The sequence below is a fragment of the Triticum urartu genome, chromosome 3A, assembly GCF_056163025.1.
Source record: "Triticum urartu cultivar PI428250 chromosome 3A, HENAU_Tu73, whole genome shotgun sequence".
NCBI classification, from domain to species: domain Eukaryota; kingdom Viridiplantae; phylum Streptophyta; class Magnoliopsida; order Poales; family Poaceae; genus Triticum; species Triticum urartu.
In genome coordinates this window covers 81,316,800-81,387,174 of record NC_141875.1, presented here as the reverse complement: position 1 = coordinate 81,387,174, position 70,375 = coordinate 81,316,800, and the positions used below count along the sequence as shown (strand labels likewise).

Below are 70,375 nucleotides of genomic sequence, written 5' to 3'. Positions count from 1 at the left end.
AGAAAATATAATGTACCATGTATTCAAAATATCTTAGTATAAATTTGTGAGGGCCAAGTACTATTGCCAATATACGTCAACTATAGACTTGTGCTTATGTGATGTCCTCGCACGGTTGCGTTTATTTGCATCCGCTAGTGCACCTCTCTCAAGAAGAAAAAATGAATTAGTTTTTCTCCATTACAAATTGCAAGTACGCCATAAATAAATTTGCAGAGAACTACGATTGAGTGAAAATAACATTTTTAAATAATTTGAAATGAAATAGTTGATTGGGCTTATAGCCTATTTAGCCACAACCCTTGGTCGGTTAAAGGAAGACAACCAGGCTCATTAGGTAGTTATGTCAAACATTCTTAAGAAAGATAGTCTGTCCATTTCAAAATAATAACAAGGTGCATTAATTTGTTCAAAGTTCAAAACTTTCTATGTTTGATCAACTTATTAGAAAAATATTTCCAATACCTAAAATACCATATTAGTATCTTTAGCTCCATCACAAAATGAAATATATTTCTATATTTTATTCTTTTAGAATTTTAGATGTTTATAGTTTATTCTATGGATTTGGTAAAACACAGGAAAGTTGGACTTCAAAAAATATATCTTATATTCTGAAACGGTGGGAGTAGATAGGTCGATTTGTTTTCTTTTTTTTTTTATCCACGAATAACGAATTATGATCCATCTCCTCCAGCACATAGACCATCGTCGCCTCTTTGCACGAGAGAAATAACCAGTGTCCACTAACACCTGGATAGAGCTTAGTGCCAAAGAGTATGGCGTTGGCCCCTGAGCCGAAATGTCGTGTTGAATTTAAAGGGTCAACGCCACATAGTATGACATTTAAGCTCTAATAGCTAAACTAGCAATACTCTGGTTTTGTTGTCACTGGATTTATCTCTTACAATTACTAGTAAGCGTGCACGTGTAACACACGTCCTGCCAATTCAATCCATTTTTCAAATTCCACCTCTATTTAATTTGTATCCTTTTCTATAGCTTTTGTTTGTCTACACCTTTTTTAATTCAAACAACTAAATAAACTAAAAATGGAAATACAATATGTGCTATTCCCCAAAGAAATAAAATGGGAATGTGATATAGGTAATGAATAGGGAGTATCTAGGATGATAAGTACAACATTTGTCGAAATATCCCCAGGACAATAACCTAATTATTTGAAATGCATTGTTTGACAGAGACACAAAAATGAAGAGTTTATTTGAACAGTGCGCAAAAATGCTCTTCAGATGTATTTTATCAAACAAGGAGTCCGAGTTTGCCAAAATAAAAATTCAGAGCAGTTTGGAAGTATTCTCATCACTTCTCTTTCTCCGCCTTAGAAGCATTCTTCATCCGGACTCCCAAACGCTTCATCCCTCAGAGCTTTGTCTATATAAAGAGTCAAGGTACTAAACATGCATGGCATATATGTCCAGTCAGTAATAAAATTAGTTTCTAGCACAATGTCGGAGGATTTAAAGATGGGACATTACCGTCTTATGCAAACCTTGTGGAGACCTTTGTATATTTAATGCATACTTCTGCTTTCATTATTGGGCTGATGAAGTGAAAGTTGTGAGATAAAATATTCTAAATCTCCTGTAGCTTCTTTAGCAACTATAACCTTCGAGGTGGACAATCTACATCTTTGCTTCTCAGGAGAGGCTCCTAGTTGATTTGCTGTTGTACAAGGATGCTAATCTGAAACAATTATGCAGCACATGGTAAGTGCTAAGTCGACAATTGGTACTGAATCTACCAGGCTCCGAAGGATCCAATTATGTGATTTTACATGTGCATCTTAGCTATCAAAGGAAAAGAAGAAAATGGTCAAAGCAACAAAAAAATGCAAGCTTATATAAACTTCACAAAACCGGGTATGACATTTCAGCCAAGGAAGATTTATTCACTTACGTTCACATGATACAATATGCAAGCAACAGTTCATGGGCATGCCCTGACTAAACTATGTGTACACAAAAATAATTATCACCTCCCAACTGACCGCTTGTTAAATGTACACAGCAACTAATTGGCTTAATAGTTATCTCACACTCCCACCAATTTATTAAGAAAACAGAAATCACCCAAATGGAACCGGAATTTTAGAACAGCTTAGTCAAGTTTTCCTATGTTGTATACCCTGCCGCTGAAACAAAGCAAATGAGTATAAGCTATGTAAAACAACACCAAGGATAGGGGATGAATGAAACAACAAATTCTGCATCCCACGGAACAACACCATTTTATGCAGTATTCACTATCGAAGGCCCTCTGCTCTAAATACTGTGAGATGTGGAGTGTAGTAGAAACATGCTGAACCAACATGAATAGACTCCAAAATTATATGCAAAAATTATATGCATACATCTTGAAGCATACACTGGAATTTTCAAATTGCCATCCAACCTCCAGGAACTCTTCATGTCAAAAAAGAGAATTATACAAGACATGGAAAGGAATAGTAGGCTCGGACCAAATAATTACTAACCTTGAACTGTAGGTTCAGGCCAAATAACCAAATAAAAGATACACAGATATTGGTGAAATTAACTATAATATACGCGACTATTATAAAGAGATTTCAGATGCAGATCAACTACATACACATAATTTAGTGCCCAAGATTTGGTGTCTTATCAATTGGTCCAAGTTCTCCATGTGGCAGCGCATCTCATTATTATTCTCTCGTTGCAACAAAAAAACAGAAGAATGTTATTTAGTGTCCAGTCAGCAAGTGTAAGCTTGAGCTAAAATAATACAAAGTACTGCAATTTTTACACTTCAAGGCACCACGAATACACCTCATAATCGGATTGGTACAACAATAAGATGAAATTATTGCTATGTAATATGTTTTTTGTGAAGAGACTTGAAATATCCTAGATTTGATGCTTGTACAAGTTCAGTTAAAAGTGGTTTAAACAGTCTACAAACTGAACTTATTTTTACTTCCTAGATTAACCAAAAATTGGGGGATTTCACACCAACTGAACGTAGTAATATACAACAAAAATATTACTCCGTCTGTATACTAATATAAGAGCGTTTAGATTACTAAATTAGTGATCTGAATGTTCTTATATTAGTTTACAGAGGGAGTAGAAGAAGGCAGTGCAAGGACAGAATAGTACTCCCTCCGTCCCAAAATAAATGACTGAATTTTGTACTAACTTTATAGTAAAGCTAGTATAAAGTTGAGTCACTTATTTTGGGACAGAGGGAGTACATGAATTGTACGTAGTAGACATACATAAACCGAAACATACGAGAGAGAAAAAACGATTATTTTTATCACATTACCTCAGTGTTAAACTGTTTGTCTACAACGGCGCGACCATAGCCTCAGCTTCCCTCTCCCATTCGTCAGATTGTGGGGAGTGGAGCATTTGGGGACTGCATGTCTCGAAACAAATTTGATCATACTACTAACGGGATCAAACACCAACAACCAATTGCATTGGTTCATATTTTCAGTGAACTGGGTAGAGAAGTAGAATACAATCATAAAGCGTTTTGAGCTTGCAAATGAAGCAACCTTGTCTCTCTTGGATAGTTCAAAACAAAATGAAGCCGCCTTGATAAAATTCAACGTCGTCTCTGCAGACTCGTTCTCCCACAACTTGAGAGAGACCTCTTGCTCCACCTTTCCGCCACCGACCACAAAGTACAAACTCTCAAGCGATGAAGTAAACCTGAAAATGTGACTGAAAGGACCTTAGGTGCAGCAATTGCTGATGAATGGGAACATTCTGAACATGTAGAAATAAAGTATGAGTTGATAGGGAAGAGGCCAAAAAAGAAGATATAAAATATTAGTATTGAGATTGCCTGAATTTCGTATATTAGTGGATGATTGAAATCATGTACAGAAAGTTTAGGAGCTATTGTGTAGTAATTTTGATGCCAATTGAGGACTAAGTCGTGGTAGAATGGATTTGTGGGAGCACTGAAAAGGTAATTCGAGTTACACAATACAATTATCATATGAAGAGATTAAATAGTCAATAATCAGACTGTAACCCTATCTAGTGCTGAGCTTGGCATTGATTTGGATCATGATAATTCACCTTTTAATGATATAATCAGAGTCTAACCCTTCCAGAATAACGTTGTTTAACTGTGGCAATGTTAGTTGTGTGGAAAGATCATGTATATAAAAGAATGATAGAATGAGAATCAGTTCACATTTGGTCGCTGGAAAAAGTACAGTGTAGACTTTGTAACATCCTCCACTGCGACGTATGCAGATCATGATGCAGTAAAACGACCAAAGAAAGTAAATAAGCACAAGCATCAAATTCTCTTGTGTATGGAACATAAACTGAATCATAAGTACAGGGTAGACTTTGTAACATCCTCCACTGTGATGTATGTAGATAATGATGCGCTAAAACGATCAAATTCTCTTGTGTATGGAACATAAAATGGACCATATGCTGGGTACCTCACTATTCGGTATAGTTTTATATCAATCTACACTTCAATCAATCGAATGGAAACTTACTGGTTTCTCCATAGTCAGATAAAGTCGTGGCCGTCCGTTGGGCAGCGTTGGGCAGCAGAGGAGGGCAGCACCGCCGCACCGCGCTGACGTCCTTCCGTGTGGCAGCAGAGGCTGACCGCGGGCAGTGGGCAGCGGCGGCAGGGGGCGCTCCCGCGTTCTTGGGGCAGCAGAAGAAGACCAGCGGGGGCCTGCTCTGCTCACGCCCACGTTTGTCCGCGGGGAGGCAGAAGAAGTCTGGCGGTTGCGGCGACGGATACCAAACTGGGCGGCGGGGGACGGCGCGGGGCCGGCCAGGGCGGCGGCGGACCGGCGGCCGACGGGCAGGGGACGCAGCGCGCGGGGCCGGCCGGGGTGGCCGCGGACCGACGTCCGACGGGCAGGGGACGTTGGGAGGGAGTACTGGTTGGGAGGAGGAGAGTGGGAAAGGTCGTGTGGGCGTGCGCGTTCTGCAGAGCGGTTTGTTTTCGTGATTATAGCGATGGAGGATTAGTGGGTTGATTGGCGTGTTTGTTGCATCAAACATCGAAGGATTAAGGGCCATTAGATTTTGTTGATGAATGGATTTGATTGTTTGGTTCTCCGCCCTCTCTTTCTTTTATAGGAGTAGTAGATAAATTCATGGTAATAGTTCATTTATCTTGCCACAATTTTTATGTTTGTTACATTCTTATTTTTGCCGCAACAAATTGTTTTTTACAATGATAGATTGTTATTGCAAACAGATTGACTATTTATATATATTATATCATTAAGCTTAAATATCTGAGCTAGCATTACTCCGTTTTTTTGCGATTGAATTTACCTTTATAAAGATAAATTTCAACTTTTACTACAAAACAATGATTTTATCATACACTTTTTATTTTACACTAATAACATAAATGAATTTGTTGCGATTTTGTTCATACCAATATTTTATTTTACAATTATTGCATTTATTTTATCATTTTATTTTACAATGATAAAATAAGTGAAATTTATTTTTGTAGAAATACATATTTGTAGTGTTACCTCGATCTATATTCCTATGGCGAGACTCTTGCCTTTTACTGCAAAAAATACTTGTTATCGCAGTACATCTTTTTCATGTGATATACTTGGCTATGTGCCGGGGATTCATTCCCAACCCTGCATAGTACTTGTGTGGGAGCGATGGATTCCCCTACATGTCTTCTTTCGATGTAGGACTGTTGGACCATTTTTCTGGGCTCTTCGAGGGAATATAGTGCCTTTCTTGCCAACATTTTTTGTTGTAGTGTTACATTCTCATTCAAACATATTTTAGTTTTAATAACTACTACCACCATGTGAATTTGTTGTGTGCAAAGAATTTTTGTTGGAATAGAAAATATAATGTACTGTGCACAAAAACTGGTGAGGGCCAAGTACTTATTGCCGATATATACACATATGAGATGTCCACATGTGGTTGCATTTATTTGGCGTCCATCTGTGTGGCTCACTCAAAAAGAAGAAGGGGATATTTTTTCTTCATCAGACAAACCTCAGTTACATCTCAAATGTATTTGTTGAGAACCACAATTGATCGATCTTTTTTTAAATCATTCAAACAAAAAAATTGATTGGGCTTATAGCCTATTTAGCCACAACCCTTGGTTGGTTAAAGGAAGACAATCCAGGCTCATCAAGTGGTTATGTCAAACGTTTAAAAAAAGATATTCCATGTGTTCCAAAATGTATGTGTATTTTAAATTAGTTATTAGAAAACTATTTCCATATCTACAATATCATATTCATATCTTTAGTTCCATAGTGAAATGAAATGTGCTTTAATCTTTTATTTATTTGGCATTTTAGGCGCTGATATTTTGTTCTATAGACTTGGTAAAATGATAAAATTTTGAATTTTGTAAAAACACACCTTATATTCTGAAGGAGTAGGAGTAGTTGGGTCGGATCTTCTCTCTCTTTTTATTTTGATTTTTCTTTTTCATCCATGAAGTACCCCCGCCTCTTTTCATGAGAGGCATAACCGTTTCCTCCACTACATGGACTGTTGGAAATATGCCCTAGAGGCAATAATAAAATGATTATTATTATATTTCCTTGTTCATGATAATTGTCTTTTATTCATGCTATAATTGTGTTATCCGGAAATCGTAATACATGTGTGAATACATAGACACCAACATGTCCCTAGTAAGCCTCTAGTTGACTAGCTCGTTGATCAACAGATAGTCATGGTTTCCTGACTATGGACATTGGATGTCATTGATAACGAGATCACATCATTAAGAGAATGATGTGATGGACAAGACCCAATCCTAAACATAGCACAAGATCGTATAGTTCGTTTGCTAGAGTTTTTCCAATGTCAAGTATCTTTTCCTTAGACCATGAGATCGTGTAACTCCCGGATACCGTAGGAGTGCTTTGGGTGTACCAAACGTCACAACGTAACTGGGTGACTATAAAGGTATACTACGGGTATCTCCGAAAGTGTCTGTTGGGTTGACACGGATCAAGACTGGGATTTGTCACTCCGTATAACGGAGAGGTATCTCTGGGCCCACTCGGTAATGCATCATCATAATGAGTTCAAAGTGACCAAGTGTCTGGTCACGGGATCATGCATTACGGTACGAGTAAAGTGACTTGTCGGTAACGAGATTGAACAAGGTATTGGGATATCGACGATCGAATCTCAGGCAAGTAACGTACCGATTGACAAAGGGAATTGTATACGGGGTTGCTTGAATCCTCGACATCGTGGTTCATCCGATGAGATCATCGAGGAGCATGTGGGAGCCAACATGGGTATCCAGATCCCGCTGTTGGTTATTGACCGGAGAGCCATCTCGGTCATGTCTACATGTCTCCCGAACCCGTAGGGTCTACACACTTAAGGTTCAGTGACGCTAGGGTTGTAGAGATATGAATATGCAGTAACCCGAAAGTTGTTCGGAGTCCCGGATGAGATCCCGGACGTCACGAGGAGTTCCGGAATGGTCTGGAGGTGAAGAATTATATATAGGAAGTGCAGTTTCGGCCATCGGGAGAGTTTCGGGGGTCACCGGTATTGTACCGGGACCACCGGAAGGGTCCCGGGGGTCCACCGGGTGGGGCCACCCATCCCGGAGGGCCCCATGGGCTAAAGTGGGGAGTGGAACCAGCCCATAGTGGGCTGGTGTGCCCCCCTTGGCCCACCCCATGCGCCTAGGGTTGGGAACCCTAGGGTGGGGGGGCGCCCCACCTGGCTTGGGGGGCACTCCACCCCTTGGCCGCCCCCCCCTAGGAGATCCCATCTCCTAGGGCCGGCGCACCCCCTAGGGGGCCTATATGAAAGGGAGGAGGGAAGGGGCAGGGGCACCCTTGAGTCTTGGCGCCTCCCTCTCCCCTGCTACACCTCTCCCTCTCGCAGTAGAACGGCGAAGCCCTGCTGCGGTGACCCCTGCATCCACCACCACGCCGTCGTGCTGCTGGATCTTCATCAACCTCTCCTTCCCCCCCTTGCTGGATCAAGAAGGAGGAGACGTCACGCTGACCGTACGTGTGTTGAACACGGAGGTGCCGTCCGTTCGGGCTAGGATCTTCGGTGATTTGGATCACGTCGAGTACGACTTCCTCATCCCCGTTATTTGAACGCTTCCGTGCGTGATCTACAAAGGTATGTAGATGCAATCCAATCACTTGTTGCTAGATGAACTCATAGATGGATCTTGGTGAAACCTTAGGAAATTTTTTTGTTTTCTGCAACGTTCCCCAACAGTGGCATCATGAGCTAGGTCTATGCGTAGTTCTCTTTGCACGAGTAGAACACAATTTGTTGTGGGCGTAGATGTTGTCAACTTTCTTGCCGCTAATAGTCTTATTTTGCTTCAGCAGTATTGTGGGATGAAGCGGCCCGGACCAACCTTACACGTACGCTTACGTGAGACCGGTTCCACCGACTGACATGCACTAGTTGCATAAGGTGGCTGGCGGGTGTCTGCCTCTCCCACTTTAGTTGGAGCGGATTCGATGAAAAGGGTCCTTATGAAGGGTAAATAGAAGTTGACAAATCACGTTGTGGCTTTCACGTAGGTAAGAAAACGTTCTTGCTAGAACCCTATTGCAGCCACGTAAAACTTGCAACAACAATTAGAGGACGTCTAACTTGTTTTTGCAGCAAGTGTTTTGTGATGTGATATGGCCAAAGTTGTGATGAATGATGAATGATGAATGATATATATGTGATGTATGAGATGTTCATGCTATTGTAATAGGAATCACGACTTGCATGTCGATGAGTATGACAACAGGCAGGAGCCATAGGAGTTGTCTTTATTTTTTGTATGACCTGCGTGTCATTGAGAAACGCCATGTAAATTACTTTACTTTATTGCTAAACGTATTAGCCATAGTAGTAGAAGTAATAGTTGGCGAGCAACTTCATGGAGACACGATGATGGAGATCATGATGATGGAGATCATGGTGTCATGCCGGTGACAAGATGATCATGGAGCCCCAAGATGGAGATCAAAGGAGCTATGTGATATTGGCCATATCATGTCACTATTATTATTTGATTGCATGTGATGTTTATCATGTTTTTGCATCTTGTTTACTTAGAACGACGGTAGTAAATAAGATGATCCCTCATAATAATTTCAAGAAAGTGTTCCCCCTAACTGTGCACCGTTGCGACAGTTCGTTGTTTCGAAGCACCACGTGATGATCGGGGGTGATAGATTCCAACGTTCACATACAACGGGTGTAAGACAGATTTACACATGCAAACACTTAGGTTGACTTGACGAGCCTAGCATGTACAGACATGGCCTCGGAACACAGAAGACCGAAAGGTCAAGCATGAGTCGTATAGAAGATACGATCAACATGAAGATGTTCACCGATGTTGACTAGTCCGTCTCACGTGATGATCGGACACGGCCTAGTTAACTCGGATCATGTTATACTTAGATGACTAGAGGGATGTCTATCTGAGTGGGAGTTCATTGAATAATTTGATTTAGATGAACTTAATTATCATGAACTTAGTCTAAAATCTTTACAACATGTATTGTAGATCAAATGGCCAACGTTGTCCTCAACTTCAACGCGTTCCTAGAGAAAATCAAGCTGAAAGACGATGGCAGCAACTATACGGACTGGGTCCGGAACCTGAGGATCATCCTCATAGCTGCCAAGAAAGATTATGTCCTACAAGCACCGCTAGGTGAAGCACCTGTTCTCCCTGCAGAACAAGACGTTATGAACGCTTGGCAGACACGTACCGATGATTACTCCCTCGTTCAGTGCGGCATGCTTTACAGCTTAGAACTGGGGCTTCAAAAGCGTTTTGAGAGACACGGAGCATATGAGATGTTCGAAGAGCTGAAAATGGTTTTTCAAGCTCATGCCCGGGTCGAGAGATATGAAGTCTCCGACAAGTTCTTCAGTTGTAAGATGGAGGAAAATAGTTCTGTCAGTGAGCACATACTCAAAATGTCTGGGTTGCATAACCGCTTGACTCAACTGGGAGTTAATCTCCCGGATGACGCGGTCATTGACAGAATCCTTCAGTTGCTTCCACCGAGCTACAAGAGCTTTGTGATGAACTTCAATATGCAGGGGATGGAAAAGACCATTCCTGAAGTATTTGCAATGCTGAAATCAGCAGAGGTAGAAGTCAAAAAGGAACATCAAGTGTTGATGGTGAATAAAACCATTAAGTTCAAGAAAGGTAAGGGTAAGAAAAACTTCAAGAAGGACGGCAAGGGAGTTGCCGCGCCCGGTAAGCAAGCTGCCGGGAAGAAGCCAAAGAATGGACCCAAGCCCGAGACTGAGTGCTTTTATTGCAAGGAAAGTGGTCACTGGAAGCGGAACTGCCCCAAATACTTAGCGGACAAGAAGGCCGGCAAAACGAAAGGTATATGTGATATACATGTAATTGATGTGTACCTTACCAGTACTCGTAGTAGCTCCTGGGTATTTGATACCGGTGCAGTTGCTCACATTTGTAACTCAAAGCAGGAGCTGCGGAATAAGCGGAGACTGGCGAAGGACGAGGTGACGATGCGCGTCGGGAACGGTTCCAAGGTCGATGTGATCGCCGTCGGCACGCTACCTCTACATTTACCTATGGGATTAGTTTTGAACCTCAATAATTGTTATTTGGTGCCAAGTTTGAGCATGAACATTGTATCAGGATCTCGTTTAATACGAGATGGCTACTCATTTAAATTCGAGAATAATGGTTGTTCTATTTATATGAGAGATATGTTTTATGGTCATGCTCCGATGGTGAATGGTTTATTCTTAATGAATCTCGAGCGTAATGCTACACATATTCATAGTGTGAGTACCAAAATATGTAAGGTTGATAATGATAGTCCCACATACTTGTGGCACTGCCGCCTTGGTCACATAGGTGTCAAACGCATGAAGAAGCTCCATGCAGATGGACTTTTAGAGTCTCTTGATTACGAATCATTTGACACGTGCGAACCATGCCTCATGGGTAAAATGACCAAGACTCCGTTCTCAGGAACAATGGAGCGAGCAACCAACTTATTGGAAATCATACATACTGATGTGTGCGGTCCAATGAGTGTTGAGGCTCGCGGTGGCTATCGTTATGTTCTCACCCTCACTGATGACTTAAGTAGATATGGGTATGTCTATTTAATGAAACACAAGTCTGAGACCTTTGAAAAGTTCAAGGAATTTCAGAGTGAGGCTGAGAATCAACGTGACAGGAAAATCAAGTTCTTGCGATCAGATCATGGAGGAGAATACTTGAGTCACGAGTTTGGCACACACTTAAGAAAATGTGGAATAGTTTCACAACTGACGCCGCCTGGAACACCTCAGCGTAATGGTGTGTCCGAACGTCGTAATCGCACTCTATTAGATATGGTGCGATCTATGATGTCTCTTACCGATTTACCACTATCTTTTTGGGGCTATGCTTTAGAGACTGCCGCATTCACTTTAAATAGTGCTCCGTCGAAATCCGTTGAGACGACACCGTATGAATTATGGTTTGGGAAGAAACCTAAGCTGTCGTTTCTAAAAGTTTGGGGATGCGATGCTTATGTCAAGAAACTTCAACCTGAAAAGCTCGAACCCAAGTCGGAAAAATGCGTCTTCATAGGATACCCTAAAGAAACTATTGGGTATACCTTCTACCTCAGATCCGAAGGCAAGACCTTTGTTGCCAAGAATGGATCCTTTCTAGAGAAGGAGTTTCTCTCGAAAGAAGTAAGTGGGAGGAAAGTAGAACTTGATGAAGTATTACCTCTTGAACCGGAAAATGGCGCAACTCAAGAAAATGTTCCTGAGGTGCCTGCACCGACTAGAGAGGAAGTTAATGATGATGATCATGAAATTTCAGATCAAGTTGCTACTGAACTTCGTAGGTCCACAAGGACACGTTCCGCACCAGAGTGGTACGGCAACCCTGTCTTGGAAATCATGTTGTTAGACAACGGTAAACCTTTGAACTATGAAGAAGCGATGGCGGGCCCGAATTCCGACAAATGGCTGGAAGCCATGAAATCTGAGATAGGATCCATGTATGAAAACGAAGTATGGACTTTGACTGACTTGCCCGTTGAGCGGCGAGCCATAGAAAATAAATGGATCTTTAAGAAGAAGACAAACGCGGATGGTAATGTTATCATCTATAAAGCTCGACTTGTCGCTAAGGGTTATCGGCAAGTTCAAGGGGTTGACTACGATGAGACTTTCTCACGGTAGCGAAGCTGAAGTCCGTCCGAATCATATTAGCAATTGCCGCATTCTATGATTATGAGATATGGCAAATGGACGTCAAAACGACATTCCTTAATGGTTTCCTTAAGGAAGAATTGTATATGATGCAATCGGAAGGTTTTGTCGATCCTAAGAATGCTGATAAGGTGTGCAAGCTCCAACGCTCGATTTATGGGCTGGTGCAAGCATCTCGGAGTTGGAACATTCGCTTTGATGAGATGATCAAAGCGTTTGGGTTTATGCAGACTTATGGAGAAGCCTGCGTTTACAAGAAAGTGAGTGGGAGCTCTGTAGCATTTCTCATATTATATGTAGATAGATGACATACTTTTGATGGGAAATGATATAGAGCTTTTGGACAGCATTAAGGCCTACTTGAATAAGAGTTTTTCAATGAAGGACCTTGGAGAAGCTGCTTATATATTAGGCATCAAGATCTATAGAGATAGATCAAGACGTCTCATAGGTCTTTCACAAAGCACATACCTTGATAAGATATTGAAGAAGTTCAATATGGATCAGTCTAAGAAGGGGTTCTTGCCTGTGTTGCAAGGTGTGAAATTGAGCTCAGCTCAATGTTCGACCACGGCAGAAGATATAGAAGAGATGAGTGTCATCCCCTATGCCTCAGCCATAGGTTCTATTATGTATGCCATGCTGTGTACCAGACCTGATGTAAACCTTGCCGTAAGTTTGGTAGGTAGGTACCAAAGTAATCCCGGCAAGGAACACTGGACAGCGGTCAAGAATATCCTGAAGTACCTGAAAAGGACTAAGGAAATGTTTCTCGTTTATGGAGGTGACGAAGAGCTCGTCGTAAAGGGTTACGTTGACGCTAGCTTTGACATAGATCTGGATGACTCTAAGTCACAAAACGGATACGTGTATATTTTGAATGGTGGGGCAGTAAGCTGGTGCAGTTGCAAGCAGAGCGTCGTGGCGGGATCTACATGTGAAGTGGAGTACATGGCAGCCTCGGAGGCAGCGCATGAAGCAATTTGGGTGAAGGAGTTCATCACCGACCTAGGAGTCATACCCAATGCGTCGGGGCCGATCAAACTCTTCTGTGACAACACTGGAGCTATTGCACTTGCCAAGGAGTCCAGGTTTCACAAGAAGACCAGGCACATCAAGCGTCGCTTCAACTCCATTTGTGAAAATGTTCAAGATGGAGACATAGATATTTGTAAAGTACATACGGACCTGAATGTAGCAGATCCGTTGACTAAACCTCTCCCTAGAGCAAAACATGATCAACACCAGAATTCCATGGGTGTTCGATTCATCACAATGTAACTAGATTATTGACTCTAGTGCAAGTGGGAGACTGTTGGAAATATGCCCTAGAGGCAATAATAAAAGGATTATTATTATATTTCCTTGTTCATGATAATTGTCTTTTATTCATGCTATTATTGTGTTATCCGGAAATCGTAATACATGTGTGAATACATAGACACCAACATGTCCCTAGTAAGCCTCTAGTTGACTAGCTCGTTGATCAACAGATAGTCATGGTTTCCTGACTATGGACATTGGATGTCATTGATAACGAGATCACATCATTAAGAGAATGATGTGATGGACAAGACCCAATTCTAAACATAGCACAAGATCGTATAGTTCGTTTGCTAGAGTTTTTCCAATGTCAAGTATCTTTTCCTTAGACCATGATATCGTGTAACTCCCGGATACCGTAGGAGTGCTTTGGGTGTACCAAACGTCACAACGTAACTGGGTGACTATAAAGGTATACTACGGGTATCTCCGAAAGTGTTTGTTGGGTTGACACGGATCAAGACTGGGATTTGTCACTCCGTATAACGGAGAGGTATCTCTGGGCCCACTCGGTAATGCATCATCATAATGAGCTCAAAGTGACCAAGTGTCTGGTCACGGGATCATGCATTACGGTACGAGTAAAGTGACTTGCCGGTAACGAGATTGAACGAGGTATTGGGATACCAACGATCGAATCTCGGGCAAGTAACGTACCGATTGACAAAGGGAATTGTATACGGGGTTGCTTGAATCCTCGACATCGTGGTTCATCCGATGAGATCATCGAGGAGCATGTGGGAGCCAACATGGGTATCCAGATCCCGCTGTTGGTTATTGACCGGAGAGCCATCTCGGTCATGTCTACATGTCTCCCGAACCCGTAGGGTCTACACACTTAAGGTTCAGTGACGCTAGGGTTGTAGAGATATGAATATGCAGTAACCCGAAAGTTGTTCGGAGTCCCGGATGAGATCCCGGACGTCACGAGGAGTTCCGGAATGGTCCGGAGGTGAAGAATTATATATAGGAAGTGCAGTTTCGGCCATCGGGAGAGTTTCGGGGGTCACCGGTATTGTACCGGGACCACCGGAAGGGTCCCGGGGGTCCACCGGGTGGGGCCACCCATCCCGGAGGGCCCCATGGGCTAAAGTGGGGAGGAGAACCAGCCCATAGTGGGCTGGTGCGCCCCCCTTGACCCACCCCATGCGCCTAGGGTTGGGAACCCTAGGGTGGGGGGGGGCGCCCCACCTGGCTTGGGGGGCACTCCACCCCTTGGCCGCCGCCCCCCCTAGGAGATCCCATCTCCTAGGGCCGGCGCACCCCCTAGGGGGCCTATATAAAAGGGGGGAGGGAAGGGGCAGGGGCACCCTTGAGTCTTGGCGCCTCCCTCTCCCCTGCTACACCTCTCCCTCTCGCAGTAGAACAGCGAAGCCCTGCTGCGGTGACCCCTGCATCCACCACCACGCCGTCGTGCTGCTGGATCTTCATCAACCTTTCCTTCCCCCTTGCTGGATCAAGAAGGAGGAGATGGCACGTTGACCGTACGTGTGTTGAACACGGAGGTGCCGTCCGTTCGGCGCTAGGATCTTCGGTGATTTGGATCACGTCGAGTACGACTTCCTCATTCCCGTTCTTTGAACGCTTCCGCGCGTGATCTACAAAGGTATGTAGATGCAATCCGATCACTCGTTGCTAGATAAACTTATAGATGGATCTTGGTGAAACCGTAGGAAATTTTTTGTTTTCTGCAACGTTCCCCAACATGGACTACCATCACCTCTTTGCATGGAAGGTATAACTAATGTTTGTTGGCACATGATTATATCTTAGTGCCAAAGAGTATGTCATTGACCCATGAGACATGCGGGGGTGTGACCAAATTAAAAGGGGTCAACGCCAGAGAGAATCTTGTTAAGCTCTAATAGCTCAAAGCTAGCGACTTTGGCATTACCCATGTAATCTTCGTTTTGCTGGTGAACCGCTTAGCTATTTCCTATGGCATTGTAGCCAAGTTCGACATCACAGAGGTTGTTGTTGAGCAAAAGGATTATACTTGATTAAAGTTAGGTGAAAGGACATTTTCTGTTGAACTGGAAAATGACCAATTTTGTCGATCTTCACCTTTTGTTTTCAATATAATAGGGTGCATGTACAACCGAGACCCAACTTCTCCTCTTTAGGGAGTATTGCAACTTTCTAGAACATCACTTTTATGGTTCTTGATTCTCATTTTTTTAGAGACACGCTTAATTTATTATTAAGAGGGACATAGTACAAGCACAATACATGGATATCTTTTTTGACATTGGATTTGAAAAAAGCAGCTGCAAAAGGTTGATAAGCTCGTCGCTTCCATACCTACCAGGCAACATGAAAATAGCTTACAGACCCACTTGTGTCGCCTACCATAATGAGTAGGATCTTGAGAGCAAAATACATGCTTCATCTCAGGCCTTGCCCCTTTCACAAAAGGAAGGTCTACCTCTTCATTGTCACAACATCATGAAAAGAGAAAGAACGCTATCAAGAACGTCAATGCAGGAAATTGAAGAACCAAATACCAAAACAAGCCAACATGAACGAATAGACCAGATTCATGAGCTACCAATCTAACAAACAAAATCACCATTATTCTGAGTGTCATCATATATTTGGCTTCTTTGACAAGGACAAGGATACGAAGCCCTAGCACAGAGCTACAAATGCGGTGGTGATCACCCCACCTCACTCACGACGCATAGGAGGTGAGGGACATTGACCGTTTTGCCCACGGGAAGAGCTCCATGTAATAATCATGGGAGCTTTGCAGTGTTTTCTTAGTGAAGGTCCTTGTATTGTGATCGTACGTACATGTGGTCGCACCTATATGCCTCTTATTGCAAGCAATAGGGGGCAAAAACGTGCAACCAGTCCGCGGCCCATCATGACATGGAATGTATTTTGGTACGACCCATTAAAGACACTATTGGTTTATATAAATCAAAATATATATTTATTTAACTAATTTTGTAAAAAAATAATTTAATAAAAAAGTTCATGTACCAAAAAAATGTGTAAGTATATCAAAAGAATGTCCCGTGTATTTTTTAAAGGTTTTTGTATGTGAATTTTTTATATCCATGCTGTAAAAAGTACATGTGCATAAAAACAAATGCTCATGCATTTTGAATAGAAAAAATGTTCACATATTTAGAAATAAAATGGTTTCACATGTCAATACAAAATGTCCATGCATGGTTAAAAATAAATATTCATACATATCAAAATAAAATGTTTGTATATAGCGAAGAAATGATCATGATTTTTTTAAAATGTTCACCTATCTCAGAGAGATGTTTTATGTAGTGAAAATAAGTTTGTGTGTTCTAAAGGTAGTTTTCATGTATCTCTTACAAAATCATTCATGTATCTAACTAAAATAAAAATAAATAAAAATAAATCAAGCATATTAATGAGTTAGCAAGAAAATAAATAGGTCAATAAAATATGAAAAGTTAAATCTAGTGGGGAAAAAGAAAAATAGAAATTTAAAAAGAAAGAGCGAAAAAAATGAACGAGAAATAACCAGGCCACCATATCGTAGCCCAATCAGGCCATAGTAGACAACGAGACAGGCGACAACGGCCCACAGAACATCAGCACCAGCTCGGCCTCACGTGACGGCACGTGCGGACGCGCGTTGGCATCCGATGTCCCGTCGCACGAACGAACACGAAGCCAAAGAAGCTGAGCGAGGGGGAGGGGCGACTGCCCGCACGGAGAGACACAGACGCTGACAGACAGCGAGAAATTGGCGGCCACGACCACCGCCGCGTCGCCGGGGAACCGCTCGCCGGGTCACGCGGTGAGCTCCCTCGCCCGCCGCGTCTCCCTCGGGCGCGACCCCGCCCCCGCGGAGTCTCCCCCGTGGTCTACCACCGCGCCCTACCTCAGCGTCACCGCCGACGCCTCAATCTCGCCCCTCCACGCCTCCCGCCTCGCACGCGGGCCGCCGCAGTCGCCTCCCCCGCTCTTCCTCGCCGGGGCATCGCGCCCCTGCTGTCCCCGCCCCGCCCCGCCCCGCCCCGGTCTCTGGCCATTTGGGGTTTGAGGTATGCTGCTTGTTCTCATCCATGCGATTAGTTGAAAATCCCACCGACCTTCACGATTTCGGGGTGTGCCGCTGCACGCTCGGCGCATCATCTAGATCCGCCGTAACAGTAGCGAATTTCACCTCTGCTGAAACTTTGTTAGTCAGTGAACTAATCAAGTCGAGGGACTTGATCCCCTTCCATGGTTTGGTTTTAGTCTGATGTCGAGTTTATTTTGCCATCCACTAATCATCTGGATTGTCATTTTGGATGCTACATCTGTTAGTTGCCCCCAGACCTCGAGCCGATTCTCTATTTCATTTTAGCACATCGTAGTCATTTTTTTGTCTCATCGTTGCTCCTGTTTTATTGCAATTCTCTGCTTCGGTTATGATATTTTTAAACAAAAACAAAAACAAAAAACTCAGACCAAATTGTCCTGTTAAATTTTTGGTCGCTCAATCATTTTCAGAGTATTATTTTCCAAAGAGCAACCATTTTCAGAGTGGATTGTTTAGGTTAGTGACTATTTGAAATAGCGAACTACTATATATTTAGCGAGTAGTGTTGGTATATATGCAGCAGCGAGCTATAATGTTTTGCTTGAAGCTTTCCTATTCTGTATTATGTTGGCTAACTCTCTTTCTATTTTTGCAAGAGATGTTGCTTGCTGCCACCATTAGCAGGTGAACCGGTGCAGAATAACAATGCCCATATCTTATGAGATGGAGGGTGGGCCTACTGTACTGCAGTTATATAAGTGGAAAAGCTTGCATCCCTGTCTTGAACTATCAAAATTCTGTGAAGCGTCCATTTCTCCTACAAGGAGCCTGTTTGGACTGCTCTCGGAACATGGTGAAGCTTTGTTGCTTTCCTTTATGCTCTAATATTCCTCTGCTCATCATCATCATCTCCTTCCTCTTATTTTTTTCTACTGATTATGATTTTACAACCCAGGCGATCTTGTTCTGTCAACTGTCAATGTCCAACCATCACAAGTTGAATCACCTATGGCTCTCTCAGATAGTAGCTTGCCAGTGTTTGAGTGTTTTTCTTCTATTCCCAGGGTGAAGTCTTTAGCATGGGGACACTGCTGTGATGCTTCTAGTCAACTTGAGGTTCCGGCTTTCAGTGAATTTCTTGTTTTATCTAGTGATGATTCTATCACAGTTCATGCGTTTTGTCATTCTGACAAAAGTGCAGTAACAGTCAATTGTGATACTAAAGAGCTGCATGGGGAGTGGAAAGAATGGTTTCCTACCAAGTGCTCAGTGCCGGAGGATGGCGAGTCGGGTGCAAGGAACTGCTTTCGCTCTTTTCTGACTACAATCAGTGCAGCTGTTTGCAATGGAAAATACCAAGCCAGATTTCCTCTGAAGTCTTCATTGCCTCATTCTGCAGAGGTGGTATCATTTAGCATATATGATATTACTATGTCCTTTCTGAAATTCTGGTTAAGCAGTTCTGCTATGAAGACTAGGACGGAAACTGACAGTGGATCTCCTGAAGATCTTCCAAGTCATGGACCTGTAGCTGAAGCATCATGCAGCTGCCAGTGGGAATGTTTAAAAGTTTTGCCTAGCTCTTCCGGTTATTTGACCGGTTTAGTGTTAACTCCTAATGAATCTGTAAATTGCGAGGTCCATCAACACAACGCCAAAAATATTTTGGTGGCTATCCTTGAGCTAAACCATTGGGGTATACAGTGGAACTTTGTGGTAGACCTTCAGACTGCATATGATGATGTAGAACCTAATCCACAGTGGGTCGATTTCCAACTGTCAGATATATTTCTTGCCTCCATCAATGCAGTGGGTTTTGTCGCCATTTGGAATGCGAAAACTGGTCACCCTATCAGCTCGTTTAGTGTTCTTGATTGGTGCAGAATAGATCTGGAGATGCCTTTGCCCACTGTAACAAATGTAGGAGAAAGCACCTGTGTTGAGAATGTCATTGGCAGAATGTTCAAGAGGTTAGTTTTGGCACCACATTCTCCACTTGTTGCTGCTGTAGATGAGGCTGGGGTAGTCTATGTGTTCTATGCTGACGATATCTTAAATTTCAAAGCCAATGCTCATGAAAAGTTTGACCAACCTTCTATAAATCATTATGGCAATAATTTTGCTGCCTGGGAAACTGCTGGTCATGAGATCGGGAGTCAAACATTTTGCAGTCATCAGCCAATTAGACAAGGGTCACTTAATCCAGACAAAATGGTATATGATTTTTCAGATAGATACAATGCTGGTGTCGTCGGAGCTAGGAAAAGAAGAAAATACTGTAAATGTAATGAAAATCAAGTGGATAGCTGGCCAAGTGGTTTCAGTACTACATCACAAATGAAAGATGTGGTAACTTATTCTTCCACAATGGTGGGTTCTGCTCATGTGCGAAGAGTAGTCCTTCCTCCATGCAGATCACAGGAGAATGTAATAAGCCTCTCACCATTTGGACTGACAAGGATCTTTAGAAGTTGCAATGCAGAGGGACATAAACATGTTAAAATTATTCACACGGAGTTGCTTATGGCTTCATGTTCACTTGACGAGAGAGATATTGATGCTGGTTTTCTGGACAGGAGCCTCCCATATCAGAAGGATTTTTCTTTTGCTGGTGAATCTGCTGTTTGCTCCTTTCAGGGATATTTGTATTTGATTTCGCAGGATAACCTTTCTGTGGTCCTTCCATCAGTGTCTGTATCGTCTTTTTCATCTCGTATCGATGCCACTCAATTTTGGCAACCAGGTTTTTCTGGTGGTAGTGCATGCAATGCTCTGAATTTGTTGTCAGTAAATAGACTTCGAACAAGATTGGAGGCCTGGCAAATAGAGGTTTTGGATAAAGCATTGTTGTATGAAGGACCTTCATTAGCAGACAGGCTCTGCTGGGAGAATGGTGCGTTGTTATTCAGTTGGCCTTGTCTTTATTTTTTCGCCCTGTTTGTCGTTCTGCTAGTGTCACTACGGTTAGCTCGAACAACCCAGTTCAGTATTTCAGTTATGGAGTGGCTTGTCCTATGCTGTGTCCTGCCACTCAAACGTATTTTGCGGGCGTGATCAATCATTTTATCACGATTGAAAGAATAGCTCAAATTTGCTACTACTTTTAAGCTAAAAAATGTTTGTGCAGTAAACATTATATGCAAGATTGTTACTGCCATGCATGCACATTATACAGTTTTTTCATCTGGTTAATGTCAATCAATACCGATCTAGGTGACTGGTCAATCAGCATTTGCTGGAATCGTGCACTGTGCTGGTGTTAGTCACAATGATCAGCTTCAATAGCATGGCCACTACCTGAACATGATGCATATTTATTAACAGAAATGGTAATGCATTTTGCTCATATATCTTTCTATGGCAACTATCCAACAAGCAATAATCTTCTTAACCTTTTCAATGGATGTGTATTTCCCCAATTATATATGTATAAATATTTGACAGTCCGGCTGCTGAGAATGATAGACCTCCTGGATGCTGATGGTTTGGATGTTCTGTGCAGATATTATATTTTTAGAGAAAAGCATCATGTGATCTAATATTATTTATTGCATTGGCAGGATGGGACATGAAAATCTCTAGGCTGCGCTGGGTGCAATTGTCATTGCATTACACAAATATCAATGATCTGGAGCAGTAAGATCCTCAATTATTTTCTGGGCTAAAATTAATTTTCATTTGTTATTAGTTTAGCTTAAACTTCATAGCTCTTACTTAGTTACTTCCAAGCCCTTGTTTTCTTAGATTTGTGTTGGAACATTCACAACGTAGTTCATGGTCATGTTTCTCGACGATTCCGATGGATCATTACTATTGCTTGGAGTCCAAGTATTGGTTTAAAGTAGAATTTCAGTATACAGTGGAAACTATCTCCATAGTTAAATGAATCGTACAAGAATGGCAAGACTAATTATCTATATTTACCTACCTTTATGATCTACTCCCTCCGTTCCAAAATAGATGACCCAACTTTATACTATGTACTAAAGTTAGTACAAAGTTGAGTCATCTATTTTGGAACGGAGGGAGTATTTGGAGGCTGATAAAATATTTGATCTTTTAGGAATGAATTTGAATATCTAGATGAAAGGGTTCCGTTTATAAGAATTTCTTAGGTTTATTCCGAAGTTCGAAGGTGGAAATAGATGGTTGCATGTAACTCCCAAGTTTCAATGCATTTATATGTGTATACTTACTTCTGGCTTTACGCTGTAAGCATGTTTTTTGTCTACGAATCTTGTCTCATTTTGTTGAATGTAGTTTTCAGTTAATTCCTCACCTACCATGTGTGTTTGTGTGTGTGTGAATTCTTCTCAGTTCTACTGATCAGTATGCACAATTGTCTAATATTAATCATTTCTAGATCGTTGAATATGCTCGCGGAGGTTGATCTTGCAGAAGAAGGTGTTTTGCAACTGCTATTGGCATCTGTTTATCGGCTATTATGTAGCACAAGAAGTGATCATGAGGCTGCAGTGTCATCCAAGTATATTTCTTCTCTTCTTTTAAGATTAGTATATTTCTTCTCTGATGGAGTATTTATCATAAATTATAAGCCATATTCGTAAATTAGGATTCTTCTGTAAAAACAATCTTTCTTGGGAACATGCTTTTCTCTATCTATTTATGTTGTAATATACATACAAAAACTCAGTTAGATATTGACCTCAGTAAGTACTGGGTAGGTACCCAAGAAATTAAGGATTCATTGCCCTGTGCCCTAGTAATGATATAAATATATTCTTCTCTAATTTAGACAAACACGAAACCTTAAGCTTCATTGCACCAATTTGTATTGGGTTGAGTTCATTTTAAAATCCTACGAGAAGAATGATTCATTTCAATCTTTCATTATCTTCACCTGCTTCTGCAAGGGAATGACATGAGTTGCATATTACTAGGTAAATTCATGAGCAGAAGCAGAGTATTAGCAGAACTTTGAGACATTCATCATTTTTTTAGCTGAATAAATTAGTTGCACCGAAACAAAAATGTTTCTCCTTATTTTTTTCATAGAAATAATCAAAGTAACTCAAATGTGATATTGTATTGTGTGCTAAATATGTCTCGTCAAAGAATGTTTACACGTGGAATACCATGGAAGGCAGGAAATGCTTCAGATATATACTGTTTAATTAGATACAATCTTATTGTATGGTCAAGAATAACGCGTGTACAGAAAATGGGGTGGAAGTTGGAATGGTATACACTTAAGTTTTTTTTGTTTAGTAATTTAGATGTAACATAAAATGTTTTGATATTTTCTGTCATCCTGCAAAGCTTATACAAGAAAAATAATTTGATGATCTAGTGCAAATGGACTGAAATCTATGTTGTGGCATGCAACTGAATATAATGTGATGTTGATATGTCTTCAAATCGCAATGGAACATATTAGAACATGCCCACAAGGAGGCGTGCCTTATATTCTTTCTACTAGTTATACTTTGAGTTGACCATGACCATGCTTGCAATATGTTACATACTTGTAGCTTTTAGCTTCATGTAATTTGTAAGCTTACAGTGTGAAAACAGGTTAATGGTTTTAGCAGTCCGCTTTGCAACGAGAACAATCAAGGCTTATGGGCTACTTAAGCAAAAGAAAGGTTACATCTCTTCTCCCGCACACCCACACATGTCCACGCACGTGCCCACACACTTTGTTATCTGTGAGTTTATTCCTTTTCATTTATCTTTTCCCCAGACATGCCAGCCAATTCAGTAAAGCTTCATGAAATGGCTTTCCTTTTGGGAGTAATTAGAAGTATCCAGGGCCGAATCACTGCAAAGAACCAGAATTCAGTCCGGATGGTAAATAATTATAGCTGTTTTTTACAATTAGTCTATCTTCAAATGGAAGGACAGGCCTGGCGCAGTGGTGAAGTACTCCTCACTTGTGCCAAGAGGTCCTGGGTTTGATGCGGCCTCTCTGCATTGCACTGTGCAGGTGTAAGGCTTGCCTCGTATAATCCTTCCCCAGACCCCACCTGGTGTGGGAGCTTCTAGCACTGGGTCTGTCCTTGAATTTATCTTCAATATTTTGCGGAAACAGCAGGGAAGACCCTACTGATATAGACTAATGGACCCTTATTTGGTATGTTATTCTTTGTAGCAAGGAGATGATAAAAACTCACTGAAAATAGGCAAAGAAGTACTACAAAATGATTCTCCATCCCCAGTTGTTGTAGTGGATGGTGTTTCACCAGAACTGTCAGCTGGTTTAGATGCTCCTGACAGACAAGGATCAACATCTACTGCATTTGAGTTTGTTCCTGGTAGTAACAGGCTGTTAGCATTAACGCAAGTTGAATCCTCCCTTACTACTTCTCATGACAATGACACTGATCAAAGAACCACTCAAGTTGGAAGACTGGTTACTCAAGGAAATATCAAGGATATGATGAACCGTTGGGAAATGAATAAGTTTGACTTGAAAACAATAGTCGGTGAAGCACTACAATCTGGTCGACTACCGTTGGCAGTTCTTCAGCTTCAACTGTTGCGCCAGAGGGAATCATGTTCTGGTGATGATTTTGATGACGTTTTCTCCGAAGTTCATGAAATAGGAAGATCCATTGTTTATGATCTGTTAATGAAGGTACCCATAGCTTAAAAATGTGTCTCCCCATCATTTCCTGAAGTCTTAACACATAATTTTACAGGGTGAAAGTGGACTGGCAGTAGCTACACTAGAAAGACTAGGAGATGACATAGAGTCGGACCTTAGACAACTTATGCAAGGTACTGTCAGAAGGTCACTTAGGCTACAAATAGCCGAGGAGATGAAACAGCGCGGGTACATGCGATCAAATGAGTGGAAGATGTTGGAGACCTTAGCACTGATTGAGGTTTGCTTCTGCATCCTGTTTTAGCTAATTGAAAAAATTCTGTTCTTACAATATATTTTGTTTCTGTTATACATTTTTAACACATAAAAAGAAATAAATGTTTGCGCGCTGTTTGTTTCCGCACTGATCAACCTTTTTTTCTTTTGTGGAAAAGCGTTTTTACCCAAGCAGCAGCTTCTGGGACACATATCTTGGCAGGGAGAACGTTATTCATGATGCTGTAAATATTGTTACACTTCCAGGGGAAGATAAACCAGTGCTTGCTCTCCATATTCGCAACCACCCTGCTATTGAATGTGGTGATGTTGATGGAGCTGTGCTTGGTTCTTGGGTGAACGTTAACGATTACGCTGATTTAAAGGAGTTCTCTCAAAGCAACCTTTCCGATGGATATTGGGTGTGTGCTGCTGTGTGGTCTGATGCTTGGGATCAAAGAACTGTGGACCGCGTAAGTCATGACTTGTCCTTTCACTTGTTAACTGGGGGATTGCACCTTCTTTCCGATAATAACCATGTGCTGTAGCTCATCATCTACAAAAGTGCAAAGGATTTTCTTGTTCTGTTAGCTCTTACTAGTTACTATTAATTATAAAATCAAGTGTTTTTTGCATTTTTCTCTATAAAATGAAGTGAGCATGGAAGAGTTTGTCACACTACTGATTCTGCCTAATTTGTTTTCCTTGCATTGTTCTTTTGTTTGCATTGAAAATGTTTATGATGTGCCATTTAATTAGCCATGGCAATATTTTTGGCCAGTTGAATAAGATTATTTTTGGCCAGTTGAATAGATTATAAAGCGCGCTAAACTCTGGATTATGGTCTGTATTACTTATTTTCTTAACTATGGTCCTAAGATTCTTTTTATTGTATGTTCTTTAGATAATACTGGACCAGCCTTGTCATATCTCTGCTCAATCGGACCTCCCATGGGAATCTCAGTTTGAATATTTTGTTGCTCATGATGATGTGGGGGAAGTCTGCAAACTCTTGGACATGATTCCTGACAGTGTACTTCTAGAAGGGATACTTAGCATTAATGTGGACAATTCACGAGCTGGTTACAGCATTGTGTCTGACGTCAGTGTCCCTGATTATAAAATGTATATATGCGACTCAGAGGAGCTAGAGCCTGTTTGTATGGAAGTACCACATGTCAAAATATTCAGATCCTTGTCTAATCATGAATCAACATCATGGATGAGAATGCTAATGCAGGAACAACTGGCAAAGAAACACATCTTTATGAAAGAGTACTGGCAAAGTACTACCGAAATTATACCTTTACTTGCTCGAGCTGGCATACTTACTAATACAGCCAAGATAGGCCCCAAGAAAGAAGCTTCTATGCCATTAATTGCTTCAGAGATGCCAGATGATGAACGTCACCAGGCTTGTGAAAGAGCATTGCATAAACTAGTCATCCGTTTTTGTGTGCAATATGACTCTCCATACCTACTCGATCTCTATCTGGACAACTGCAATTTGATTCTCGGGGAGGACTCTATTCCTTTGCTCAAAGAAGCCGCAGTAAGTCATACTGCATCCCTTTAGTTTATGATATTTGGAGTTCTTTGTGCTCAGCTCTGATTTAAACCTACCAAACTTGCTAATTTAATGACCCCTAGCAGTGGAATCAGCTGGTTGTGTCAAATAAACTTATTTCTTTTGTTAGGATACGCACTTGGTAATTTGGCTGTTACATGATTAGTGTTTATGTGGAGTCAAGTTTTTATGATAAGTATGGCGGGTTTGCTCCTGTTCAAATTTTCCATGATTCCTGCATGCAAGTAATTGGTTTTACATTATTCTTTGGAAAATACCTGAAGTTCAAGTTGCCAAACATTCCATTTCAGTGAGAATCTGCATATGCATGCTTCTCACCTGTTTTTTTCTGGTTTCCTGGCAAGTGACCAGTTGCCCCTTCTGTCTGCAAACTTGCTCTGTCTAATAGAGGACCAATTAATTTTTTGTCATACTTGCTACCCTGCACATTAACACTTCCATACCCAGTATCTTCTAGACGAGCTAGTATGGTGGTAATACAAACTATTATTGGCCGACCCGGCTTTGTCTGTTTGCTGATACTATGTACAGTAGTGGTAGACAAAGTACTTATAATACTGCCTTATGTTATAGATATAAGATTAAGCTGCTCGACCTTTTCCCAGTTTAACAAAAAATTATTCTGACTTTGTTATTATGTCATGAAATTTCTCAGGGTGATTGCAAGTGGGCACAATGGTTACTCTTCTCCAGAGTCAAAGGTTATGAGTATGAGGCATCCTTTTCTAACGCCCGTTGGAATCTGTCACAGAAAATGGTTAATCATGGCAATCTAACTGCAATTGAGATAGATGAGATATTATATACTGTTGATGATATGGCTGAACGGATTGGGGAAATGTCTGCACTAGCTACCTTAATGTATGCTTCACCACCAATTCAAAAGTCCATATGCACTGGCAGTGTGAACAGAAATCGTGGATTGTCTTCTCAGTGCACATTAGAGAACCTAGGTCATTGTCTCCAGCAATTTCCAACCCTATGGAAGACACTTCGTTCCACCTGTTTTGGGCAAGATGGGTATGGCTGTCTAAATTATTCTCCAACTAATGGTAATCAAAATACAACTCTTTTCCCTTATTAGTTTTGAAGCCAACTACTCACTATGTCCTTTCTTAATAAAACAGAATAAATTCAATTTCTTTTTCAGTTTCTGGAAAATCCGCAATGTCAGATTACTTGTGCTGGCGCTATAGCATTTTTTCCTCTGCTGGAGGAGACACTTCATTGTTGCAAATGCTCCCGTGTTGGTTTCCAAAGTCTATTAGAAGATTAATCCAACTATTTGAACAGGTTTATTTCTGCTTTTTGGATAGCATCTTGCAGCTAACATTTCTGAATTCCAGCATTGGTATCATTAAGCATTTAGTTCTACCCCATATGACATTAGTTGACTTTATGTTCTTATGACACAAGTACATGCGAATTGTTCCTTTCCTTCTGGAACAAATCTTTTCGGATGTTCCAAAGCACTTCTGGTGGATCAGTTGTGTTTTCTCTCAGTATCTTAGTTTTTCTCTATGGAAGTATTTAAAACAGTAATCACTCTTTCAAGAATGTTACCAAAACTGCACTGTTTTTGTGTTCCAATTTACGCCTAATTGCCCAAGGGCAGTGGACCAAAGTCAACAACATAAGCTGTTTGGCAAATGTGTCTTAAGCTCTTAGCCCCCTTTCAGTCTCTTCTATAACATCGTCTCTTTTAAAAAGATAACTTCTATACCAGTGTACTCTAATTATGTATTAGAAAAATGTTAGTTTAATAGAGTGTGTGATTATCGGTTACCATGAAGGAAAGCACTATAAGATTCGAGACATGCAAGGCTAACTTAAAAGCAGTAAGCGTCTTTGAGATGCCAAACTTACTTCCCTCATATATATATATATTTTGTGTACATGTAAATCTTGATCTTCCAGCAGCATTGATAGCAGGATAATTCTATTTTATATAATTGACCACAATCTGTGATCAGGGCCCTTTTGGGATGCAACTGCTATCGAGTGCACCGTCATCTGAGGAGTTATTTACTCATGGTGTCACTGACTACATATACAATACCACTGGATATAGTGAAACCAATGCGTTGTCCTTAGAAGCATCCATTCAAAAAAGTGTTGAAGAAGAACTATATTCTTCCCTCGAGGTACACTCTATCTTGTACTAATGTACTTAATACATTATTGAGAACAGATTCTTTGTTTTCTTTCTTGCATCACTTTTGCGCCATGTTACTTCTCTATTTAGAACAACAGAATTTTGTTTTGTCATGTTGAATGTATGCTAGTGCTCATACTTGGACACTGGTCAAGAATAGGAGATATACATACTTGATCCCGGCAAGAGCTAGTGCGGAGGATGCTTATCCATATAACATAAGCCCACCACTAGCATATACTATTTCTTAAATCCACACTGCATGTAATATTCTGAACTTAGGGTTATCGCCCCCAGTCTTGTTTGTGTTCTCTCACCGTATTATAGTGTTTATTTCCAAAGCAGTAATTTCATTATTAGTTAACTCCTCCCTTCAGGAGAAAGACTTGAGGGTGGAGCATCATTTGCACCGTGGCCGAGCACTAGCAGCTTTCAGGCATCTTCTTGGTAAAAGAGCTTCACAATTAAAATCAGCAAATGCGCGCCAAGTGATCTCCACACAGTCTGATGTTCAAGCAGATGTACAACTGATCCTAGCCCCTTTAAGTCAAACTGAACGATCAGTTCTTCTATCGGTATGTTCATGTTTCTGACTTGTTTTTTTCTCTCGAACAACTAGTTATACCAGTATCCATCAAAACTTTACACTCTGATTGAAAAACTTACTCTTCGAATAGACTAGTTATCATCATCATTCAGTTTTTGTTATTCTGATCACTAAGATGAATAAATATTGGAGAGTTTGGACTTCTAGTGAAGGTAGAGATGGGCATATAATCAAGAGCTACTTTATACAGATAGTACCCATTGGTCACTTAGAGGTGGCGATATTCCAAATCTTTTCCTGGATATGATATGCCAAAGTTTATTTTTGTCCCAGTTTTATCTTTTGATACCATTTACAAGAATGCTGAATGCCTAAATGGCAGAACATATAATCAACATAAGCTTCGGGAAGAAGTTCCATATACTATTTGTTAATTTGGAAATAATTTTTTCAGTTTCTATTGAAAATTCTAATGCTTTTTTCTTGGGTGTGCTGCAATATGTTATCATTTCTCCAGGTGGCTCCACTAGCTATCACAAACTTCGAGGACTCCACACTGGTTGCTTCCTGCACATTCCTGTTGGAACTATGTGGCATGTGTGCTAACATGCTCCGCCTAGATATTGCTGCTCTTCAGCGCATCTCTTCCTACTATAACTTGGCTCAACAAAATAAACAAAGTGAGCTATCTTCACCAAGGAGCTCCGGGTTACATGTGCTCTCCCATGGGGCTGATATTGCTCCTGCTCTTGCTCGAGCATTAGCTGAAGATTATGTCCAGTCTGATCATCTTCAGATTTTAGAGCAGAAGCAAACCTCTAGGGGTCCCAAAAGGGAACAACCATCACAGCCTCTTATTGCTATACTGGAGCACCTGGAACGAGCAAGTTTGCCATTATTAGACGAAGGTAGAACCTGTGGATTTTGGCTCTTGAGTGGCATTGGTGATGCATCTCTTTACCGGTCGCAGCAAAATGAAGCCAGCCAACATTGGAATTTGGTTACAGAATTCTGTCTGGCGCACCATCTCCCATTAAGTACAAAATATCTGGCTTTACTGGCCAATGACAATGATTGGGTACTGACACATTTTTTATTTGTCTTGTGGGTATGCTATTTATTTTAAGTCCTCCCACTGATGATCATGCTTTTGGCAGGTTGGTTTTCTAACAGAAGCCCAGAGAGCTGGTTTTCCAATTGAAGTTGTTATCGGAGTGGTATTTTTTTAATCATAAATAGTAAGCGTTTTGTTGATTGACAAAACACTATTCTCATCTCTTCTCCCTGGCATTGTGTTCAGGCTTCCAAAGAGATAAAGGACTCAAGATTGAGGACTCATATACTAACAGTTCTGAAAAACACGTTATCAAATAGAAGGAAATCGTCTAGCAATGTACCCTCAGGTAGTAGGGATCCATCTCTCTTGTCTGTTGATGGCGACGACCCCATGGAACTTTTCTGCATACTTGCTGTTTGTGAAAGGCAAAAGAACCCCGGGGAGGCACTTCTGAATAAAGCGAAACAAATGCAGTGGTCTTTATTGGCGTTGATTGCTTCATGCTTTCCAGATGTAACTCTTCTCTCATGCTTAAGCTTTTGGCTTGAGATTACAGCTGCAAGGTAATTCATTGAGCATTGTAGGGGTTTGATGCATGCGACATTTTGCAAGATTCATTGCTCTTGTTGTGTAATTTTGTTGTGTTGGCATCTATTTCTTGTCTTCAGGGAGTTGTCCTTAATCAAGGTGGACGGTATTTCCTCTAAAGTAGCTAAGAATGTTGGATCTGCTGTTGAGGTCACAAATAAATTGCCAAGCGTGAGTAGGAATGTTGAATATCGTTACAACAGGAAGAATCCAAAGCGGAGACGGTTCTTGGAGGCCTCTCCAGATAGCTTCAAATCAGGTTTTTCGCTGGACATCGCAAGTGGGCCAAATGGTACTGCAACTTCCAATCCTTCCGATATTGATGCTCATCAGGAAAGAAGAAAGCCCACCTCTGAAGAGACTGATATTCCAGTTGATATTGATGAGAGGCTTGCATCTTTATCAAGTATAGTAGCAGTGCTGTGTGAACAACAGCTGTTCCTACCGTTACTTCGATCCTTTGACTTGTTTCTGCCATCCTGCTCCCTTCTCCCCTTCATTCGTTCTCTTCAGGTTAGTAGAAACAGGCCATTTATATATTTTGCTAGTTGTATACCAACTAACATGAGCATTTTGTTTGTGTTACCTTGAAGGCATTTTGTCAAATGCGCTTGTCCGAGGCTTCTGCACATTTGACATCATTTTCAGCAAGGATAAAAGATGAAGCCTCTCAATCAAACTCATTCAAAGAAGCATCATCAATAACAGGATGGGTAGTTGCTACAGCTGTAAAAGCCGCAGATGCAGTACTCTCAACCTGTCCATCACTTTATGAGAAGAGGTGTTTGCTACAGCTCCTTGCAGCGGTTGATTTTGCAGATGGTGGTTCTTCGTCAGCTTACTTCGGCCGCAGTTATTGGAAAATCAATCTGGCTGAACCGTCCTTATGCAAAGATGGTGATATCTACAAGTGGAACGATTCCATGGATGATGCTTCTCTCCTGGCAGCATTAGAGAAGGATGGACGATGGGAGGACGCTCGTACTTGGGCAAGGCAACTGGAGTCGAGTGGCATAGCTTGGGAATCTACTTTTGATCATGTGACGGAATCACAGGTTTTGTAACTTTTTATCCTTAAGTTTCTCTATGGCTCATAATTTAATATCTACTCACTAATATCTTATGATTTATTCTGATATACATCTGTCCATTGTCTCAGGCAGAAGCTATGGTTGCCGAATGGAAGGAGTTTCTCTGGGATATTCCACAAGAACGTGCAGCTTTGTGGGGCCACTGTCAGTCGCTTTTCATGAGATATTCTTTGCCACCTTTACAGGTACCGTATTTGATGATTGAATCAGTGAAATGCATATGTGATCTCTTATCCCTGTAAATTCCGTGTGATGGTAATGCCCATTCAATTATGTGTGCAGGCTGGATTATTTTTCCTTAAGCATGCTGAAGCATTAGGGAAAGAGATACCAGCACGAGAGCTTCATGAAATACTTCTGCTATCTTTACAGTGGCTTACTGGAACTATTACTAAATCCTCTCCGTAAGATCCCTTGTAATCTATATTGATGTATGCTCATTCGTATCTTCTTCTTACCGATATATACATTTTTTGCAGGGTATATCCTCTTCATCTTCTCCGGGAAATTGAGACTAGGGTTTGGCTCCTGGCAGTCGAGTCAGAGACTCACTCTAAGGCTGATGGCGAATCTTCTGTTGTTTCTCAGAGTCTAGCTATTGGAAACAGTACCAGTATTATAGAACAGACTGCTGATGTCATCACAAAAATAGACAGTAGTATGAGTTTGCCAAGCATGAAAGCTGCAGAAAGAAATGGTATGAGGGACAATAACTTATCAAACCATCAACATTTGCATCTCTTTGAATATAACAGTGAAGCAACAACAACAACAAATAATGCAAGAGCAAAGCGAAGGGGCAAAACAAATCTACCACTTAGACGAGGTGTCACTGATAATGTTGAAAGTAGCACCAATGATTCTGATGATAATTCTAAAGTTTTCTTTCGTTCTAAGATTGGAGAACAAGCAAGAAATTTACTATCTGAAGAGGAATTTGCAAAGATGGAAGCGTCTCTGTCTGGTTGGGAGCAACATGTCAGGCCTGCAGATATGGAGAAGGCTGTGCTCTCCTTATTAGAATTTGGGCAAATAACTGCAGCTAAGCAACTCCAACAAAAGTTATCTCCATCATATGTTCCTGAAGAACTTGTCCTTGTTGATGTTGCGTTAAGAGTTGCAAATGACGGTGGTGATGGAGAGATCAATTTATTATCCTTCGACACAGAAGCCCTTTCAATACTTCAATCTCTCCAGATTGCAAGTGGCAGCAATATGATTGATCCATCACAGGTTTGGTTATACTGTTGCATTCATTTTGCCAGAAGTTTCTGTTAACACAATGACCATCTTATGTCAACAATTATTATTTACATTAGTTAAACATAATAAGTTAAATTACAGTTTAATATGTCTGCTTGCAATTTTTCCTCTTCTGGAAAAAGGCACAAAGAACAGCAGTATTGTCAAACACGAAAATAGATGTAATGCATGTTTACATTTGCTCAGGTGTTCTATCCAGTGTATGGGTTCTGGGGCGGAGCTTCAATTTATTTTTTGCATGTTGCATGATAATGTTAACATAGATAGAATGAATACTCTTGACATGATACATGTATGTTACTTATATTCTTAAAACACTGATCTGACTATGGACAAACAAAGACTAGGGTGGAGAGCTTCAATTTATTTTTGGCATAATTTACATTGAATGAACTCCTGACATGACGCAAGTGTTTTACATAGCATTTGTGTTCTGAAAACACTGGCCATGCGCATGAAAGAAACACCATATGTTTTCTCTAGTTTATTGGGCTTGCACTGTTTAATTTGCCACAAAAGTTACATATAAGGTCAAAAGGCTATAGCTTTCATCCAATTTTCAATCCATTTTTTCTTGTAGTAAAGATTACACTATGGTTGTAGTTGAGTTAGAAATATTTGCCTGTGGTTTGCTGGGAATGAATGATCTTTATGTCGAGAGTATACAAATAATTCTCCAACAACATAGTTGCAAGCTGGCAGCCGTGTGCTGTTTCTCTAGTCAATAAATATCGCAAACTGTCGTCCAGATTAAATATTGGTGTGAATTTACAACATAGTTGCTTGGTACATCAAAAAAGTTCTCATTGCGTTTTGGAAACAGACTGCTCTCATTAATGTTACATATTGGCCTGAACAAAGAAAATTCTGCTTTTAAGTTGCTTCATGACTTTGTACATGTCGGCCTGAACAATCCTTGTGAATACAAAGTCTCTAATCCAGGCGTGGAATTAAAAATGTGGCATCTAGTGCTAGTAGCTTAGGCCTAGTGGTAGGATCAAGTACTTTACCAGGTCTAGGGCGTAGGTGGTAAGGGAAGGATGGAGGGGGCCTTGGCGAGGAACGGGCGCACCGGCGGCTGGGCGCCGTCGCGAGCTAGGAGAAGGGCGGCGGCGGCTAGGGCTGTTGGCGGCTAGGGTTTCCGGCTCCTCAGGGAGCCGGGCAATAGGAGATAATATTCTTCTTATTGCTTGATCTGAAAAGAGTCTTACAACTTATATTTATAACCTAGATAACTTGCACACGAATTAACCTAAGATAACTTGTGGGCTAAGATTGCCCGATGGGCCTTCCATATGACAGGCCGGACATAACACTTCTCCCTGCCTGCACAAACAGCTCGTCCTCGAGCTGTAAGGTGGGGAAGCGCTTGCTTGAACTCTTCGAGGTAATCAACCAGCGTCAAACACCTTCTCGACATCTGGGGCGGCCAGGTCGTCGGCGACGGCGTCCTCCGGAATGTAGTCTGCCACCTCCAGGTAGAAGAGTCGCGGGCAGGCGTGGCCGGGCTTGTAGGGTTCGTCGCAGTTGAAGCACAACCCTTGGCGGCGAAGCTCGAGTATCTCAGCTGGGGTGAGCCGGCGGAATGGGCGCCCCGTGGTCGCGGCGAGGGGTGCCGCAGAAGCCTGCACAGGCCGACCCTGCGCAGAATCCGGTTTGGGTAGCGACCCAGCAGTCTGGGACGGTGATTCCTGCTGGATGGCCACCGCGCGGCGCTCGAACGCGCGGGCGTAATACATGGGCGACTGGAGATCCTGGGGTCCCCGAAGTTCCACGTCCACGCGGATATGGTCCGGCAGACCGCCCACAAATAACTCGGCGCGCTGAGTTGCGGAGACGCCCGGCGCGTGGCACGCCAGGGCCTGGAAGCGGTCGGCGTAGTCCTGCACCGTGGATGTGAAAGGTAAGCGGCCGAGGGCCGCCAGTCGGCTCCCGCGGATAGGAGGCCCGAACCGGAGGAGACAGAGCTCCCGGAAGCGCTCCCATGGTGGCATGCCGCCCTCGTCCTGCTCGAGGGCGTAGTACCAGGTCTGCGCTGCGCCTCGAAGATGATAGGACGCGAGCCAGGTGCGATTCGAAGCGAGCGTCCGCTGCCCTGGAAAGAACTGCTCGCACTGGTTGAGCCAGTTGAGGGGGTCCTCCGTGCCCTCGTAGGTGGCGAAGTCCAGTTTGGCGAAGCGAGGGGGTGTCGGCCCGCCGTGCCCGGGGGCGGCCACAGTCGCCGCCGGCGCGTATGCTGGGTCGGGAAGCGCCGGGGTGTAGTTCGCCGAGCTGGAGGGTTGATCAAACCGCAGGGAGGGCGTCGGTTGTTCCGGCGCCGTGGAGTAGACCGGCCCCGGAGACGAGCCGGTCGCCCAAGCGGGGATCGGCGATGGTGACGGTGGAAACTGCACCTGGTGCAGGGGCCGACCCGTAGCCCTAGGCGCGGGTGGTGGTACTGTCGATGGCGGCGGCGCCTGGTGGAGCTGCTGCACCGGCGCCTGCGGCGTGGGGGCCGGCGGTGGCGCCGGGAGAAGCTGCTGGGGCGGGCCCCCCAGCGGCGCGGTGGAGGCCGGCCATGCTGGCCACGGCTGTCCCGCAGCCGAGTAGTGCGGCAACAGCAGCGGCGGCTGGGACGCCCCTCCGTAGGGCGCCTGGAAGGCCGGGGCGGGCCACTGTAGCGGCGGCGGCCCGTAGGCAGTGGTGCCGGCGCTGGGTGGCGGGGGCTGGTTCCCGGCGAGGTAGAGGGTAATACCCCTGACCGCCTGGACAAGCTCCTGCAGGGTGCCCGACACCTCCTCTGGCGAGAGGAGTGGAGGCGGGTCTGCCGCGATGGTGATGGGTGCGGTGGTGATGGTGGTGCCGGATGCGATCTCCGCCATCGCGGTGGAAGTGGCCGGCGGCAGCGAGAGCGGGGTGGAGGTGGATGGTAGCGGCGGCGGTGATGGAGATTGGGACATGATCGGTCTGGTGTCTCTGGATACCAAATTGGTAGGATCAAGTACTTTACCAGGTCTAGGGCGTAGGTGGTAAGGCAAGGATGGAGGGGGCCGTGGCGAGGAACGGGCGCGCCGGCGGCTGGGCGCCGTCGCGAGCTAGGAGAAGGGCGGCGGCGGCTAGGGCTGTTGGCGGCTAGGGTTTTCGGCTCCTCAGGGAGCCGGGCAATAGGAGATAATATTCTTCTTATTGCTTGATCTGAAAAGAGTCTTACAACTTATATTTATAACCTAGATAACTTGCACACGAATTAACCTAAGATAACTTGTGGGCTAAGATTGCCCGGTGGGCCTTCCATATGACAGGCCGGACATAACACCTAGGATCCGGTCAATATTAGCCATTGCTTTGGTCCATAGTTGTAATGTCAGATTCGCTATTTTTGTATGATAATTTTTGTTGGTATATGTTGACTAGTAGTGTACAACCCACCAATCAGAATGTTATTTCATCTCAGGCTATGGAGAAATTAGCCGTCAAATGTGGCGAGGGGCGCGGACGGGCTCTTATTAGGAGAATAATAGCGGTTGTGCAAACTGCAAAAATACTGGGACTCCCATTTTCTGAAGCATTTGAGAAACAGCCAATTGAACTTCTGCAGTTGCTTTCACTGAAAGCTCAGGATTCTTTTGATGAAGCTAAATTTCTGGTGGAGACACACATTATGCCTGCATCTAGCATTGCAAGAATTCTTGCTGATTCCTTTCTGAAGGTCTGCTCAGTGCACTTTGTTTTTGGTGAGGAAAACATGTATTATGTTAGATATCTTGACTGATACGTCCAATAATTGCAGGGGCTTTTAGCTGCACATCGTGGAGGTTATCTGGACTCCCAAAAAGAAGAAGGCCCTGCACCACTATTGTGGAGATCAAGTGACTTCTTGAAGTGGGCAAAACTATGCCCATCAGAACCAGAAATTGGCCACGCTTTAATGCGTTTGGTAATGACTGGGCATGAAGTACCGCATGCTTGTGAGGTTTGTGTGATCTGGTTTCAGTTTTTTAGTTTACTAGATGATACCCCGCATGTTGTTGCGGGAATGTTTTGCAATATAGTTCATTAAGATTTGGTTGTATGGAACATGAATATTTAGAGTAATAATTTGAAAACTAAAACTAAGAATACATATGATTTATTGTGTTTGATTATTGTGTATTTGTAAAGTTTTTATTAAATGTAAATAGCATAATTGATTGAAAATTATCATGCATGTTGACGTGTGGTTTTTCCTATGCATAGTTGCATGTTAAAGTGGGTCTTTTCCTATGCATGTTGCGTGCTGAGGTGGCATGCTTGCATGTTGAGAGAAATAGATTAGTGGGGGTTATGGCTATTTAGATATAGAAGATTCAAACTTTGCAAGCATTCCTTCCATCCCCTGGACTGGCGGTTACTGGCCTAGAGAGGTGATGTAACAGAGTGATGTGTGGAGATGGTATGTCAGCTACACTGGGGGGTGCACACCGAGGTTTTTCATGGTTAACCTGTCCTCCAGCATCTTGGGTGTTAGGATAGTCTGGTGGGGCTGGCGAACAATGCTAACTGTATGTGTGTGTGACAATGAGTTGTATATGGGAGGTAGTTTGGCAGTGGGGTGTTGAGCTGCCAACACCAGGCAGATGTGTTGGAGGGCATTGAGGTACTGATAATGCAGCCAGACAGGCTGGTGAGTGCTGCTGGTGCCTGCAACTTTGACGGGGATGGGGCACAGAGACAAGTGAAGGAGGTGTGTCTGCTGGATGATGGTGTTTGTGTTGTGGAGTGATGTGGAGATGAAACTGGAATGTGGTTTCTGCCATCTAATGGTGTTCTGCTTTCGTGCCATTTTTTGAACATTTGTAGTTAAAGATTAGAGATGATGAGGTTTAAGCGGTGAGCTAGGGCTTTGAAGACTGGGACTGGGTGTCAGAAAAACTGCAACCGTCCAGTTCTGGTTTCTGGGCCGGTAACCGGTGGTTTTCTAAGCTTTGTCTGTACCCATTCTCTCGTGATTGAGCTAATATGTTGGAAATGAAGAACCTTATTCAAATGGCATTTGCAGTGTCAAGCTATACCTTTTATATGAGCTGTGCATTGTATTTATTTCAGTATTTTTAATGTTCAGGTTTGGTTTGAGAATTTGCTGATTTCTTGCTGTTCTTTACCGTCTCTAAGTCCATGCCAAATGTTGTTGCAGGTTGAACTCCTTATACTGTCACATCACTTCTACATGTCATCTTCTTGTCTTGATGGTGTGGATGTTCTCGTCACATTTGCAGCCAACAGAGTGGATTCATATGTTTCAGAGGGGGATTTTTCTTGCTTAGCTCGCTTGATAACTGGAGTGAGCAATTTTCACTCCTTGAGCTTCATCCTTTCCATCCTTATAGAAAATGGCCAATTGGAGTTGCTACTTCAAAAGTATTCTTCCACTGACACAGCCACAGTGGCACCTGCATCAGTTCGAGGGTTTAGGTTGGCTGTTATTACTTCACTGAAACATTTCAACCCAAATGATGATGAGGCTCTGTCTCTGGTATATGTCCTCTCTCTCTCTCTCTCTCTCTCTCTCTCTCTCTGTAAATGTAGAATGGGAGTAGATTTAGGTGCAAAGACATGTTTAGCACATTCCGTAAAAAAAACTTTGTTAACCACATAAACACTTCTGGGTATCATTGTGTTTTGTGTTAATTATTTTGTAAAGAATAGATGGAAAATCGAACATAAGAAAGTTAACCCAATATATACAAATGTTGAGCAAACCCTTTTTCAGGATCTAGATCTATTGCTTTGCTGAAGCATAAAATCTGTTGATTAGCAGCCTATCATGGCAGCTTCTCATTAGTACGAGGCGGAAATGAAATCTGTTGATTAGCAGCATGCCATGCCAGTTTTTAATTAGTATGGAACAGAAATGTACTGAGCAGTAGTAGCTTGTTTGGGGGCCAGAACCATCTGTGCAACTACATGAAGAACAAAAAATATACAAGAATTTGTGATTTTGGTTTCCATCATACTTGCGGTGTTTCCTTACAACTTGGCTGTCGTCATTACAAGATAAGTCTTTCTGCTGTTTCGTTATGCCCCCTTCAACATATGTGTCTGATGCAGGTATACAAGCACTTCGACATGAAACATGAGGCGGCTTCCCTCCTTGAGTCGCGTGCAGAGCAGTACATGGAAAGCTGGTTAGATCGGCATGATAAGGAACGACGGAATGATGAGCTCCTTAAGGCTATGCATAACCTTGTACAGACTGCTGAGATTCTTTCAACAATTGACGCTGGCCAAAGGACACATCGTGCTTGCGCTCGTGCTTCTCTCCTATCTCTTCAGATCCGAATACCTGATCTTGTATGGATTGGTCTTACAGAAACCAACGCACGCCGGATTTTTGTGGATCAATCTAGGTTCCAGGAGGCCCTCATTGTTGCCGAAGCATACAGCATAAATCAGCCAATGGAATGGGCCCCAGTCTTCTGGAACCAGATGCTGAAACCTGACCTCATCGAGCTATTTGTGGCTGAATTTGTACTAGTTCTGCCCCTGCACCCACCAATGCTCGTGGAGCTTGCGAGATTTTACCGGGCCGAGGTTGCAGCCAGGGGCGACCAGTCGCACTTCTCAGTCTGGCTTTCACCTGGAGGCTTGCCTGCTGAGTGGGGAAAGCATCTCGGCAGATCATTCAGGAGTCTGCTGCGTCGAACAAGGGATATGAGGCTGAGGCTGCAGTTGGCAACTCTGGCAACTGGGTTCAGCGATGTCCTTGAGGGCTGCAATGCGGTTCTGGACAAGGTCCCTGAGAACGCTGGGCCGCTGATACTGAGGAAGGGCCATGGGGGTGCATACCTCCCTCTCATGTAAATCATCTCTTCTTTTTGTCTCCAAAAGGTGGATAAATCTTACAGGAGTGTATAGCACAACGGCAAATGTTTCATGCTTTCTTTGGCCCAGTCGCCCGGCAACCATTTTCCCTCTTCCTCTGAATTCTGTGACGTGGATGGGGCCACTGGGGCTTCCGGTTTGTATATAAAGCATTTTGAGCCTATAGGTTGGACACACCGCCAATTGGAAGTCAATTTTGCAGCCTATTCGGCAGAGACGATTTTCCTGGCATGGCTGGTGACGCCGTTTCTCCATCCATGGACAGACGATGTTTGTAATGTATGCTACATTGTACTCCCTCCGTAAACTAATATAAGAGCGTTTAGATCACTACTTTAGTAATCTAAACGCTCTTATATTAATTTACAGAGGGAGTATATTTGTATATCAATCCAAACTATGCAATTTTCTGGATTTTGATCTGTGGTTTGCGCCTTTTCCAGTCTCCATGCAGGGTTTTTCTAAGCATGTTCGTTTGTTGCCGGGTGAAGTTTTGTACTCCTGTTTCTTTTTTACTTCATGTATAAGGTTTGCTTGAAGTCGAGCTACGCAAAGTTTGACCAAATTTATATAGAAAAATATCAATATCCAAAATACTGAAGTTATATAGTATGAAAATTATGATGCATCCAAAGATATTGATTTCATATTGTGAATGTTGATATTTATTTCTATAAAGTTGGTCAAACTATACTAAATTTGACTTGAGATGTATGAAGGCTAAAAAGAAACGGATGGAATATATTTTTGAGGCGCTGTCCTGCAACCGTCAGATTACGGGATGCTTGTGATGATCACAGCCAGCGGCCGTAAGGATTTGCTTGGTGCTGATCCAGGCGTGTCTTGCTCGTCAGGAGCGACCGGACCGCATGTGCTTAGGTACTGACGTGACCAGTAAGAAAGTGATCCACTATCCGGTACCGACAAGAAATTTGTTTGTCTGTCTCCAACCGAACACTTCACGGGCAGAATCTTCGCCATCTATTTCAGCTGCTAGCTCGTTCACTAGTTGGATGGATGGTCGCCGGCGGCCAGAGGCCCTCTCCGGCAATGTCTCAAGCCTTGCGGCCGCGCTGGTCGGTGTTGTGGCCTTCTCGTCTGCGGGTGATCCGCCAGGCACGTCCCGGCACTGCAGCCGTCTCCTTCAACAACCGATGTAATGGTACTGAGCCCTCCTCATCTACTCTGCTCTTATCGCATTTAGGTTCTTTGCTGGCTCTTTGATTGCTAGTTCCTGTGCGGAGCGATGTAAAACCAACGTGAGAGAGACGATGGCAGCGTGGATATGATTGCTTTCTCAATCTAAATCTTTCTTGAGCCAGTTCTTAAAATACAATTTTAAACATGAACTATCTTTTTAAACGAAGGGAAAATGGGAAGTAGGAACTCTCGTTTTTACTCCATACTAGCAATGTGCCCGTGCGTTGCAACGGATCCAAAATAGAATGATACTTGATCACAAACTTGAAAGAAAACACTCTAGTTTTGATGTACATATATCACTAAAAATATACTATGTTTCACTCAAAATATATTTCTTAGGCTATTTTGATGACGCGAGGGAGGGATGTGGTTGGTTTTAAGATACTAATGGGTTTTCCACAAATTGGAGAAAAGAAGTGAATTATCTCTACTACTTAAAAAGAACGTAAGGTTCCATTTCACCTTTCTCTTCACCACCCTTTCGTCTAACCTTTCATTTATATGACAATCAATCACCTTAATTTACTTACCTTTTGAACCAATTCCATTTTAATTTACTTACCAAACTTCTAATCAAAATATAAGGTAATTCACGGTCATGATTTGATGAACATTTATTTACAAAATCACATTATTATTGATAGGTAAATCACAAGCTAACGTACTACAATATTTATATCCCGTTGCAACGCACGTGCATTATTCTAGTTGTTGTAAAAAGGTCATAGCTTACATTATAGCCGTTAGATGTAGATTTAATGGTCAGAAATGATGGATGGTAGACACACCATCATCACCAACTGAATAGGAGTAGAGATAATGCTACCTTATATCTAGAGCTTAGATTTTGGACACCAATAACGCGATGTTGACGTTCCCCCAAGGGGAGGCCACCTGAGCGAATGATCGGGCATTTCTTACATGAATCTCTCTTTTTTATGGGTGATTCTTACAGGAATCTTGTTTGAGTGAACAACGCCATCAGAGAGTGTTCCCTAAAAACCACTCCCAAAGAACACTTAGGAATTGTCATGGTATAACAAATATATTTGTCATACTATTACAGAAAGATTTGTCATGTTTTTTTTGTCATGCTAGCCAAAGAATTATCAGGAATTTGCCTGTAGTAGAGTAAATTGCCATGCGATTTAGGAATTTGCCATGATGCAGCAGAAAGAACTACCAGGCTAAAGAAAAAGGAAAATTTGCCAACACGTTCGAGAATTTGCTATGCCGCAATAGACCGAATTTCCATGCTATGTAAAGAAATTGCCATACATGCTTCTAATTAATTGCCATTCTACATCATGGAGTCTCGTTCCTTGTGGATGGTGTATGGGAGCGAACGTTTGCGTCATTCCTCGGTTTAGTCTTCGGTCACCTTGTATGAATCTTATATTAAAGCGTTGATACGGGTTCAGTCTTCGGTTTTCATGCACAGGTTCACTCATCGATCTTGTCCCCGCAAAGCGTCTGAAATCCTCTGTTTCAGCTAGTTATCGTAGCATGCCGGGCTATAGGGTAGCTCAGCGTGCAACATATCTAGGTCCCAATGTTTAACTCTATTGGTGGTAGTGATGATTGATGGCCCAAGGGGTCGATGTTTATTCGGCGGGAGATGGTGGTGGTGGTCGTATCTAACTTGTCCCTGTCATCACAAGCGGATGGTTAGCGATGCATAGTCGAGTGAAAACCTTGCCTCCAATTGATGGCAATGACGCCCATAGGTGTTTTTTTTTTGAATGCATCGTTGGGATCTTAGAACAAGGTTAATAGTATAGATAATAACCGGCTAATGAAGTTATCATGTTACTAATGAAGTTATCATGTTACTTATAGCCATATTAGCTCATTCATACGATAGTTAGTTATATATACATGTTATTATGTTATTAATGGGTGGGCCATCTTTTTCTCTCATAAGGGATGCTAGAACCCATAAAGCTGACTGTAAATTTATAACCTGTTTTTCTTCTCTTCCCTCTAACCAAACAAAAATTTAATATGATACTCTTATAGATCATCTATATCATCGTGTTATATTTTTAGTATGTATATATCGTAAGAACTGAACGCATATCATCGAAAAGTCTAGCACTTAAATCCTGATGAGCTGATAGTACTAGTACCACTGCGGTGTTCATGGGTGAGTAGCGTTCGCGTCCGTACTGTGTAAAGTAAACTCGTATCTCTCTCCCTCCCACGTGTCCACGAGACGCGCAACGTAGCAGCCGACGTGGCTCCTCGTGCAATTATTAACTTTTCCCTGGAAGCTTCTCCTGCCAGCTGCCACTTCTTTTCCCCAGCAACAATCCCGATTCCGATCCGATCCGATCCCACGGCCATTCCAACCCCCAATACCCTACACCAATCCTCTCCCCCATCAAACAGCTCTCGCGAACTCAACGGGAAACGACTCACGCCCCCCTCCCATCCGACCCCCGCAGATCGCCCCCGCCGCCGCGCGCCGCCGCTGACGCCAATGGCCGCCGCCGCCGCCGACGCCGGGCCCGAGCTGCGGCGGAGCTCCAGCATCGACCGCATCCCGGCGGAGGCGCGCCGCATCCTGCACCGCCTCGCCGGCGAGCTCTGGGGCGCCGACGTCGACCCCGCGGCCCTCGTCGTGTCCCAGCTCAAGGGCGCCCTCACCAACGAGGTCTTCCGCATCACCTGGCCCGGCGGCGAGGGCGACCCGCGCAAGGTGCTCGTGCGCATCTACGGCCAGGGCGTCGAGGTCTTCTTCGACCGCGCCGACGAGGTCCGCACCTTCGAGTGCATGTCCCGCCACGGCCAGGGCCCCCGCCTCCTCGGCCGCTTCCCCCAGGGCCGCGTCGAGGAGTTCATCAACGCCAGGGTACGTACGCAACGCAATGGCTTTGCTGCTCCTTGCTCCTACTGTAATGCCATTTCTCCTTCTGATGTGGCTGGCGTTGTTGTCTGCTCAGACGCTCTCGGCGCCGGATCTGCGCGACCCGGAGATTTCCGGCCTGATTGCCAGGAAGCTGCGGGAGTTTCACGAGCTCGACATGCCTGGACCCAAGGACATCTCGCTCTGGCAGAGGCTGAGGTAGGCCTGGTGAATCGCGACTCCTTATGCTATGGGTGGCAGATGTGCGTATTGCGACCAGAAGCTAACAGCAGGGCATTGTATGATTCAGGCGGTGGCTTGAGGAAGCTCGCAGCAGGTGCTCGACCGAGGAGGCCAGGGAATTGCGGTTGGAGACGCTCGGCGATGAGATTGCGGAGCTGGAGAATGTATTGTCCGGGGTCGATCAGAGAGTAGTATTTTGCCATAATGATTTGCAGTATGGGAACATTATGATATACGAAGAGACCAGACAAGTGACCTTAATTGTAAGTAGTTGTTACAAACCTGACCTTGTTTATATGGATACTAACATATATTTGTGAATGCTTATTTAAAGATAGACTAGCGCCTGGTTGCATATTTAGAAGAGCACAAAAGAAAAATTCTCAATTATGGTTATAGTCAATACTGCTTACCAATGAATATTTTTCAATCCTTATTTAAGCATAAACTAGCACCTGGTTGCATATTTAGAAGAGCACAAAATAAAAATTCTCAATTATTGATGGTCGACTCGTAATTTTTCTTTGTGCTGCTTAGTGATTCTAGGAACATCGACAGTTTGGTTTGCCTGTTTATTTTCTATAGCTGATTGCACTTTTGTTAATCTCTCTATCCTTCAGGACTATGAATACGCTAGTTTTAACCCTATTGCGTTCGACATTGCGAATCACTTCTGTGAGATGGCTGCTGATTATCATAGTGATACACCGCACGTGATGGACTTCACAAAATATCCTGGTTAGTTTTTCAATAACCAAATGTACCAAATTATATAATAATGGATGGCTATGTGTCTCACACCTTTTTAATCACATGTTGATTACTTGTTTGATTCCCCTGCATAATTTCAGACATGGATGAACAGCGGAGATTTCTTGAGGCTTACCTTAGTTCTTCAGGTAATTGGAGAGTTCTTTGGGAACACCACACTCTGCTGTGCTGGAAATGTGATGAATACTTCAGAATGCACGATTGCACGTTAAAACTACTTTAATGCATCACTCAAATGTGCTGTTCCTAAATGCTTCCTTTGTTTGTCAGGAGAAAACCCATCCGATGTAGAAGTCGAAACATTGCTTGGCTTGATTGCAAAGTACAGTCTCACAAGCCATCTCTTCTGGGGTCTCTGGGGAATAGTCTCGGTAAGCTCCACAACAAAAGGCAATTGCAATGTATCTACTCAGTGTTAATAATCAATCTATCAAAGCTCACTGTTATTTTTCGGTTCTTCCTCTATCTCTGCAGGCGCATGTGAACAAGAACATCGACTTTGAGTACAAGGAGTACGCGAGGCATCGGTTCGACCAGTACTGGGACACGAAGCCGAGAATACTGCAAGCCTGCAACACAACCAGCTGATCATGCGGATGGCTCGTTCTTTTTCTTATAGCATCCATCGCCCTCTCGAGTAGCTTTGTGGAGTCCTGTGACTGTGAATCTTGTTCATCAGCCAATTTGGCTACAGATCGTTTAGGCTAGTAGTTGACCGTGTCGTGTAATTAAACCTGCGCAGAATAGTCGATTCTACGGTTTTACACAAGCTTCTTTCCGTGTCGCCTGTTACATCGTTCATGTCCGCAAGAATCTCTTGGAGTTGCATTGCTCATGCAGATATTGTGTTGTGAACCCTGAAACCATGCAAGGACCAGATTGTCCAAAGGATGGTTGTTTTGCAGTGGACGATCGCTTAGCTGATGCCGCATCTGCCTTTCTCACCGGATGCGTATGTGTTTGCCGTGCTGCATACTGTCATCAGTGGTGCGTGAAGCTGCTGCAGGCAGAAAACGTTGATGCCTTGCTTCACCGTTGGCCTGTTCTTTTTCCTGACGTGTCGCACTTGCCGGCGATCTAGTACAACCCATGTTAAGACGGAAGCTGTTGTAGCAGGCTGTGGCCTCAGCTCGAAATGTTTCATCAGTGCGTAAAGAGACAATGAGTCACGAGGCATAAAAACTGAGCAAAAAAATGCACCAGCCGGGAATCGAACCCGGGTCTGTACCGTGGCAGGGTACTATTCTACCACTAGACCACTGGTGCTGATGATGTTAACGATTTGTTGAGCCAATTCACATGGATCTTCGCACCCTCACAAAAAATCACAGGTGGTTTGCAAAAATGCGACTGTGTTTTCTTCTTCGGAGTAAATTGTATTCTGGTAACTCTCCACTTGAGTGGCCGTACAAATGAGAGGTATGTGTAGTTGTTTCTCATAGTCCTCTATAGGGGCAACAGCGGCAGCCTGCGCAAACAAGGCTCGCGAGAGGGTGCGATGTGGTGCAACCACATGGCACGACCGCCGTGTTGATCGTGTCACAGTACACTCGCATGAGCACGACAAGCTAGTTCCGTTTGACCTGGTTGATTTTGCGCATTTTCACCCTGATCGGCGTTGCTTCTGACCATCGAACACCTGCTACGTGTTACCACTGCCAAATTTTGTATTCTGAACTGCTAGTAGTACTAATCGGAGGCAAAATTCATAGTAATTCCTCATGAACCACCACCCTGTTTTTCTTGAACGATCTGCAGAGGAGAGCCTGGACGCCGCGCCGTACAAGCTGCGGCGGAGGAACTCGGAGACGATGCGCGCGCAGTACATCAACACCAAGGAGGCAAGGAGCTCAGGTACGATCGAATTGTTCGGCACGATCGCGGCGCATTTTCCGTTTCTCGCGGTGGCATGGCGCTGAGCTGATGGATTCCTGCAGGATCTGCATTGGCACGTACAACGCCGCCTGCAAGGAGCCGCCGGAAGGCTTGGACATTGCCGAGTGGCTCGGCACCACCGGCGGCGAGCAGGCCGACATGCACGTGCTCCGGTTCCAGGAGGTGGTGCCGCTCAACACCGGCAACGTGTTCGGCGCCGAGGACGTCCGGCCGGCACTGGCGTGGGAGGCGCTCATCCGTGACACGCTCACGCGGACGCAGCCGTCCTGCTCTGCTCGAGGCCCAAGTACAGGTACCGCAGCCACCCGGCCACTACGACCCGCGACGGCTCCGACGAGTTGTTCCCCGGCGGCACCGACACCGAAACCGACGACGACGCGCCCTTCAGCTTCCCGGTGCACCCCGAGGGGTACGTCGTCGCCACCCCCAGGATGCTCGGGGCCATGGAGGACCCGGTGGACGAGCAGCCAAGCGCGCAGCAGAGGGCGCTCCTGTAGACGATGAGCAAGACGGACAGGATCGGGCTCGCCTGGCCGGAGCAGCCGCTGGACCTGATGGCCACCGCGTCCTTGTCATCGGCGTCGTTCAAGTCGCCGAGATCGTTCGGCGCGCACAGGTCGTTCATGAAGTCCAGGGCCGCCACCGACGACGGTCCGGCCATGGTCCTCGACCTGGACCTGGACCTCGACCTCGACGGCGAGGCCGCGCGTGGTCATGGCAAGAAGAAGGGCGGCGGCAGCTCGCCGTTCGTGAGGATCGTGAGCAAGCAGATGACGGGCATCTTCCTGACCATCGGGGTGCGGCGCGGCCTGCGGAGGTGCGTTCAGAACATCAAGGTGTCCACCGTGGGCGTGGACGCCATGGGCTACATCGGCAACAAGGGGTCGGTGTCGGCGAGCATGTCCATCTACCAGACCATGTTCTGCTTCGTGTGCACCCACCTGCCCGCCGGCGAGCGGCCCGGCAACCTCCTCAAGCGGAACGCCGACGTGCAGGAGATCCACCGGCGGACGCGCTTCGCGGGGCCCGGCGGTGCCGAACACGCCATGGATGACATGCACCGGCTGAAGCCTTTGAATACAGTAGGTAGTTTTCAGTTGCTTGGACAGATCTTGGACCGGATGGTGTCGTGTGGGTGATGCTCCACTTCGACGAAACATGTGTCACTGGCATTAGTAGGTCTGGTTATCGCTCCTTAATCATTGGCAGATCGATGAATTTATGGAGTAGAATTTTTTTCTTCTTCACCTCTGAATGAATCCCCTATCAGTTTGATCAGACAGTGTGCTGTTTGATTTACACATAAAAACGCACGCACAATAAAAAACTTGCACCAGCCGGGAATGGAACCCAGGTCTATACCGTGGTGCTTCTGACGTTAACAAATTTTAGAACGGAGATCCAACTACAGGTTGTGACAAAAATGATACTAACTTCACCTAGAATTCACTCTGCAGCAACAGCAGCAACGCAGTGGCCCTGGCAGCAGCAGGAACAGGGGAAGCTTCACTCTGCAGCGCGGACAGACGTATGAGGAACAACGGCGAGCCTGTAGTAGAGAGACGGCCAGGAATTTCTCTGGAGAAGCCGGAACAGACGGGATTCTTCCAAATAGCACGCGGCGGTCGAGGCAATGAACCAAAGCAGGGACTGTACTGTACGTGGCAACAAACCAGGATGAGCAACGCACAACCAACAGGAAACGTGGAGGCATAGGATAGGAAATCACAGCGTCTGCGCGAGCGACCAGACAGTGCGTCTGCTGGGTCGCGCGCTGGAGTGGGCGATCATGCATACATCCATCCGTTCCTGGATATAAGCCTTTATTAGAGATTTCAATATGAACTACATCCATCCATTCCTGGATATAAGCCTTTATTAGAGATTTCAATATGAACTACAAACGGAGCAAAAATGAGTGAATCTACACTCTAAAATACGCCTATATACATCTGCATGTAGTTCATATTGAGATCTCTAAAAAGAGAGATATTTAGGAACACAGCAGCTATGTATCGATCAATGCATCACCAAGTGATCAGACAGCCATGTTTTCCGGCTGGGCGATCTGACTATGGGGATGGTCAGACAGTGCAGCTCGAAAGACAGGTATGTTCAGACAGTGTGCTGCTTGGTTCAACACAAAACACAAAGCAAAGTGGAACACAGGCATAAAGTGTTGGGGCAGAAATAGTCAACAAAAGATTCACCAGCCAGGAATATATGTTCTTCCCCTTGAGTTGCTCTGTCTACCGATACCACATCCATAGCACCACTACAGCATGCCACGACTCACAAAATAAAAAGCTACAAAGGCCACAGGTCTATTCCATGTCAAACTACTCTCTGAACCTACACTAGGTCATCAGCCATGTACTTCTTGTCCATCAGCCACCATCAGCATCGAACCCCACCTCTCTTCGGCATCACTCATCATCCATATCTCTCAAGTGACGGTAGTGTGCCATGATCGGCCGAAGGCTGTTGCACATCAAAAAAAGAAGAGTTAACAAGTGATGCAGCACACTAGTTATTTATAGATGCCAACTAATACTACTTTGCTCCTGCTATTATCACAAGAGACTGATGAACAAAATCTCTGAAAGGTTTACTTACAATTTCTTCATCTTCATTGACGGACCACTGAACAGATCAGTGAATATCTCTCCAAGAACATCGTTGTTTTTTGATGAGTACGCCTCCGCCTGAAACATGCCACTTAGCGGCCTTGTACCAGCTTTAGCAGCCAAGTGGCTGTGCAAATGCACATCCAAATGGCGTTTGAAGGCTAGCTTTCCTTTCTTGTTTCGCTTGAACTTAGTTTTCTCAGTCACTGCACTAGACCTTACCCCCGTGGAGCTTGAGCTGTCCTGCCTTGTGCTCTCTTGGAGCTCAGCGAACCTCGTGTTCTCCTGGAGCACAGTGGCGCTTGTGATCTGCACCTCAGTGTTGCTCGTGTCCTCCTGAACCGGACCAATGCTCTTGTCCAAAATCTGTTGGATAGCTCTGCGATCGTGCTTATAGACTGCCTTTAGCAACTCATCCTGTGAATTTGACTCGGTGTAGTCGTCCCTCCAATCAACATTACTAGCCGGCACTGACTCAAACACGGAGATATAATCACGGAATTCGTTGGCTGGAATCCGGACACTTTCTATAGCCTTGTGCAGCTTCTCAGTAAGATACTCGTTTGCCGCAAGTGGCATGAGTGCAACGTGATAAGGGAGATACTGCACCACTGAGCTCACATCAATGGTGGTAGCGTCCAAGAGAGATATATCGTCATCCAGGCATTTGAAGTGCGGAGGGAAGTGTCCGGCAAGTTCTTACTTCACAGACATGATTTCATGCAGCTTTTTGATGTCCAAGACCCTATTTTCAGGAGAGCAAACAAGGGTTTCTCCACTTGGTCGGATCAGGCACAAGATACTCGTGTGGCTGAACAGAATGATATAAATATCTTTTGCTTCAAACTGCCCTCCCCAGGTTTTTCCAGCAAGATTCTGCTTAAGCACATGCTCCTCGGCGCTGATATAAATCTGCCTGCCAATAAACCTGGCTGTCACCAGATGATTTTCCTGTCCAAAGGGCGAAGCATCTCCTTGAACCAGGTCTAAAGCATCATACTGAGCGAAGGACTTCATGGACACGGGCAAATTTTCAAAGTCCAAGAAAACGGATTGCAGTTCATTCCTATCCAGCAGACGCCGTGTCCTGAGAAAATTTATTGCTGTCCCTAATAACCATGCATTGCTGTTACAAGAAAGAACATACACAGGTTAAATATGATCATCATCAACAGTCAATTAGGGATCAACATTGCTTGTCCGAAAATGTTTCAGTGCTCGAGCAATCTCTGTCACCTCTAGCAAATATTTCTCAAGTCAAAAAGCAAGAACAGAGAAACTATTCAAAGCAAGCCTAATTTTGTTTACACATGCTAAAAAACGCAGAAACCAGGTGTCCTTTTCAGTAGGGTGCAGAAGTAATGGAAGCATGCAATCCTACAATAGTGAATTACAAAACAAAGGTTGAAGTGTTGCTCACCCACGGCAAGCATCGTTTTCCTTCACAATCTTTACTGCCAGGTCAATGTATCCTTCATCAAGAACGTGATTGAAATCAACTACGAAGTCGAAATCGTTGCTCGGAACCATTTGCAACGCTCTACGTCCATAGAAACTGATGCAGCCTTTCATCTTGTAACTGCAAAAACCAAGTTGTTTTTATTAGAGACATCACCCAATTCCTGTGGATATACCTTACAGACTGCAATCAGGATGCATATATTGCTGGAATTTCAATCGAACTTACGTTTGAAGCAAGTGGGCAAATTCCTTCAGCAGCATGTTGGTCTCAGCTTTCAGCTCTGCGCTGCCTTCAGCGGCGAGCTCTTCCAAGAGGTCGTCACGGGCCTTCAGACGAGCCAGCTCAGCAGCCGCGGCCTTCAGACAAGCCAGCTCAGACGGAGAGCCACTCACATCCATCACTTGTTCACGGGGTAGCAGACGGTCAGACTCGGGAGGATGTGCAGCCGCATGGAAATTCTGCTTGTGTGATGAAGCGGCAGGCGAAGCCCCAAGGAGGAGGAATTCCTCTTTACTCTTGTAATTCGGACGCCGAGTCTGCGGAGTACGATCAGCAGTGCGAGCGCGAGTTTGAGCAACCGCAGACTGACCTTGAGGATATGCACTTTCCACCTCAATATGGAATTTCCCCAGAGACAGAAGCTTCCCTTTCTTCTTCTTGTTCCCGCTACCGCCGCTTGTGGCAGAGGAGGTAGAGGAGCTCGAGTCGCCGGATTTGTTGGAGTTGCTCCGCTGTGCGCCTTCTCCGGAGCCCGTCATTCCTCCTGAACTAGCCATGGAGAGTGGGGTTGCGGGTTGGTGGCGACGGGGAGGTGGCGGCGGGTGGCTGGCGCTGGGCAAAGAGAGCGGCGGCGGGGATGGTGGCCGCGGGTGGATGGCGCTGGGCAAAGAGAGTGGCGGCGGAGGCGCTACTGTGTGTCTCGGGGGGCGGGGCTTCGAGCAACTAGGGTTATCCACCATCCACCGCGCCATCTGACCGTCCGTTCCAGGACGAACGGACGGCGGCCCTCCAAACTCTCACCGGGCCGGGATCATAAAATGGGCCCGCGGCCCGCTCTCTCTATGGCCTCTCTCTCACCCAATATCTAGCCACCCCCTCAAAAAAAAAAAAATCCAGCCGCCGCTGGGAGCTCGCCTCCATTCCCCACTTCCTCTCGTCTAGGATTTCCTTTCCCATTTCCCCTCTCTGATTTTCTTCTTTGCTTCGGCATAATCGGATTGAGATTTGCAGGTGTTCGAGGCGGCCCTGGGGTTCTCTGCAGACGATCGAGGCGGCGCTCATCACCAATAACGCATTGCCCTTTTGAACCTTTTCATTGCCCTCATAATCTTTGTGCTGAGTTTGCGTGCAAGAACACTGCTGACCTGATTTGGTTCGGCCAACAGTGCGACTGATTGCTTGTGCAGAGATCAGATGCATAGTGCCATGTCCAAACAGTAAATAGCTTTGGAGTGCTTACTATATGCTGTGTTTTAACTTTTTTTATGTTGTCTGTTAACTTTTTAATCACTTGATCTCTAAAAAAAGATTTTGTATTTATTACCCTTCTAATTTTTGTTTTTCATCACCGTATACTGATTGCTACTGTGCATATTAGGTAGTATTCATGTTAATGTTTATGAGACAAAGGGGTGGCCCCATTGGTTTCATCTTCTTGTTATAAATGTGTGTTTGAGACTTTGGAGTTGTGCACAATCGCCAATATGTCTGTAAAGAGCTGAAAACAGTATCTTATTGACTGATTATACGTCTTTCACCAAGTCATCAAGATGTCCGTCTACCTACTACTACCTCCGTCCCAAGTTATAATTTGGAACAGAGGAAATACCTTACTGTCTTTTATGTACTGCAAGTTTCATACCTGCCATTCCAGAAAATATGTTGCCCAGTGAAGATCTTCTACCAACTATATGTCTATAATGTCTGTGTCTAATACATTGCCTACGCATCTGCAGAAAGCAACTTTATGCCCCTACACCTATTTTAGTTTGGTACTTTTTGCTTCTGACATAGTGAAGTATCAACTCTTTTTTTTGTTGTGCAATGCCATGTTTGTCCGTGATGTTGTTCGCTAACTAATAGTGTCAAATGTATCAGGGAATACAACCAGTTAACAAAAAACTCAATGCTGATGATGGACGGGTAATATCAACTGCCAAGAAACTATCCAACTGGTGATCATCGGTATGTTGCTACTACATATTGCTTGGCCTTTTTTTACTAATGTAAATACAATAGACTAGCTTGGGCATTCCGAAGTTTTGGTTTCAGGTTGCTGAAGGCCTGAAGGGGCAAACCCGTTCATAAAAAAAATCCTGGGTATGCATCACCTGTGTGTTTCATACTGTTTATTGATTTTTTTCATCACTATAACCCTTTTATCGGTGCAGTAAGGAAATTGAGATGTTTAAGGAGCAGGATCCAATAAACCATTTTACTCAAAACACATGTTATCACAAGTATTGTGAGTGTTGTACACATGTTAGATTGATATAAAATAATATCTGTATTCAGAAAAATGATGCAGTATGGTACGTAAATGATGAAATGAAGAAAGGAGTTAATATTGGCAACTTCAGGAAAGACAAGTTAGGGAGCGCTGGCGATGGGACTAAATACTGGTCAGTATTCCTCTTTCCTTTTCATTACATTTTTCATGATCTATCATCTTTGGCCACTTATATACTCATTTAAGTTTTTCAGTATTACTATAACAGTAAGTTTCCACAGAAAGGTCTTGTAACCCTAATGGGCAGGAAGCCTAATATGCCTGCGTTCCATAAATTTTAAATCCTTCCATGCACATGTCAGACACGAGGAAGAGGTGGGCTGATGGTAACTTAAATAGTCCTTACTCCTTATTGGCTCAAGCTCACTTCTTAAAGCCGTTTCTGCATATTCCAAAATTGCAATTGCAACTTCCAAAACAGAAGTTGATGCGATCTTTGATATTCATGGCTTGACTCAATATTATTAAGTTGTCGAGTAAATGCTGTCATTTTGTCCGGGTGCTCTAAGGTGGACGACTGGGAGTGATGCCCAGGATTTTTAAGTTAGGCGGGTTCCCAGAAATTAATGGTGCTAACTATGTCACTTGATCTGGGGCGGGGGCGGGGGGGGGGGGGGGGGGGGGGGGGGTGGTCGACGGGGTAAACTTTAGTTTCTGCACAAGAATGGGTAAGACATTGGATGTGGAGGGAGTGAGTCCACTGGAGAGGGGGGACGCTCAGCTGTCAGGCAAGCAATTTGCTACTAATCCAAATTGGATGACTGTTCTAGAAATTTGATAGGGACAAATGTGGCTGGCTGATAAGGATTTTCTTCTCCATCCTTGGTATTGCCCTTCTTGGTTTTCAACTGTCCACCTACTGTATCTCTAATATGACACATACGCTTCAGTTAAAGTGATGCTTCACGCCATCTGGCAGGGGCTTGAACCTTGAATATTTTCATTTGGTGTTTGTTTTATGTCCATTTGCACATTCCAGAAAAGTAATTGATTTCCCGCTTGGTATCTTTTATTGTCTTGCTGACATTTCCTTTTTAAATCTTCCTGCTTTGAAGGTATGTTGGGGATTTTACTGTCGGCCATAGTGTCAGCGACCCAATTACGGCCACAGCAGCCCATGGGCCGGGCCTGGCTGAGTGCCACACCAACCAAGGGGAGGCCTGACTACAAGTATCCACGTAGAGAGCAGCGAAGATTCATCCGGGCTTGGATCAGGAAACGGCATCGGTGGCTTCTTCCCCTACCTCTGACTCTCTGTGACACTCTTGATTCAATCGTACACTAATCATACACGCAAATGTGTACGATCAAGATCAAGGACTCACGGGAAGATATCACAACACAACTCTAGACACAAATTAAAATAATACAAGCTTTATATTACAAGCCAGGGGCCTCGAGGGCTCGAATACATAAGCTCGAATACACAAGAGTCAGCGGAAGCAACCATATCTGAGTACAGACATGAGTTAGACAAGTTTGCCTTAAGAAAGCTAGCACAAAAGCAACATCGATCGAAAAGGCAAGGCCTCCTGCCTGGGAGCCTCCTAACTACTCCTGGTCGTCGGCGGCCTCCAATGTAGTAGTAGACATCGGCGGTGGCATCTGGCTCCTGGGCTCCGACATCTGGTTGCATCAACCGGAAAGAAGAAGAAAGGGGGAAAAGGGGGAGCAAAGCAACCGTGAGTACTCATCCAAAGTACTCGCAAGCAAGGATCTACACTACATATGCAACATTATCAAAGGAAGGCTGTATATGTGGACTGGGCTGCAGAAATGCCAGAATAGAGAGAAGGCCTAGTCCTATCGAAGACTAGCATCTTCTGGAAACCACCATCTTGCAGCAACAGGAGGGAGTAGAGTAGCGTAAAGTAAAGTAGTAGTAGTGTTATCAACATCGGCCGGAGATCCTTTCTCGACTCCCTGCGAGAAAGCAATCCCAGAGCCATACTATCCGGTTATCATCACAATCCAATTCTCATCACCATCCAGTTCTCATCACAAGTATTCAGTTCTAATTGTATCGATCGGGATACAACTCCAAGTGTCCGTTACCGTAGGACAGGCTATCGATAGATATTTTCTTCCCTGCAGGGGTGCACCAACTTACCCACCACGCTCGATTAACTCCGGCCGGACACACTTTCCTGGGTCATGCCCGGCCTCGGCCAAACAATGCGCCGCAACCCGACCTAGGCTTAATAGAGAGGCCAGCACGCCGGACTAAACCTATGCCCCCAGGGGTCATGGGCCATCTCCCCGGGAACTCCCGCATGTTGCGTACGCGGCCGGTGAGCAGACCTAGCTACCTCCTTCAACAAGGCAGGCGCTTACGCAGTCCAACCCGGCGCGCGCCGCTCAGTCGCTGACGTCTATTAAGCTTTGGCTGATGCATACGACGCAGAACGCCCATACTATGCCCACGTGATGGTTAGTGCTATCAGGCCAGAGGCCCTTCGGATCAAATATCCAAATCGTAGTGGATTAGGAACGCGCAGTAACAAGCAGAGACTCACGAAAGATGTGACCCCGTTGCCCCGTCTCGAGGACTTGCGACAAGGGCTAGGAATGCCCGGTCACGCCTCGTAATTATCTCGCAGGCACCTTCCAGGTCCGCCCGACTCCACATCACTCGCAATTAAGCTCGCGCGGGTACCCCTCAGGGCCGACCCGTCTTCAGTAACAGGGTTCAGTGTAAGTCATAGTAACCATAGTAACCGTGTGTCTAACACCAAGGGGAAAACCTGAGGAATCACCCTTGACGGATTCCACTCGATGTAATCGTCAAGGTGAACTTAAGAGGAACCACCCTCGAAGTTCACACTTGAGGGGTTGCACGATAGAGCCGTATCGGAAGTGGTTAAGGAGGAAATCACCCTCGATGACCCCGGCCGAATAGCTACACTACAGAGATCTCATCAGGAGTGATGTATAGGTTCCACCCTCGGCACTCGATGGTAACTCTGCAGAGTCGAGCAACAAAAGGGGAAAGTGATGTGCGGTGTCGGGGCCTGGTCTTCGATCCCGTTGATCGGGTCTTCTGATAATCCAGCAGGGCAGTCGGGTCAAGTGGGGGTCACTGATGGGTCTCTAACCAACCTATACTAAACAGTTTAGGATAAGCAGGCAAGGTACAAAAGTAGATACAAAAGCAGGCTATGCATCAGAATAGGAGCAAACAATAACAGTAGCAAAATCTAATGCAAGCATGAGAGAATGGAATGGGCGATATCGGGATGATCAAAAAGGGGGGCTTGCCTGGTTGCTCTGGCAAGGAGGGTTCGTCGTCGACGTAGTCGATCACAGGGGCAACATCGGTCTCGGGGTCTATCGGAGAGAAGGAGGGGGAGAGAAACAATAAATTCACGGCAATAATGCAAACAATATGCAGGACATGACTAAATGATATGCAGAGGTGTTCTACTGCCTAACTAAATGATTTAGTTAATTTAGGAATTTATTTGGATTTATTTAATTAAAGTTGGGAACTATTCATTCACTGAAATCGGTCTAAAAGTTCCATGATAATATAGCTATGGGCATTTGACAGGAATACGGAGGACGTATTCGGGTTCGTATCGAAATTCTAAGCAAGTTTCATGTATAAATTATTTTCATCGGAGTTACGGATTATTTAATATGATTTTTCAAAGATTTAACAATATTCTGAAATTACTGTAATTCAAAAAACTAAACAAACAAATTGCTATGGGTACACAGGAGTGTACCCAGCAATGTGTGCACGTGTATGGAACATGGGGCAAGGGACTGGGTTGACCCAGTCAATATTTTGACTAGTCAAAAGTGAACAGTGCACGTGGGTCCCAATTGTCATAGACACATTTTAATTAACAGATTCTGCACTAAACTTAACTAGCTTAATTAGAGGGGGGTGGACTAAACTAATTAGGGCCTCCCTAATTAACAGGGGGGTGTCGGGCTCAGAAGCCCAAATCGGCCTCTGGTGAGGCCGTGCCCGCACGCACGTACTTGTAGAGTACGGCGCCGGCGGCCATGGTGCTAGCCGGGAGGGAAGGCATGGTGCAGGGGGGTTCGGGCTCCGGCGGCCGGGCGCGGCCTCCGGCGAGGCAGGGAGGGCCGCGCAGCGGGAGGGGCCGGCGCAGCGCGACGGGAGCGTGACAGCGGGTGCGGCGGCGGGGCACCCGGAAGCAGCGGACGGGGAAGGAGCCGGAGCCGGAGCGTGGGGTTAGGGCGGCAGCAGCAAGGCAGGGCAGGCGGTAGTGGGCAGCCATGGCGCCGGGGTGCCGGGCGGTGCTGGGCAGCAGCAGGCGAAGTAGTACAGGCAGGAGCAGCAAGCAGCAGGCGAGCAGCGGCAGGCAGCATGGGCGCGCCAGGCGGGGAGCAGCGGCGGCGGCACACAGAGGCTGCGGGGGGTGGCGGCTACGGCGCGAGGGGAGCAGCGAACAACGCGGCCAACGAGGAGGAGCACGGACAGGCGCGAGCTACGCACGGGGAGGGGCGCGACGAATGCGGTGAGCGGGAGTTCAGCTGCGTCAACGCAAGGTCGGGGCGGCGATTGCAGAGACGAGGAATGAGGGGAAACAGGGGGAAACGTGGGGGAACGACGAGGGTCACCCCGGGGAGGCCGATGATGAGCTCGGACGGGCCGGGGGCTTGCCGGAGCGCGGATCCAGGGCGGCGGAGGTCGGGGTCGAAGGTGGAAGAAGATGGTGATGGAGTCGATGCGGCGGTGTTCCGGGCCAATCCGGACCCGTAGATGATGTAGTCATGGACGGTGGTCTTCCTGGACAGCAGCTGACGACGCGGGGTGGCTCCAGAGCGCCACAACGTCAATGGCGCGGCGGCGACCGAGCTCGGGCGATGGCTTCGAGTGAGGAGAGAGGCAAGAGCGGGGAGGGGAGGCGATCTAGGGTTTGTCAACGAGGCTCGGGGTCTTATCCGCCGCGAGGACCGCGAGATGGCCGCCACGGAGGCATCGGCGGCTAGAGTGGCCTGGATGGCCGCCACACCCTCATCTGCCTCCTGTAGCAGGAGATTGAAGGAGAGATGGTGGTGGTGGGCTGGGCTGTTGTTGCTAGATGGGCCAAGGTGCAAAGTGCCACTAGAGCCCACTAACACAGTAGTTAGGCCTAAGTGCACAGTAGGTCTTCCATATTTTCCCTTTTTATATCATGTAATATTTCCACCACTCTTTTGCATTTAGCTCATGCAGCAAACGATTTTTGCTATAACTGAAACTTGGCACATAAATCAAGCATAAAATTTTACGGTGCCACAAAAAGTTTGGAGGCAAAAGGAGTTACCAAACCATTTTTAGAAATTGAAAAGGTCCATTTAATTGATGCTGGACCACTAAATTAAATCCCAAGGGCATTTTGGGAGCTCCAAAAATGTTGGATGCAACATGAGAAATATCTAGGGATTATTTGCCATAGGATGAACTATTTTATTTGCATGAAAGAAGAAGTAAATATTTGACATGAAATTTGAATTTGAAGCAGATTTTGGACAAGTGGCATTTTGGCATGATGATCATGATGACATGACCATCATTAGGGGAAGATTACTGTAGTGTGATGCTGGGGATGTAACAAATCTCCTCCACTACAAGAAATCTTGTCCCGAGATTTAAGTGGGGAAGTAAAGAGTAACTTCGGGTGAACTGACCCATATAGGGTTAATTGTCTGGTGAACAATGCAGTGAATGTGACAGAAGTATCTCTCGAGTTGAAATTTAAGAAAACGTCGAGAACAAAATATGAAGGTACAATAAGAAGTTTCAAGCGAATGGACAAACGATCGATGTCTGAAATAGAGTGTGAAAGGGGTTCAGAGCATCGAGAATAAGTATTGCATCTGATACGAGAACATATCACAAGAAGGTGGCTCATGAATTACATACGAAGCCAAGCGTGAGAGATAACCTTAGAAACAAGGGTGTACAGGAGAGTCAGGTTTCGATCCCGTGGAACTGTGGGTTATGGGCTCACCATGTGGGTTAAAAGTAGGAAGGGTGCTAACATTTGTATGGTCATGATAGCAAGGCAGGTCAGAGTATAGCTTGTCTATTATGTTGGCAACAACGCTGGTACCAAGGGCGAGGGACGAAGAGAACCATTTTCCTGCTCGTTAGACGAGGCGGACCAATAGGCAAAGTTCTTGTCCATCGGTGGTTACCGGAATGTCATCAACAATAGTAACAAGGTCTTACTGACAGAGTTGTACAACGAGGTGCTTACTTAAGCAGGGATTTATCTCTGCTCATACAAGTTAGATTACAAGAAAGGTGAAACAAACAATGGAAAGGAAAATGTGATTATTATGATAATCAAACCAATGGAAATGAAGAAGTGTTTACACATAAGAGTTGGGAGTATATCCTTCCCAGGGAAAAGCGGAGCAGGATATACATGATAGGACAGCAAGTTCAAAAGTATTTAGATAATGGGGGGAGGGAAGAATCATGATATTACCCATACAACGGTGTGAGGGTAATTGAACGAGAAACATTTTGTATTATGCTTTCGATGTTGTTGTTGATATTCGGAATACCACAGTCATGCTTCGATGCGGCAATGATATGGTGTTCCAAGTAGGGGTTGGAGTTGAAGATCACAAGAAATACTCAAAGAACAATTGCAGGAATAGCAAGGAGTCCAAGGTATAACCAAGACATGATCAATCATGTGTTGGAAAGAAGACAAGGGGGTAGTCGATGATAACTCAAATCATCATAGGTAAAGGATGGTATTTCTCACCATGAATTCATTTGTCATTTCAACAGAAGTCAAAATGTTGATGCTGATCACGACACATTTGTCGAGAGGCTCTATGAAGATGCCATCGAGCAGCGACGACAATAAACAAAAAGGGGTAGATGAAGTGAAAGGCCATGAGAACCACGGATTCGACACAAGCTCAAAATCAAACTTGTTGTTCGAGATGAAATGATAGGATGAGGAAGATCGACGTAAGCTTAGCTCGTCGTCGGAAGTTGCTCTTCGGGAAGAAGGACCGGGTAGCACAGTTAAAATTAGCGCTATAATGATATAGCCGATCAGGCTAGGAATAATGTGATGGAGTATCATTCCAATGAGAATTCACAAGAGGTAGTGCAATGACACAATATCCTCGAGATAACAAGGGGCAATACTCGAGGTAGATCAAAAATAGAGGTTGGGCAGATGAAATGATCTACAAAAGACAAGTATTTTAACTTGTCCAGGAAATGGAATTAAGGAGAAACTATGGTCGGAACCACGGTTATGAATGATCAAACCACCGATACAAGATGAACTTATAACAAAGGGTAATCATTTTTACGAGCAGCTTCCACGATAAGTTCTACATCGGGTCCATGGGCATGAACACAAAGGTTCAAGGTCGACTCCCACTTCTTCAATGCATAACCTTTCATTCACTCCTCGTTTTCCAAGAAATTGTAGGGCAGAAGATTTATCTGGCGAAGTACCAGAAGAGTAAGACTCACATCTCTTTTGAGTTCACACGGATTATGGAAGGCATAAGTTCAACCCATCGGGGAATTTTTACGAATCTATACATCCACCAACCAAGTAAAAGATACGAGTTCAAAAGCAGAGTATCAGAGTCAAAGCAGATGATACAATTTACCGAAGGTATTTTGTATCAGAGAAAAACTCACAAGACTTTGGATGTGAAGGACATTGTCGGATAACAACCCAGCAATGGATCTGGCGATTCACGACAGAGTTGATGTGAGTATCGGTAATCAATCAGATGAAGAAGGGGATGCAAAGGCATCAGCTTATAGAAACGTCTGAATGATTCGATGCTTGGGTACAAAGGAATTATAATTCCAAGACGAAGGATCAGAAGCAGAGGCTCTGATCAAAAGATGAGTAAGTAGAATAGACTTAGAGGTGTACCCGATCAAATCTGGATTGGGCAAGAACCAGCTCATATCTGGAAAGATGTCTGAGCCGGAAAGAAAATTTCCAAGGATTAATTGATGATTGCGAGTATTCGCTCACACGTTGAATCCATAGGAACAGAATGACAATCACAAAGAATTTTAAAGAATATTGCTAGACATATGGAATTAATCCTACTGCAAGCAGGCAAGGAGAATCAAGAGCAATAGGCTCCAGAGGATTTTCAGAAGATCAGATAGTATTTCCAAGTATTTTGGAAAGCATATGAACAACTGGGGATGAACAGACCCCGGTTAAGTGAATTATCCGCAGTGCAAAAAGAAGCCGCAAAGCAGAAGACACAAAGGATTCTCGAAAGAACGGAGAGTACATCTTGTAATAACATGAGCAACTGGGTATGAAGGTACAAGCGGCAAGGATGTTATTCACGGGGATTATCGGTGGTCAGGAACTGCAAGGCAGTGGACACAGGGTTTCGAGAAACATCGAGGAGTATCTGTAGAATCTTCTGGCCAAGCAAGCGATCATCGAAAATGTCAGGGCTCTCTGGAAGGAAGTGGGTACGAGAACCAAATGTCAGAGTTAGTAAAATGTTTAACCCGAATAGACGAGAGATCAGAGTCCGAGAGTATAGACGAGGAATAAAAGATCTTAATACCACCCAATGGCGACATGGGCCTGTAAGACACACAGCCATGTTAGTAAAAGTTTTTGTAGTGCCTAGACTCAACTTCGGCCAAGGAGTTGGAAAGGGGGTTACCTACACGCAGTCGGCTCTGATACCAACTTGTGACACCCTTGATTCAATCGTACACTAATCATACACGCAAATGTGTATGATCAAGATCAAGGACTCACGGGAAGATATCACAACACAACTCTAGACACAAATTAAAATAATACAAGCTTTATATTACAAGCCAGGGGCCTCGAGGGCTCGAATACACAAGAGTTAGCGGAAGCAACCATATCTGAATACAGACATGAGTTAGACAAGTTTGCCTTAAGAAGGCTAGCACAAAAGCAACATCGATCGAAAAGGCAAGGCCTCCTGCCTGGGAGCCTCCTAACTACTCCTGATCGTCGGCGGCCTCCAATGTAGTAGTAGACATCGGCGGTGGCATCTGGCTCCTGGGCTCCGACATCTGGTTGCATCAACCGGAAAGAAGAAGAAAGGGGGAAAAGGGGGAGCAAAGCAACCGTGAGTACTCATCCAAAGTACTCGCAAGCAAGGATCTACACTACATATGCAACATTATCAAAGGAAGGCTGTATATGTGGACTGGGCTGCAGAAATGCCAGAATAGAGAGAATGCCTAGTCCTATCGAAGACTAGGATCTTCTGGAAACCACCATCTTGCAGCAACAGGAGGGAGTAGAGTAGCGTAAAGTAAAGTAGTAGTAGTGTTATCAACCTCGGCTGGAGATCCTTTCTCGACTCCCTGCGAGAAAGCAATCCCAGAGCCATACTATCCGGTTATCATCACAATCCAATTCTCATCACCATCCAGTTCTCATCACAAGTATCCAGTTCTAGTTGTATCGATCGGGATACAACTCCAAGTGTCCGTTACCATAGGACAAGCTATCGATAGATGTTTTCTTCCCTGCAGGGGTGCACCAACTTACCCACCACGCTCGATTAACTCTGGCCGGACACACTTTCCTGGGTCATGCCCGGCCTCGGCCAAACAATACGCCGTAACCCGACCTAGGCTTAATAGAGAGGCCAGCACGCCGGACTAAACCTATGCCCCCAGGGGTCATGGGCCATCTCCCCGGGAACTCCTGCACGTTGCGTACGCGGCCGATGAGCAGACCTAGCTACCTCCTTCAACAAGGCAGGCGCTTACGCAGTCCAACCCGGCGCGCGCCGCTCAGTCGCTGACGTCTATTAAGCTTCGGCTGATGCATACGACGCAGAACGCCCATACTATGCCCACGTGATGGTTAGTGCTATCAGGCCAGAGGCCCCTCGGATCAAATATCCAAATCGTAGTGGATTAGGAACGCGCGGTAACAAGTAGAGACTCACGAAAGATGTGACCCCGTTGCCCCGTCTCGAGGACTTGCGACAAGGGCTAGGAATGCCCGGCCACGCCTCGTAATTATCTCGCAGGCACCTTCCAGGTCCGCCCGACTCCACATCACTCGCAATTAAGCTCGCGCGGGTACCCCTCAGGGCCGACCCGTCTTCAGTAACAGGGTTCAGTGTAAGTCATAGTAACCATAGTAACCGTGTGTCTAACACCAAGGGGAAAACCTGAGGAATCACCCTTGACGGATTCCACTCGATGTAATCGTCAAGGTGAACTTAAGAGGAACCACCCTCGAAGTTCACACTTGAGGGGTTGCACGATAGAGCCGTATCGGAAGTGGTTAAGGAGGAAATCACCCTCGATGACCCCGGCCGAATAGCTACACTACAGAGATCTCATCAGGAGTGATGTATAGGTTCCACCCTCGGCACTCGATGGTAACTCTGCAGAGTCGAGCAACAAAAGGGGAAAGTGATGTGCGGTGTCGGGGCCTGGTCTTCGATCCCGTTGATCGGGTCTTCTGATAATCCAGCAGGGCAGTCGGGTCAAGTGGGGGTCACTGATGGGTCTCTAACCAACCTATACTAAGCAGTTTAGGATAAGCAGGCAAAGTACAAAAGTAGATACAAAAGCAGGCTATGCATCAGAATAGGAGCAAACAATAACAGTAGCAAAATCTAATGCAAGCATGAGAGAATGGAATGGGCGATATCGGGATGATCAAAAGAGGGGGGCTTGCCTGGTTGCTCTGGCAAGGAGGGGTCGTCGTCGACGTAGTCGATCACAGGGGCAGCATCGGTCTCGGGGTCTATCGGAGAGAAGGGGGGGGGGGAGAAACAATAAATTCACGGCAATAATGCAAACAATATGCAGGACATGACTAAATGATATGCAGAGGTGTTCTACTGCCTAACTAAATGATTTAGTTAATTTAGGAATTTATTTGGATTTATTTAATTAAAGTTGGGCACTATTCATTCACTGAAATCGGTCTAAAAGTTCCATGATAATATAGCTATGGGCATTTGACAGGAATACGGAGGACGTATTCGGGTTCGTATCGAAATTCTAAGCAAGTTTCATGTATAAATTATTTTCATCGGAGTTACAGATTATTTAATATAATTTTTCAAAGATTTAGCAATATTTTGAAATTACTGTAATTCAAAAAACTAAACAGACAAATTGTTATGGGTACAAAGGAGTGTACCCAGCAATGTGTGCACGTGTATGGAACATGGGGCAAGGGACTGGGTTGACCCAGTCAATATTTTGACTAGTCAAAAGTGAACAGTGCACGTGGGTCCCAATTGTCAGACACATTTTAATTAACAGATTCTGCACTAAACTTAACTAGCTTAATTAGAGGGGGGGGTGGACTAAACTAATTAGGGCCTCCCTAATTAACAGGGGGGTGTCGGGCTCAGAGGCCCAAATCGGCCTCTGTTGAGGCCGTGCCCGCACGCACGTACTCGTAGAGTACGGCGCCGACGGCCATGGTGCTAGCCGGGAGGGAAGGCATGGTGCAGGGGGGGTCGGGCTCCGGCGGCCGGGCGTGGCCTCCGGCAAGGCAGGGAGGGCCGCGCAGCGGGAGGGGCCGGCGCAGCGCGACGGGAGCGGGACAGTGGGTGCGGCGGGGCACCCGGAAGCAGCGGACGGGGAAGGAGCCGGAGCGCGGGGTTAGGGCGGCAGCAGCAAGGCAGGGCAGGCGGCAGTGGGCAGCCATGGCGCCGGGGTGCCGGGCGGTGCTGGGCAGCAGCAGGCGAAGTAGTACAGGCAGGAGCAGCAAGCAGCAGGTGAGCAGCGGCAGGCAGCATGGGCGCACCAGGCGGGGAGCAGCAGCGGCGGCACACAGAGGCTGCGGGGGGTGGCGGCTACGGCGCGAGGGGAGCAGCGAACAACGCGGCCAACGAGGAGGAGCGCGGACAGGCGCGAGCTACGCACGGGGAGGGGCGCGACGAACGCGGTGAGCGGGAGTTCAGCTGTGTCAACGCAAGGTCGGGACGGCGATTGCAGAGACGAGGAATGAGGGGAAACAGGGGGAAACGTGGGGGAACGACGAGGCTCACCCCGGGGAGGCCGATGACGAGCTCGGACGGGCCGGGGGCTTGCCGGAGCGCGGATCCAGGGCGGCGGAGGTCGGGGTCGAAGGTGGAAGAAGATGGTGATGGCGTCGATGCGGCGGTGTTCCGGGCCAATCCGGACCCGTAGATGATGTAGTCGTGGACGGTGGTCTTCCTGGACAGCAGCTGACGGCGCGGGGTGGCTCCAGAGCGCCACAACGTCAATGGCGCGGCGGCGACCGAGCTCGGGCGATGGCTTCGAGTGAGGAGAGAGGCAAGAGCGGGGAGGGGAGGCGATCTAGGGTTCGTCAACGAGGCTCGGGGTCTTATCCGCCGCGAGGACCGCGGGATGGCCGCCACGGAGGCATCGGCGGCTAGAGTGGCCTGGATGGCCGCCACACCCTCATCTGCCTCCTGTAGCAGGAGGTTGAAGGAGAGATGGTGGTGGTGGGCTGGGCTGTTGTTGCTAGATGGGCCAAGGTGCAAAGTGCCACTAGAACCCACTAACACAGTAGTTAGGCCTAAGTGCACAGTAGGTCTCCCATATTTTCCCTTTTTATATCATGTAATATTTCCACCACTCTTTTGCATTTAGCTCATGCAGCAAACGATTTTTGCTATAACTGAAACTTGGCACATAAATCAAGCACAAAATTTTACGGTGGCACAAAAAGTTTGGAGGCAAAAGGAGTTACCAAACCATTTTTAGAAATTGAAAAGGTCCATTTAATTGATGCTGGACCACTAAATTAAATCCCAGGGGCATTTTGGGAACTCCAAAAATGTTGGATGCAACATGAGAAATATCTAGGGATTATTTGCCATAGGATGAACTATTTTATTTGCATGAAAGAAGAAGCAAATATTTGACATGAAATTTGAATTTGAAGCAGATTTTGGACAAGTGGCATTTTGGCATGATGATCATGATGACATGACCATCATTAGGGGAAGATTACTGTAGTGTGATGCTAGGGATGTAACACTCTCCGTTCCCCTCTACTCCAATTCTTCCTCCCCATGAACATTGTAAGGAGCAATTTCTCTGTATTCTTGTGAGACAGTGTGTAAGATCGATCGGGACTCTAACACATAGATTATACAAAGATGATGCAACAGTTGATTTTAAGAATAACTGTAAGGGGAAGAATGTCCGTTTGACAAATCCAGTTGTCAATATTTATTGTGAAACAGTTTTTTTTTAGAATCACCGGGGGAAGAGTCCCTCCACCTGAATATATTACTCAAAGTGGCCATAATGCCAGGAGAGTGATCCAGTTTATAAGGAAAACCGGATCAAAAACCTTAGCAAATTGACCCAGTTTATAAGGAAAACCAAGCCGAAAACCAGACAAGTAACAAGTGTTAAAAGGAAAGGAGAGGACAAAGACGCCCAACATAAGGCAAGACCTAGCTAGCATACTAACAAGACCAGGTAGACGAGGGGTGCGTCGAGGGATCACAATACCAAGACTCTACAAACAGCCTAACGCACCGCACCGGCGTGCGTATCAAACCCCACAGCATAACAGAGGAGCTGTTGGAAATATGCCCTAGAGGCAATAATAAATTGATTATTATTATATTTCCTTGTTCATGATAATCGTTTATTATCCATGCTGGAATTGTATTGATAGGAAACTCAGTTACATGTGTGGATACATAGACAACACCATGTCCCTAGTAAGCCTCTAGTTGACTAGCTCGTTGATCAATAGATGGTTACGGTTTCCTGACCATGGACATGTTGGGGAACGTAGCAGAAATTCAAAATTTTCCTACGTGTCACCAAGATCTATCTATGGAGTCATCTAGCAACGAGGGAGGAGTGGATCTCATACCCTTGTAGATCGCGCGCGGAAGCGTTCAAGAGAACGGGGTTGATGGAGTCGTACTCGTCGTGATCCAAATCACCGATGATCCTAGCGCCGAACGGACGGCACCTCCGCGTTCAACACACGTACGGAGCAGCGACGTCTCCTCCTTCTTGATCCAGCAAGGGGGAAGGAGAGGTTGATGGAGATCCAGCAGCACAACGGCGTGGTGGTGGAAGTAGCGGGATTCCAACAGGGCTTCGCCAAGCACTGCGGGAGGAGAGAGATGTGTCATGGGAGGGAGAGGGAGGCGCCAGGGCTTAGGTGTGGCTGCCCTCCCTTCCCCCCACTATATATAGGGCCAAGGGAGAGGGGGGGGGGGGCGCAGCCTTGGCCCTTCCTCCAAGGAAGGGTGCGGCCAGGGAGGAGTCCCTCCTCCCCAAGGCACCTCGGAGGTGCCTTCCCCCTTTAGGACTCTTCCTTTCCTTTGACTCTTGGCGCATGGTGTTGGGTTTCGTAGTAATTTCAAAAAATTTCCTACGCACACGCAAGATCATGTGATGCATAGCAACGAGGGGGAGAGTGTTGTCTACGTACCCAACGCAGACCGACTGCGGAAGCGATGACACGACGTAGAGGAAGTAGTCGTACGTCTTCACGATCCAACCGATCAAGCACCGAAACTACGGCACCTCCGAGTTCGAGCACACGTGCAGCTCGATGACGATCCCCGGACTCCGATCCAGCAAAGTGTCGGGGAAGAGTTCCGTCAGCACGACGGCGTGGTGACGATCTTGATGTACTACAGCAGCAGGGCTTCGCCTAAACTCCGCTACAGTATTATCGAGGAATATGGTGGCAGGGGGCACCGCACACGGCTAAGGAATAGATCACGTGGATCAACTTGTGTGTCTAGAGGTGCCCCCTGCCTCTGTATATAAAGGAGTAGAGGGGGGGAGGCTGGCCGGCCAAGGAGGAGGGCGCAGGAGAGTCCTACTCCCTCTGGGAGTAGGATTCCCCCCCCCCCAATCCTAGTCGGAATAGGATTCGCGGAGGGGGAAAAGAGGAGGAGGGGGCCGGCCACCTCTCCTAGTCCTAATAGGACTAGGGGAAGGGGGAGCTGCGCAGCCCATCTAGGGCAACCCCTTCTCGTTTCCACTAAGGCCCACTATGGCCCATATAACTCCCGGGGGGTTTCGGTAACCCTCCCGGTATTCCGGTAAAATCCCGATTTCACCCGGAACACTTCCGATATCCAAACATAGGCTTCCAATATATCAATCTTTACGTCTCGACCATTTCGAGACTCCTCGTCATGTCCATGATCACATCCGGGACTCCGAACAACATTCGTTACATCAAAATGCATAAACTCATAATATAATTGTCATCGTAACCTTAAGCGTGCGGACCCTACGGGTTCGAGAACAATGTAGACATGACCGAGACACGTCTCCGGTCAATAACCAATAGCGGGACCTGGATGCCCATATTGGCTCCTACATATTCTACGAAGATCTTTATCGGTCAGACCGCATAACAACATACGTTGTTCCCTTTGTCATCGGTATGTTACTTGCCCGAGATTCGATCGTCGGTATCCAATACCTAGTTCAATCTCGTTACCGGCAAGTCTCTTTACTCGTTCCGTAATACATCATCTCGCAACTAACTCATTAGTTGTAATGCTTGCAAGGCTTATGTGATGTGCATTACCGAGAGGGCCCAGAGATACCTCTCCGACAATCGGAGTGACAAATCCTAGTCTCGAAATACGCCAACCCAACATCTACCTTTGGAGACACCTGTAATGCTCCTTTATAATCACCCAGTTATGTTGTGACGTTTGGTAACACCCAAAGTGTTCCTCCGGTAAACGGGAGTTGCATAATCTCATAGTCATAGGAACATGTATAAGTCATGAAGAAAGCAATAGCAACATACTAAACGATCGGGTGCTAAGCTAATGGAATGGGTCATGTCAATCAGATCATTCAACTAATGATGTGACCTCGTTAATCAAATAACAACTCATTGTTCATGGTCAGGAAACATAACCATCTTTGATTAACGAGCTAGTCAAGTAGAGGCATACTAGTGACACTTTGTTTGTCTATGTATTCACACATGTATTATGTTTCCGGTTAATACAATTCTAGCATGAATAATAAACATTTATCATGATTATAAGGAAATAAATAATAACTTTATTATTGCCTCTAGGGCATATTTCCTTCAGTCTCCCACTTGCACTAGAGTCAATAATCTAGATTACACTGTAATGAATCTAACACCCATGGAGCCTTGGTGCTGATCATGTTTTGCTCGTGGAAGAGGCTTAGTCAACGGGTCTGCAACATTCAGATCCGTATGTATCTTGCAAATCTCTATGTCTCCCACCTGGACTAGATCCCGGATGGAGTTGAAGCGTCTCTTGATGTGTTTGGTCCTTTTGTGAAATCTGGATTCCTTTGCCAAGGCAATTGCACCAGTATTGTCACAAAAGATTTTCATTGGACCCGATGCATTAGGTATAACACCTAGATCGGATATGAACTCCTTCATCCAGACTCCTTCGTTCGCTGCTTCCGAAGCAACTATGTACTCCGCTTCACATGTAGATCCCGCTACGACGCTTTGTTTAGAACTGCACCAACTGACAGCTCCACCGTTTAATGTAAACACGTTTCCGGTTTGCGATTTAGAATCGTCCGGATCAGTGTCAAAGCTTGCATCAACGTAACCTTTTACGGTGAGCTCTTTGTCACCTCCATATACGAGAAACATATCCTTAGTCCTTTTTAGGTATTTCAGGATGTTCTTGACCGCTGTCCAGTGATCCATTCCTGGATTACTTTGGTACCTCCCTGCTAAACTTATAGCAAGGCACACATCAGGTCTGGTACACAGCATTGCATACATGATAGATCCTATGGCTGATGCATAGGGAACATCTTTCATATTCTCTCTACCTTCTGCAGTGGTCGGGCATTGAGTCTTACTCAACTTCACACCTTGTAACACAGGCAAGAACCCTTTCTTTGCTTGATCCATTTTGAACTTCTTCAAAATTTTGTCAAGGTATGTGCTTTGTGAAAGTCCAATTAAGCGTCTTGATCTATCTCTATAGATCTTAATGCCTAATATGTAAGCAGCTTCACCGAGGTCTTTCATTGAAAAACTTTTATTCAAGTATCCCTTTATGCAATCCAGAAATTCTATATCATTTCCAATCAGCAATATGTCATCCACATATAATATCAGAAATGCTACAGAGCTCCCACTCACTTTCTTGTAAATACAGGCTTCTCCGAAAGTCTGTATAAAACCAAATGCTTTGATCACACTATCAAAACGTTTATTCCAACTCCGAGAGGCTTGCACCAGTCCATAAATGGATCGCTGGAGCTTGCACACTTTGTTAGCTCCCTTTGGATTGACAAAACCTTCCGGTTGCATCATATACA

At 45.0% G+C, this 70,375-nt stretch overlaps 4 protein-coding genes, 2 long non-coding RNA genes, 1 other non-coding gene and 1 pseudogene across 12 annotated transcripts; 3 read left to right on the top strand and 5 right to left on the bottom strand.

Annotated features, from left to right (window-relative positions):
• Positions 1-976: 976 nt before the first annotated feature.
• On the bottom strand, positions 977-4,949 carry LOC125544614 (uncharacterized). Of its 5 annotated transcripts, none has more exons than XR_007299571.2 (4): positions 4,514-4,949; positions 3,310-3,713; positions 1,500-1,707; positions 977-1,415 (listed from the first exon to the last, which is right to left on the bottom strand). It is a non-coding gene; the product is annotated as an uncharacterized LOC125544614 (long non-coding RNA). The 5 variants fall into 5 exon arrangements; XR_015618235.1 differs by having other exon boundaries at positions 977-1,707; positions 3,310-3,402; positions 3,545-3,713; XR_015618234.1 differs by having other exon boundaries at positions 977-1,707.
• A 12,261-nt stretch (positions 4,950-17,210) lies between these two features.
• On the top strand, positions 17,211-39,960 carry LOC125542985 (spatacsin carboxy-terminus protein). 2 transcript variants are annotated; one of them, XM_087546453.1, is made up of 27 exons: positions 17,211-17,358; positions 18,243-18,439; positions 18,542-20,479; positions 21,147-21,222; positions 21,950-22,072; positions 23,122-23,192; positions 23,291-23,397; positions 23,699-24,184; positions 24,249-24,434; positions 24,589-24,882; positions 25,314-25,961; positions 26,653-27,049; positions 27,148-27,290; positions 27,971-28,141; positions 28,530-28,727; positions 29,217-29,777; positions 29,857-29,916; positions 30,000-30,319; positions 30,425-30,857; positions 30,938-31,399; positions 31,504-31,620; positions 31,718-31,839; positions 31,915-32,668; positions 36,132-36,386; positions 36,468-36,650; positions 37,851-38,189; positions 38,765-39,960. In XM_087546453.1, exons 2-27 carry the CDS (start codon positions 18,292-18,294, stop codon positions 39,515-39,517), a joined length of 9,345 nt encoding a protein of 3,114 aa, XP_087402579.1. In that variant the 5' UTR covers positions 17,211-17,358; positions 18,243-18,291; the 3' UTR covers positions 39,518-39,960. The 2 variants fall into 2 exon arrangements, with proteins under 2 accessions (XP_087402579.1, XP_048562186.1); XM_048706229.2 differs by having other exon boundaries at positions 17,212-17,605.
• LOC147978690 (uncharacterized) lies at positions 33,640-36,000 on the bottom strand. Its single transcript, XM_087546455.1, has one exon. It carries the CDS (start codon positions 35,635-35,637, stop codon positions 34,090-34,092), a length of 1,548 nt encoding a protein of 515 aa, XP_087402581.1. The 5' UTR covers positions 35,638-36,000; the 3' UTR covers positions 33,640-34,089.
• A 561-nt stretch (positions 39,961-40,521) lies between the features above and the next one.
• On the top strand, positions 40,522-45,372 carry LOC125542987 (putative choline kinase 2). Its single transcript, XM_048706232.2, has 8 exons — positions 40,522-40,700; positions 43,189-43,595; positions 43,687-43,808; positions 43,900-44,095; positions 44,453-44,570; positions 44,684-44,731; positions 44,874-44,974; positions 45,078-45,372. Exons 1-8 carry the CDS (start codon positions 40,556-40,558, stop codon positions 45,189-45,191), a joined length of 1,251 nt encoding a protein of 416 aa, XP_048562189.1. The 5' UTR covers positions 40,522-40,555; the 3' UTR covers positions 45,192-45,372.
• Positions 45,373-45,506: 134 nt separating this feature from the next.
• Positions 45,507-48,626, top strand: LOC125546683 (type I inositol polyphosphate 5-phosphatase 1-like; annotated as a pseudogene).
• Positions 45,799-45,869, bottom strand: TRNAG-GCC (transfer RNA glycine (anticodon GCC)). Its single transcript has one exon. It is a non-coding gene; the product is annotated as a tRNA-Gly (tRNA).
• A 50-nt stretch (positions 48,627-48,676) lies between the features above and the next one.
• On the bottom strand, positions 48,677-51,525 carry LOC125542984 (uncharacterized). Its single transcript, XM_048706228.2, has 4 exons — positions 50,814-51,525; positions 50,547-50,705; positions 49,116-50,252; positions 48,677-48,980 (listed from the first exon to the last, which is right to left on the bottom strand). Exons 1-3 carry the CDS (start codon positions 51,362-51,364, stop codon positions 49,826-49,828), a joined length of 1,137 nt encoding a protein of 378 aa, XP_048562185.2. The 5' UTR covers positions 51,365-51,525; the 3' UTR covers positions 48,677-48,980; positions 49,116-49,825.
• Positions 51,526-54,455: 2,930 nt separating this feature from the next.
• Positions 54,456-66,290, bottom strand: LOC125527224 (uncharacterized). Its single transcript, XR_015618233.1, has 3 exons — positions 65,101-66,290; positions 63,771-63,839; positions 54,456-62,137 (listed from the first exon to the last, which is right to left on the bottom strand). It is a non-coding gene; the product is annotated as an uncharacterized LOC125527224 (long non-coding RNA).
• Between the last annotated feature and the right edge of the window lie 4,085 nt (positions 66,291-70,375).

Bases quoted from the DNA above. Each gene is read 5' to 3' on its own strand.
- LOC125542984 (XM_048706228.2), bottom strand. From the start codon at position 51,364: ATGGCTAGTTCAGGAGGAATGACGGGCTCCGGAGAAGGCGCACAGCGG. The intron at 50,706-50,813 runs GTAAGTTCGATT...TGGTTTTTGCAG, and splicing joins TTTGCCCACTTGCTTCAAAC to TTACAAGATGAAAGGCTGCA. The intron at 50,253-50,546 runs GTGAGCAACACT...TTCTTGTAACAG, and splicing joins GAAAACGATGCTTGCCGTGG to CAATGCATGGTTATTAGGGA.
- LOC147978690 (XM_087546455.1), bottom strand. From the start codon at position 35,637: ATGTCCCAATCTCCATCACCGCCGCCGCTACCATCCACCTCCACCCCG.
- LOC125542987 (XM_048706232.2), top strand. From the start codon at position 40,556: ATGGTCGCCGGCGGCCAGAGGCCCTCTCCGGCAATGTCTCAAGCCTTG. The intron at 43,809-43,899 runs GTAGGCCTGGTG...TGTATGATTCAG, and splicing joins TCGCTCTGGCAGAGGCTGAG to GCGGTGGCTTGAGGAAGCTC. The intron at 44,571-44,683 runs GTTAGTTTTTCA...GCATAATTTCAG, and splicing joins GGACTTCACAAAATATCCTG to ACATGGATGAACAGCGGAGA.
- LOC125542985 (XM_087546453.1), top strand. From the start codon at position 18,292: ATGCCCATATCTTATGAGATGGAGGGTGGGCCTACTGTACTGCAGTTA. The intron at 27,050-27,147 runs GTAATCAAAATA...TTTCTTTTTCAG, and splicing joins AAATTATTCTCCAACTAATG to TTTCTGGAAAATCCGCAATG. The intron at 31,621-31,717 runs GTACCGTATTTG...TTATGTGTGCAG, and splicing joins ATTCTTTGCCACCTTTACAG to GCTGGATTATTTTTCCTTAA.